At 32.6% G+C, this 72,089-nt stretch overlaps 3 protein-coding genes and 1 pseudogene across 4 annotated transcripts; all 4 read right to left on the bottom strand.

Annotated features, from left to right (window-relative positions):
- Positions 1–13,667: 13,667 nt before the first annotated feature.
- Positions 13,668–41,979, bottom strand: LOC124919790 (exportin-4). Of its 2 annotated transcripts, XM_047460125.1 has the most exons (34): positions 41,842–41,979; positions 41,561–41,662; positions 40,123–40,210; positions 37,353–37,461; positions 36,904–37,002; positions 35,920–35,962; positions 34,645–34,716; positions 34,214–34,309; positions 33,642–33,884; positions 33,150–33,333; positions 31,942–32,053; positions 31,717–31,803; positions 31,499–31,637; positions 31,115–31,211; positions 30,970–31,032; positions 30,771–30,880; positions 29,857–29,961; positions 28,800–28,873; positions 28,038–28,113; positions 27,093–27,287; positions 22,698–22,769; positions 21,902–21,973; positions 21,708–21,772; positions 21,520–21,622; positions 21,310–21,441; positions 19,802–19,945; positions 18,233–18,340; positions 18,090–18,140; positions 17,942–18,019; positions 17,750–17,863; positions 15,845–16,041; positions 14,611–14,680; positions 14,187–14,406; positions 13,668–14,100 (listed from the first exon to the last, which is right to left on the bottom strand). In XM_047460125.1, exons 2-33 carry the CDS (start codon positions 41,651–41,653, stop codon positions 14,218–14,220), a joined length of 3,480 nt encoding a protein of 1,159 aa, XP_047316081.1. In that variant the 5' UTR covers positions 41,654–41,662; positions 41,842–41,979; the 3' UTR covers positions 13,668–14,100; positions 14,187–14,217. The 2 variants fall into 2 exon arrangements, with proteins under 2 accessions (XP_047316081.1, XP_047316080.1); XM_047460124.1 differs by lacking the exons at positions 40,123–40,210; positions 41,561–41,662; positions 41,842–41,979 and adding an exon at positions 37,731–37,754.
- Positions 39,945–40,053, bottom strand: LOC124923062 (annotated as a pseudogene).
- Positions 41,980–47,542: 5,563 nt separating the features above from the next.
- Positions 47,543–49,513, bottom strand: LOC124932501 (signal peptidase complex subunit 2-like). The gene is made up of 5 exons (XM_047473150.1): positions 49,341–49,513; positions 49,108–49,259; positions 48,846–48,927; positions 47,963–48,105; positions 47,543–47,873 (listed from the first exon to the last, which is right to left on the bottom strand). Exons 1-5 carry the CDS (start codon positions 49,464–49,466, stop codon positions 47,777–47,779), a joined length of 600 nt encoding a protein of 199 aa, XP_047329106.1. The 5' UTR covers positions 49,467–49,513; the 3' UTR covers positions 47,543–47,776.
- A 4,311-nt stretch (positions 49,514–53,824) lies between these two features.
- Positions 53,825–55,377, bottom strand: LOC124932485 (probable aquaporin PIP-type 7a). The gene is made up of 4 exons (XM_047473125.1): positions 55,015–55,377; positions 54,609–54,907; positions 54,378–54,518; positions 53,825–54,290 (listed from the first exon to the last, which is right to left on the bottom strand). Exons 1-4 carry the CDS (start codon positions 55,340–55,342, stop codon positions 54,195–54,197), a joined length of 864 nt encoding a protein of 287 aa, XP_047329081.1. The 5' UTR covers positions 55,343–55,377; the 3' UTR covers positions 53,825–54,194.
- Positions 55,378–72,089: the final 16,712 nt, after the last annotated feature.

The raw sequence follows: 72,089 nt of genomic DNA, 5'->3' as shown, positions 1-72,089 counted from the left end.
CTGTGTAGTGGGATTGTTTTGGATTTGCTTGAAATCTTCCACACACACCGACTACAAACCATTTGTCCGGTCTACTCGCTGTCAGGTATAGTAGAGAGTCGATCATCCCCCGGTATGCAATCTGGTCTACCGATTGGCCCTCATCATCCCTGTCCAGTTTAATTGATGAGCTCATTGGAGTAGCAGCTGAGGAGCAAGTGTCCATTCCGAACTTCTTTAGTAGCTCCTTGGTGTATTTAGGTTGACTAATGAATGTTCCTTCTTTGAGTTGTTTAACCTGAAGACCTAGGAAGAAACTTAATTCTCCCATCATACTCATTTCAAACTTGTCAGTCATCATTTTTTAAAACTTATCACATAGCTTAGGATCAGTGGAACCGAAAATGATATCATCTACATAGATTTGAACAAGTAGGATATGTTCCTTCTTTTCAAATTTAAACAACGTTTTATCCACCGAACCGATGGTGAAATCATGTTGTACTAGAAATGCGGTTAGTGTATAATACCAGGCTCTAAGTGCTTGCTTTAGACCGTATAAAGCTTTATTTAGCCGGTATACATGGTTTGGAAAAGCAGTGCTCTTGAAACCGGGTGGTTGTTCAACATACACCTCTTCACGTAGGTCACCGTTCAAGAATGCACTTTTAACATCCATTTGAAAAACCTTAAAGTTTTTGAAAGCAGCAAATGCAAGAAAAATTCTAATGGCTTCAATCCTAGCTACTGGGGCAAATGACTCTTCAAAATCAATGCCTTCTTCCTGTTTGTAACCTTGAGCCACTAGTCTGGCTTTGTTCCTCGTGACCAAACCGTCCTCATTGAGTTTGTTTCTAAATACCCATCTTGTTCCTATGACCGATTGATCCTTCGGTCTAGGGACTAAGTACCAGACTTTACTACTCTCGAACTGGTTTAGCTCTTCTTGCATTCCCAAGATCCAATCCGGATCAGACAATGCTTCATCTATTCTTTTCGGCTCAATCTGGGATATAAATGCGGAATTAAAGTATCCTTCTAGAAGTTGACCCCTAGTTCGAACAGGTTCTGAAGGGTTACCTATAATTTGCTCAAGAGGATGTTTACTGTTTCTTCTGAGATTCAGTTCAGGGATGTCTACCAAGTTACCGTTTACTTGATCAAGGCTAGACATGTTGGTAGGCTGAACAGGATTGTCAGACCGACCGACTTCCTCGGATTGGACCGAAGTGTCAGCTTCCTGTTGTGGAACAGCTTGATTCGGCTGGGTTTCAATGTTACCCATTTGGTCATGGACAAACCGCCTGAAGACCGGAGTCTCATCTTCACTATCAGAATGAATATTGTTATTTTCCAATCTGTTGTGTAGATCAAAGCATGAAGCAGTATTGCTTTCAACCGATTCATCGAAAACAACGTGAATTGTTTCCTCCATGGTTGCAGTTCTATTATTATATACTCTATATGCTTTACTTACTGCTGAGTATCCTAGCATGATCCCGGTATCGGTTTTTGCATCAAAAACAGTGAGTTGAGTCTTACCATTTATATGTATATAACACTTACAACCGAAAATCCTAAGGTACTTAAGTTTGGGAACCCTATTAAAATAAACCTCATACGGTGTTTTGTTGTGAAACTTGTTAATTAAAGACCGGTTTTGTGTATAACATGCAGTGTTGATAGCCTCAGCCCAAAATTTCTGAGCAATGCCGGAATCGGCTATCATGGACCGTGCGGCTTCCTTGAGAGTCCGATTTCTTCTCTCGGCCAGGCCATTTTGTTGAGGAGTCCTAGCACTAGACAACTCGTGTCTAATGCCGGATTCATCAAGATATGCAGTTAATGTACTATTGGTAAATTCGGTACCTCGATCACTTCGAATGCTGTTAATGCGGGTTGATTTTTCATTTTGTAGGCGCTTAAGAAGTGTAATCAGGTTTGATACGGTTTCACGTTTAGATGGTAGAAATATTACCCATGTAAATCTAGAATAATCATCAATAACTACCATGGTGTAGAGCATACCTCCTAGGCTAATGACCTGAATCGGTCCAAATAAATCCATGTGAAGAAGATCTAAGCATCGGATAGATTGGATGTTTCCTTTGCTCTTAAAGGTTGACCTAGTTTGCTTACCCATTTGACATGCTGAGCAGACCTTATCTTGATTAAACACTATATCAGGAATGCCCTCAACTAGCTTTTTACCACGAATGTAGTTTAAAGTTTTCATGTTTAGATGGTTTAGTCTCTTATGCCACAACCAGGTTTGATCGGTCTTAGCTATCATGCATATAGGATATTCTACTCTAGTTTTCCAGTCTACCTTGTAAATGTTACCTATCCTATTTCCGGTTAGCAGTACAATACCTTGAGAGTTCTTAACTAAACATGCATGTTTAAGAAATTCTACCGTGTATCCAGCATCACACATCTGACTAATGCTAAGTAGGTTAAAACGTAGGTTTTCAACTAGAAGTACATTATCAATAGTTAGGTTACCACGGACAATCTTACCCTTGCCCACAGTTTTACCTTTTGAGTTGTCACCAAAAGTGATGAAAGCACCGGTTGCTGTTCTGACATCGGTTAACAAATTGTTGTTTCCGGTCATGTGCCTGGAGCAGCCGCTATTCAAGAACCATTCAGAGTTTCCTAGCCGTTTCTTTAGATCCTGCAAAATGTACATATTTACAACTATTTGGTACCCACATTTACTTGGGTCCACATGCGATTAGTCCCTTTGGTATCCAAACCTTGATAAACCGGACGGTCTTCTTTGCTAGGGTTTTAACTGTCCTTTTGGCACTCGGTCTCGTGTATCTCGGTTTTTCTACATAGGTCTTAAATGGTGATGGTCTTTGGTTCGGTAATCTTTGGTTTGACCTACGCGGTTCAGGAAAGGCTTTCATATGTTTGAGGATTTCGGCTTTTCTTTTCACAGGGTCAAGCCATTTCTCAGATTCGGTTGGACCAACATAGTCGTATTTTAGCTTTTCTTCCCTATAGTATGCGGTCTCCTCTTCTTCAGCGGTCCAGGAGCTTTTAAGAAATTTTATAAGGGGAAGGTTGCCTCTTGTAGACCTTACTTTCTCTACGGGTTTTCGGTCTTTGGAGCTAACCTCAGTGTATCCTAGGCCAAGCTTGCAACGAGGATGTCTGTAATGACTACACATTTTCTTTACTATTTCACTAGATCTCTTATATGCGGCCATCTTATATTGAAGTCGGGCATTTTCTTCCTCGGTTAATTCTCTAGCCGGTTCACTAGATTGTTCGGTCTTAGGATCTAATTCGGTCTCTAAAGTATGGGTATCATCAGGTTGTATGACCTCCGGTTTGGTTATAATGAGTACCTCTGGTTCTGTTGGAGTGGGTACTATGGGATCGGTTCTAATGTTGAGGTTCTTAGGTAGCATGGCTAGTAGGTTCCTATATTCTTCTACCATGTCATTCAATGCATTGTATAATTCATCTTTAGTAAATTCTTCACAAGGAGAGTCAAATACATGTTCTTCATTTGCCATGAGACATGTGAGTTCATCATTGCTGTCACTGTGAGCCCATAGACTTCCTCCATCGTCGGCTATCAGTGCCTTCGGTACCTCACTTCCTTCACCGGTTTGTTGATAATTGTTTCGGTCATTTTGATAATCCGGTTTCTGGGTATCCCTCCTCGGTTTCCTGCATTCCCACTTAAAATGTCCCAAACAGTTACAGTTATATCATCTTACATTGGATTTATCACCATAGTACTTGTTTGTCGGTTGGCTTCTTTTCATGAACCTCCCAAACTTCTGTGCAAGCATTGCCATGGCATCCTCGGTGAACTGTTCGGCGGTTCTGATCGGTGCGGGTGCAGGGGCCGGTGCCGGTGCAACTGGGTCTGTAGATGTGATTAGTGCTCTGGTTGATGTTGAGGCCTAGATTTCTTCTTCAGTCCTGGATCTCATTTCGAACTCATATGCCTTAAGATCTTCGAATACATCGCATAATTTCAACTTACGTAGGCTCTTTGATTCCCTCATTACCATTGTTTTTATGTCCCAAGTACTTGGAAGAGATCTCAAGGCTTTCATAATTACCTCTTTGTTGTCATACTTCTTGCCCAGAGTTGCTAACTCATCTAACACACCAGTGAACCGGTCACTGTATTCCTTCATAGTTTCTCCTGGTTTCATTTTGATGCTTTCAAACTTCTGTGTGGCCACCATTATCTTGTTCTCCTTTGTTCTTTCATTTCCCTCAAAGATCTGGATAACCGTGTTCCATGTCTCCTTCGCGGTTTAGCAGTCTCTGATCTTGCAGTATGTGTTTCTGTCCACACTGTTGGAGATCCGGTTTCTAGCATGATTATCCAGGTTGTTTCTTCTCCTATCTTCAGCCGTCCATTCCTTTCTGTCCTTATCAATGAATATCGGTCCTTCGGTCAGAATGGACTCCATTTCGTCATCCAAGGTGACTAAGTGCAGGTGCATGTGTGCCTTCCAGTTGGCAAAGTCATCACCTTCTAGCATTGGAGGCCTATCCTGATACATGCTTGCTTGAGTATTGAAACTAACTGCTCTGATACCAATTGTTAGGATCTAGGTAGCCGCTGGAGGACCGGGGGTTGGACCGGTTAGCGGTTCTCTCTCGAAGGGTGGTGGTTAATCCGGTTAGAGATTAACACCGGGGTTTCAATACTACACAACCTGTCACAAACCCTTGAACTAGGTTCAAGCGCGGAAGAGGTTTGCTTTCAGGTTGAAGCAGCACACTTGTATAATGGACAAGGCCGGTTTCGGATGATGGAGGTTTGAAAATGGTGGGTCGGTTTCGGTAGTCTGGAAATTCGGTATGGATAATATAGAGTCAGTTTAGAGCGGTGTAGTTAAGTTAATATAAATCGGTTAGACAATGGAGCCGGCAGAAAGTAAATAACAAGACCGATGTTATGGATGTTCGGAGATAAAACTCCTACGTCACCCTTTCCTCTCGAAACCGCGAGAAGGATATTCACTAAGGAATACAAGTATAATCCGATCGAGACTTATTTCCTGCTCGATAACACTCTTACAATTTACACCGAAATTGTAAAACACACTTTAACTTTAGCACTTAGGCTTTCTTAGAACAACACAGTCTTATCACTTGTAGAATAAATACTCTTAGAGTTTCTCACTTGTCCCACTGTGTCACTTGTCTCACCGTGTCACTTGTCTCACCGTGTCACACATTTACTCTTCTTCAACTGCCCCTTTTATAGGTGAAATATGCCAACGGTCATATTTCACTGCCTTGAATCTAATTGGCTGAGCAGAGGTGTAGTGATTCAGTGTTTCAGAGATTCAGACCTGCGGTCGTTTCCTCAGACCTGATGGTCAACCTCAGACTTGGCAGTCTGTTCTTTCGGTATGTAAGACAGACCTGTCGGGTTTGTCTTTTACTTGATGTAGGCACTGTCTGTTGGACAGTTGTCTGTACTTGGAAGATCTCCTTTCTGACTTATCCCGAAGTGGAAAGATCCGGCAAGACTGTCTTCTGCAGCCTGCAGACTTTCCTCAGACTTGTATGGATATGGAAGTGTTCAGTCTGTTCCTTTGGTATCATTCTCAGCAGATACCCGAATTGTCTTCTTGTACTGGTTGGTCATTTGACTTAACCGAATGGCTTTTGGTATGAGTGATGTAACCGGACTTCTTCCGGTTATTCCTTTGCCTTGTGGCCGGTCGGCTGTCTGATGTTTCCGTTTTTAAGCTTTGACCGATCCTTTCTTTATGCGGTCATGTTCCAAGTATTCTTGGTCGGTTTAGTAGCTTGACCGCTAGTTTTCTTAGCCGGTTCTTTTGTTTGTCCGGTCCGGTTCGTTGTTCCTGCATGGAAGGTTTATTTAAGTTAGGTTTATTTGAACCGGTCTAATTTTATCTAACAATATGTAATATGTGTATATATAAATTTTTACATATATTTTATAAATAATAATTTGAATGTCAATTATTTAAAATATTTTAAAACTTACAAATAATTATTCAAATAAAATTAGTTAATAATTTATTAATTGAATGCGAATTTAATATATTTAGTTTGAGAACCTTAATATAAAGGTGGATAGTTTGGGAAGAAAATAAAAAAGGTATATATAGTTTGGGAAAAGAAATAAGAAATGTGTGGATAATTTGAAAAAATAAATAAGAAAGGTGGAAAGAAATTTAATGAATTTGTAGTTTACATATCTATTATTATATTATAATTTAATGGAAAAGTGGGTAGAAATTATAAATATATATTATTATATTATTAAAATTAAATTATTATAATATATTTATTATTTAATGTATTAATAATAATTGAAATTTTTAAATAATTTAAAAATTTTTAAAAATAAATAAATTAATTCATTAATAAAAATAATATCAGAGATAAATATTTGGATACTCCCATTTCTATTCATATAATTTGTTTTTTTTATATTTATATTTGGTTAATTTATTTTATTCAAATTAGTATTTTGATTTAGTATGTTTAGTTTTAATTATATATTATATATATATATAATTAAATTAATTTATTAATTGAATGAGAATTAAATAGATTTATAGAAAATGTTAATGTAAAGTTGAGTAGTTATGTGACTAGTGTGTTTATGTCGTTTCGTGCATATATTTGTGTTCATGACGTGTCTATACTCGTGTTGTGTCTGTGTCGACTCGTGATCGTGTTACGATCGTATAAACTCACAATCGTGTCGTGATCGTGTTGTCTCGTGTTTGTGTTGTGTCCAATATTTACAACCCGAGTGAGATAATATCATATTATGTCGTTCTGTACTAATATCGTGTTGTATCGTGTCGGTTCGTATTAATCAAACTTATTGTCCAGATCTATGCAAGACTACGATTAAAGGTTTTGACTCTTTACCGGTTTTGACTCTTTGGTAAATGAGACAACGCCATAAAAAGTTTTAACAATCCGAATTTTTCTTAGCATCAACTAGACGTATTTTTCAATTTTCCTAATAAATTATTAAACATTTATGTAAACATTAAAATTTCACTCACCCAATTTATAAATTATTTTGAATAAAAAAAATCAAAATAATTAAAGTTAAGGTCAAAAACATGATTGAGTAATTAATTGAATTAATTATTATAATAATTAAATCTCTAATTGATTAAGATAATGGCTAAAAAAATATAAATAAAATAATTTAAAATAAATGTTGTACTCAGTTTATCCCAAATTAATTTTAAGAAAATAAAAAAGGTTTAAAATAAATGATTTAGGACAAATATTGTATCCATTTTATTTCAAATAGATATAAACCCCAAAAATATAAATAAAATAAATTAAAATAAATTGACAAAAAAATGTCATATTTATTAAAAATATTTTGTAGATTGAAAATAAAGCAAAAAGAAATTGAAAAAAAAAAACAATTTCAAACAAGCTCCAAAGCTGGAAAAATGTCACACAACTATCATCCAATGCTCATCGATTAACCGCATAGCCCGCTGCAACGGAAGAAACATGATTCCGCGCAACAACGGATTAGAAAACGGACGCATCCAACGACGTCAACTCAAATGCGCACTGATCGCCTAGCATCAACGGAACATAGACGAAACGCGAACAGAACACAAATAGATAGTTTCGTGTTCGATTTTCGTCCCGAAACGACATTGTTTCGCTTGGTTTGTCTTCACGAGGAAAAGACAAACCAGATAAGAGCAACTTCTATTTTTGATTTTTCAAACATGAAACTTTGTCGTTTCTCCCTCTTTTAACTTAGTTCAAAAGGCGAAATATCCTCCTACTTCGGTGATTACTTTTCCTATATTTTGAGTCCGATCAACACAACAATTTCTGTAAAAATAATTATTTATTTAATAGACTCAAAATATATAGTAATAAATCAAATTATTTCAATTTAATCTATCACTTTATTATTTATTTAAAATTCAAAAGTAAGGGAGTCAATTGAAACAAAAATATATATAAAATAATTATTCATTTAATAATGTGTGCAATAAGCTGTATATGGATTTCATAGAACGATAGACTCAAAATGTATTAAAATATGAACCATAGGATTGAAAAGTAAAAAATGAGTGTAACAAAATAAAATAATAATAACTTTAACACTTCATTTTATATACTAATTATTATTACCATTATTTTCATTTTAAACAAAATAAGATTCTTTTTCATTTTAACCTTATTTCTTTTTCTAACCCATAGTGGAACATCATGATAATGATGAGTAACACCTAGGCTACATAACTAAAAAAAAACTTACCAAATTAAATAATTATTCAAAAAATTTAGCCTATAACTAATGGAACTATGCAAGGTCCTCCCTTTATATAGCTCAACATGATTTCATCACGCATCCCAATTTGCACTAGGAATATCCGTTTAAGAACTATGGTTTTGTTCGGACGGGGTTATTTGAATAACCTAGAAAGAGAAAAAAGTAATGATGGTCGATGATTTTGAGAATGTGATGATTATATTTGGTAAAATGATTTAAAGGATATTGATATGTATAAATAAAATAAAAAATAATAATTTAAGTATTTTAATATTTTGGTTAATGAAATGAGTGATGTGATGGGTGAGAAGTGATTGATTGAAAAACTGATTTTGTATAGATTAAATAAAAAAACCTTTGAACAGGGGCGAAGCCAGGATTAGAAACCTACCCGGGCTAATTTTTTATTAAAAAAATCTATCCGGGCTAGTTTTATAGTTTGCTGTCATTAATGCCTTTTAGCGACGAAAAATAACCCTTTTAGCGACGGAAAATAACCAATAACAACGGTAATTTACCGTCGTTATTGATAAAATACATAAGGCTCCCCGGGCTACAGCCCGGGCCAGCTTGCACTTGGCTCCGCCCCTGCCTTTGAAGAACAAGGCCTTTGTATGTTAAGCTCGACATAACCCCTAAAATAGGATCAGAACCTTCAGTTAAATAAAAAACCTATGTATAGATTAAATAAAAAACCTTTGAAGAACAAGGCCTATGTATGTTAAGGCCTTTGAAGAACAAGAACCTTCAGTTAAATATATTAATTTTGTCAATGGCTTACAAGAAAAATAGGATCATTTCAGTTAAATTCGATTTGAAACCGATTGAAGTTTGGCCGAAAATGGATTGAGAAGATTGACATGTCTAAAACGGCATCAGTGTTCATAAATTCAGATTTGTAAATTCAAATTCGTCCTCTTAAGGAATCATATAGTACATCAAACCCCAAGAAATTTAGATATAACTAGGAACATTAAACTCATTTGCCACATTAACCAAGGAAACACATAACATATTGATGAGGATCCCGGCAAATTTTCCCGAATCGGGCTGTCCAATGACCTCGGCCGCCATAGCTTCACGAACTATTGGCTTTTGGATCTCAATTGTTCTTTAATTTGGAAACGGAGTCTGAATCGGGTTCAAGGAGATCGATGAATCATATGGAAGAGGCTATGAATGCATTTTGAAAAGGTAGGAGACGATGAGGAGAAGAATTACAAAGACATTACTTTTATTTTTATTTAGTTTTTCTAATGATAATGTTATCCGTTTGAAAAGAAATATTTGATTATAAACGTGGATATAACATGGCAGGAACAATCAAGAAAATTTTAACGTCGTTAGCGTTAGCGATTCCTATTAAGTTCAATAAATTTGATACTTTTTGACAAATTTGTATATATAAATAAAATTATAACTTAATAAACAAATAAATAAAATTGACATTGTTTTCATATTTTTATAATATTTTGACAAGTGAAAGACCCGCCATGGTATAAGGAAATTAAAAGAAGGGATATAAATTATTTACCTAGAATGACATGGAATGGTGATTAAAATTTGATAAATTAGCATAATACAAAATATATATATATATATATATATATATATTTATATATATATTTATCCACCTCCAATAATATTTTTTCTTTCTTTATATATTAATTTTTAAATATTTGTGAGAACAATATCATTGAAAATAAGTAAATCAATCAAATAACAAAATATATAATTATAAAAGTTTTATAATATATATATATTATATTATATTTTTTTAGAGTAATAATAAGAGAATGAATAAATTAAATAAAATATCATTCAAATTCAAATTGTCTCACTATGTTTGATTTAATTATTATGTTTTAAGAAATTATTTTAAACATTAAATTATATTATTTTTATACTAAATTATTAAATTATGTTGTTTGATTTTATAAGACATATTTAGATGTTAAACTTTTGAACAACATTTAAATGTATTGTGCTTTTTTCACTTATTGTATAATTTAACTTAAGATAATAAATTAATGAGTTTATGTTTTTAATTAAATATAATACAATTAATTATTATTTATTTTAATTTGAATTATTTTATTATTGAAATTATTATTTTTTATTTTTAAATAAATAGGAGATAATAAATTATTGAGTATGATCAAAAATAAATAATTAAAATATATTTGTTCACTTTCTTAATTTATATATATATTAAACTATAAAAAAATGTATATATATTCATTTAAAATTATAAAAAAACTATATATATAAATAACAATCTTAATATATTAATAATTTAAAAAAGTTATTTATAATAATTTAATAAAAATATAAAAAAATATAAATTATTAAATTTATTTTTAATAGTAAAAAATTAAAGTGATAAATACTCTGTCCAATCATTTTCTATAACCTGACTATCATTACTCATATTATTATTACTATTATTTTCAATTAAAACAAAATTACTTCTATCTTTAATTATTATTCTATCAATTCTAGATCTTGAGTTTTCCAACCTTTGTTAAGGTCCATTAGTGTTATGGACCTTACGTTCCATTCAAATAGATGTCACGTTTATTAAAATTTTGGCCTTATCTTCCTAACCTAAGGGGGTCAATCGTCTAAGTAAGTCTATTATAAGAAATACTCTAGAAGCATTAGAGAAGGCAAACCCTAGACTAATTAATATAGTAGTTGGATAGTATGTCAATCAAGAAGGTAGTTGGGAGAATATTAATAATGAATAGTTGGACTTTATATAATTATTAATATGGTAGTTGAGTGTATTATTAATGTAATAGTTGTAATTAACCCTATAAATACCTAAAATGTATTTCTTTATAAGTATATTCATTAAATAGAATTTTTACTTACAATCATTTTCTCTCTAAGTTCTTATTTTATTATCTAAAAAAAAGCTTATTAACTGAATTTGAATTGATCTAGTCTATGCCACACGGGATGAATTCCCGTAACATTATTCTTTTTTTAAGTTCAAATCCATCCACCTAATAACTAAAATAAATCTTAAAATACTAAAAAATATTTAAAGTTTTTGAGCCTATAACACTCTTGTAGCTAAGTTGACACATGATATAATATTGATAACTAGGGGCATATAAACTTTCAATTTTCAATGGATGTTGAACACTAGTTATATCTTAGCAATTTTTCGGTTCTTTATATACACTAAACAAGTGTAAATAATATTATTTAGTAGAAACTGTTTTTGTCGGACAAGCTGGAGAAGATGCTAGCGAACGAGGTTGTCAACATTTTTTCCTTAATTGTAACCAAACAATTACTGTCAAACTTTTTGTTTCACAAACCATATATTATTCTTAGAAAGAGTTAACCTTTCTTTGTAATTTTTTTCTGTTTCAAAGCTTATATTTTGTTGTTGAATTCCTCTATGTTCCTGACTATCCTCATGTTCGTCCCGATTAACGTCATTGAGCTACTAAATTCCATTCTTTGTTCATTCCTCATTGAACCTACTTCCAAAACTGATATCGAGTTAAACAGTTATGTCGAAAGTAGGGATCCTAGTTGATTGAAAAAAGTCGATTATGTTTATTCTCGAGAGTATCTTCGTTGTAATTTCGTCGATCAAGGATTGTCACTACATTTGGCATCATTGAGTGGTTGTTTTCCGATATCAAGAAAGTAAGGAAAGAACCACAAGAATGAGGGATGAGGAGGCATCAAGTGCTTTTCTACATGGAAATCTTTCTTGAAAATATATTTGTGGAGCAACCTCAAGATTACCACAAAAAAGTAGAAGAGAATAAAGTCTACTAACTAGAAAATGCATTATATGGATTGAAACAATTTTCTAGAGCTCAGCTATATATGTCGCATTGACTCATATTTACTTAAGAAGATTTTAAAATATGTCTTTCTTAACACACTTTCTTTATTAAAACAACTTGAATGATGATATCTTGATAGTTAGTTTGCATTTGATTACCTTAATTCACGGTAATAATAATAAGATGATAGATTCTTTTATGCAATGTGTGATGAATGAGTTTGAGATGAATGATATTTTGAGGAAATGAAATATATTTTAGGAGTTTGGAATATTGAAAAGTGATAATGAGATCTTTGGGAAAAAAATGTAACAAAGAATGTATGTAACAAAACATTTGGAAAAAAATGGATGGCTTAGTGTAATTTTGTGAGGAATCCAATTCAAACCCGAACAAAGCTCATTACATATTAAAATGGGATGAAAGTCAATCCCAGCTGATTATAATCAAATTATTGGGAACATGAGACATTTGTAATCGGGTGTGAAAACTCATGATCTTGAGGACACGAGCTCTTGCGTTCTAGCACTTATTCTACGCAGTAGACATTGAAGATAGAAAAAAGCATATAAGGTTATGTATTCATCTTTGAAGAAGTTGTTTTAACCTAATTATCTAAAAAGCAATCTAGATGGACCTTGTCTACAGGTAATAAGGCAAAGTTTGTGACAGCTACAACAAATTTGAACTTGTCAATTGATCTGGATAAAGACAATGGAAGTCATCAACTATTTAGTGTGTTATTATTTTTTAGGATCATATCTCAAATATCGAGTTGTCCATGAATGTTATATTATATGAAAGACTAAGCATATTCATGTGATGTATCATTTTATACTAGACTTATTAGAAAAGGAAATCGAGTTTGTTCATTGCTAAACCGATAACTAAGGAGCTGATATTATGTAGAAGGCAAAGTTAGGGAATTTCAATTTAAATGTAACAAGACTGACTTTTTAAACTAGGTCCAACCATGTTTATTTCATGTTATTTAATTAATGCTTCCTAGTTCGACTAATTTATTTAGAATTTTTTTAACTATTTGCAACCCTTCAATTGCATGAATAAGAAGATCAATAAGTAGAGTTTTCAGTAATTTCTTCTTTAATTTTTTTATCATAAAAATTAGAATTGATTTATTAAAAAAATTGTCAACTTTTTAATAAAATTGAGAGAACGTTCACAAACAATTTGCAGGAAAAAAAGAGTGAAGAAAAAAAAATACCAATAAACTCACATAGTCCCTTCCAATGAACATCCCCTTATTCTTGATTTATTCAAGAGTTTGAAAAAAAAATCTTTTAATCCTACAGGTCCTAAAATTTTACTTAAAATTGATCTCGTAAGTGATTTATAATGATATCAATAGTCAACCAAAGAGAGGATAAACAACTAATAACTTCCTTAAGAGACATCAGACAAAGAGGTCATGAGTTCGATTTCTTCTGAAGGCGCTTTGAGTTTAAGCGAGAACCACAAAACTAAGCGAGAACCATAATTCTCATTTATTTATTTTTTTAAAAAAACTTTAATGACAAACAATTTCAATGAAATATAGTGAGGAGCAATCTGTGCAAATGAACAAAATACAATGTTTTATTTCTAGTACATGTACTACAACCAAAATCAATACTTGCACCTAGCACAAGGCCTATCTCCAAAGAATTATGATTTTTAAAAATGAATAACAAACCCTAACTTGAAAGCATAGTACCTATTACCAAATGAATTAAAAAATGGAGCAACAAAATGATTGCCCTAAACTTAGGCATACATCACTTTTGGCCCAAAACTCTGGAATATACAACATGTTGACCATTATTAAAAAATCCGGACCAAAATGTAAAGCTTTCATCCCCTTTTGTCACAAGTTTATCATAAGAAACTTTGATGCTACATTTGATCATTTAACTTTCATCTCCTGTGGATCCCATCCTCCTCTTTGAGCTCAAGAAAAGCTATTATGATATCATGATTAAGCACAAGAGTTTCTATGAAAGCTGGATAGACCTGGTCATAAGAAATGGATGCCAGTAAGAAGATGTTCATATTATGAAGAAAAGGCTCAAACCTGGTAAATTAATTAATAAACACACCTGTTAGAAAAAAATAGTGTTTGTGTTTGCATCACATTGTCCGCAAAAATCCACGGACTTCAATGAGAAAATTATGCAAATTCTTCCTGAATTTCTGGTAATTTGGACGATCAAGCTTGGTAGAGAGGTTATTCGAGCTCGTTAGAGATTGCAATGCATTTGTCAATCGAGACTTGAACATCAGATTTGTCTGTCTTTCTGTTAACTCATGTGCCAACCTCTGGGTAAAGACAACAAGTAATAAATAAAAAATAGAACTGAAAACCAGTCAAAACAGTTGAAGATTTGTAAAATACAGTAACCTTTTTCCTTTGGTTTGTTTCTCTATACAATATTTCCCAAAACATTATTTCACGTAAATTGAAAATCTAGTTAAATCATTTTAGGGGAGAATTTTCTACAAAAGGCTTCATGGAAGTAGTACCTGGTAGAGGCCTTGTTCACATAGGATCAATGGAAGAAGAGCATCAGCAGCTGAACTTATTAGATCAATGCTGGTTCGACCAAAAGACAAAATGTAAATATATAAGAAGAAACTAAATCACAATTTCAACAGTAATCAAATATAGGTAAAGAAAGATCAAATACTTATTCATTTTCACAATAACTTTCAAGTCATGGATCTGCTAAGATAATATTTATACACCTTTCTTTTTTATGTTAAGCTTGATGTCGTCAATACATGAAGTTCAACATGTTTTTGCTTATCCCGTGTTGATTTATTCATGTTAAGAAAATATTACATAATGCAATATTTTGCAGGAGATTAGGGATTATAATTTCTTTCATTTCTAATTCTTGTATTGTTAATCAAAAGGTCGAGCTGCTAAGGTAATATAACAGAGGGGAGTAAGGAAAGTTGTTGGCAAGTTTTAGAGGTTTCCTAGTGTTTGATTTGACAAATTCACAACTGTGATATCTGAGTTTGACCTTCAAAGAAGTGCATTACTCTTTGTTTCTATATGAATTACATATTGTGATCACAGAAAACATGACAATACAATCACAATTCATTTTCGATACTGTTAGATGTGTAAGTAGATGACATTTTGATCATCTGAAAATGATGGAAATATAAATAATCATAAAAGCTTGAAGCTAATGCATCAAGAGAAGTTCCATAGTAAAGAAATGAACATTTTAGGATAGTTTTAGGGATTGAAGTGTCACCTAAAATAAAGAAAAAACCATCCTATGAAAAATAAGTTTTGGATCTTTTGGAGATTCAATTACTAGAATCTAAACCATGCGAAGCCTCTAAGGTGGTTCCCAGTATAAAGTTGAAAGCTAATGATTAAGTTTTTACCAGATAGACAGAGAAAGATGGTAGACAAGTTAAAACATCTTCTATAAAAAGACCTAACATTTTTATTCAGCAAACCTTATGAGTCAGTATTATGTCCTAATAATAGATGTTTCAAAGTTCAAGATCTATCACATAATAGATCTGATCTATTTATATGATATAATACCTCTAATGCTAAAATCTTCCATTTATGCACCAACTTTCCATCACTTTGGACATGTGAGAGTTGGATCACGATTTTATAGTTCAAGGGACAAAGTCAAACGAAGTTTTCAAATGATGGATTTTTCGAGTTTTCAATTATGTCAGCTAAGATATCCTATTAGACCTTTAATCCATAATACAAGATTACCTGTAATCCTCATATAGGAGGAATTGTAAAAGTGAGCGGAGGAATCTACTCAAGATGCCTTCCTGCAATTTTCCATCACGGTCAGTATGGCCTGTCGCATGTGACCCTAAACCAACTTTACCATCAGCTGTCTCCTTGTAATGATATGAAGCGAGGGCCTTCAGAGAACTTAGACACGTGTGAACAACTTCTAAGTCCTACACCAGTGAAGGGAGCTAGTTATAAAGGAAACCGCTAGAATAGAATATTGTTTCCATTGAACAACTTCTATGTCCTAAACAATAAATAAGTCAATCAACTCTTTAATGCAAATGAACTAGTGGATTCTTTTCATGTCCTTATTTAAAAAAAAGTGAACCACAACAATAAAATACTTTGACAATGTCACACCACGCATAAATCTAGTGTAGTTCCTTACAACGAGTGCATAAGTTTTAAAGGAAATATTAAATAAGGAAATGACCCTGGTGGAGGTAAAAATGGAAATCCATGTAAGTAGGTGGGGGAAATTGTTGACCTATTAGAGGAACTTAGGACTACATAAAATGGATAGTCTGGAAAATTGGAGATAGCGAGTGTTGAAGAATCTAAAGCAAGTGCATCAAACAAAAATGGGTATTGTAAGTATTACCCAAAAAAAATATTATTTTACTAATTGTTTAATTTTCTTCATACTCCAGTTTTTTCATAGTTATTCTTGGTGAGGATTTGATGGGTATAGAAGTGGAATATATCTTGATTTATTGAGAGGGATCTGAATGATTCAGAAGTTAAGATAGGTTAAAGGAAGGAAATATTCAATGATGTTTCAATGGTATGTTTAGAAAAGTAACCAGGGCTAGAATATGAATTGGAGTAATTAGAATAGAAAAGGTTTGTACTTGCTTGTTTGTATTGGGATGCTTTTTGGAAAAAGGGCTGCAGGTAGGAGATAGAGAGTGGGACCAGGTCAAAACAGTAGAGGTGAATTGGAGGAAAAGAGAAGATGAATAGAGGTACATGGAATGGGATGCGTTTTTATGAAAAAGTAATATGTTCCTTTTGATTTTTGTTTGGGCTTGGTGTTGTTTTGTTTTGGATATATACATGTTATAAAGGGATAGAGACATGGACGGGGTAAGGGGGTGGAAAGAGATGGGACGGAGGTCGAGAGGGGATTAATGTAGATAGAAGATGGTAGTTGATGGAAAAGAAACAGTGGGAAAGATAAGATGAAGTCATTAAGAAGAGGTAATAAAGAGGAGGAAGAAGTGTTTAAAGTCAATTGGAAGATGAAAGAAAAATGAGGTAAGAATGAATAATTTATACATCATCCAAAAAGGTAAGAAGGTATGTTTTTACTATTCATATATTGTTTTTGTTTGTTTTTCTTTGAACGGTTTTTATTGTATCAGACTGATTTTTAGGTTTTGGGGAGTTGGGTTTGTGTTTTATGGGGAGAATGATTGATTGTAAGGTTTTGGTTTCGAGTTTGTAAATGCTTTTGACGTTGTGCGTAAACGATGAATTATTAACACGGATTATTAACACACAATGCAAGCTGATTATACCAAATACAATATAAAACATGTACAACTACCAATGAACTTTTAAATTCCATTGATGGACTAATAAGCATATTCAGTTGACTCAGATAGGTCATTAAAGTTTAAACTAGCTCACTTGGCCCACCTAGTTAATAGTCCGCGTAAAAGTCATGAAGAAGGTGAATAGTACAAATAAGACTTGCACAAAAGTGAGATCATTAATGGCATAAACGTGAAGATCTAGACAGGATGTGTTGATTTAAGTTAATTCAATAAGTCCGGTGAGTTGAATTAATGTTTAGTCCATGATTTAAGATCTTTTGTATAGGTTCACCGTTTGATCTTTTTACCTATTTCCAATTATGAAATTCTTACTTACCTGATGGTGAAGACTGAAGTCAAGAGTTCCAAGAACATTTGAGAAGGATTCATTATTTAACTGTGCAACCATTTCAGGATATACCTCCAACATATGGGATAATAGTGAGAAGTACTGCAATTAAAAGAAACAGTAAAATTAGCTTCACGATGTGTGTTTGGTTTGCAATCCTGTATATGGGTAAAATCTTACATCGTGACAGAGCTTAGGGTATTTCAGAAGGTCCAAAGAAATAAGAGGTGTGACTATATGAAGACCCAAATAAACCACCTGCAGGAAACTCATTAAGTAGAAATCGCAGAGAAACTCCAAGACAGAATAAGAAAATACTATAACATACCTTAGAAATGTTTATACCCTGTGCATCAATCGACTCTGAAGAGAAGTCAACCTGCAGGTTGTTGTTAATAAACTGGTTAAGCCAATGTAAAAATTAACAAAACTATAGATTCCTTCTGATGAAAATTAAACAAGTCTGAATACCAGGTCCTTCGAACAGAGATGTGTAAGCAGCTGCAAAAGAGCTCGTAAATCCTTATATTTCTCAGTGTTAGCTTCACTGAGCAAAGTGCTTGAAAGACTAAGGGAAATCTGAACAAGAAATGTACTCATGGTCAATCAACGAGGAAACACAACCACAAAAAAGAAATAGAAGAAGCATGACAGTAACAATCCTAAAGAATGAGCAAATATTTTGAGAAGATATGCCAAATTCAGAAGTCATGTTCAGCAAAATTATGATGAGAAGCAGGAAACATATCAAGATAGGTCAATTGAGAAAAAATAAAATTAAAGGTAGGTTCTAGTTGATCTTTTACAGAGATACAATGGTAGTATAAAACAGCATCTCCCTTGGGCTTTATTTTTGTTGAAATATTAAATATTATATTATATTAGGACGTTAAAATCATATATCATACTATATATTAATATGATATAGATTTGGTTATTATATTATCACCTTAAATATATGATCTCTATTATGTTGTGTAAGATTTCTACAAATAATCAAAGATAAGAGACTCGTTAGCTTTTTATTTTTGGATCATATTATATGATGGCTTCTTAGCAAAAACCAAATATTATATGATAGCTTACTACCGAAGAGATTCAAGAAGACAAGAAGAACATGTGTTCTTTGTGATGTATTTCTTATTTTTTTTTATGGGTTACAAGATGAATATACCTGAGAATATATAAGACAATAAAGAAAACATTGAAAATAGAGAGACTCCTAAGAAGAAAACAAGTCTCGTAGGAATAAAAAAATGGAAGAAATAATATCAATTTACTGGAAATGATAAATGGTGATTAATATTACAACATGATACATGTTGAACATTCCCAACTTGCTACATAGATCAATGCAATTTGCTTTAGGGAGAGATTTTGTGAAACTTTGATGAAATGACAAGCTTTGGATACTTCGCATGAACAATTAGAGGAAATGATCAAATTAGAATTGGACAATACACTTCACTTCCATATATGTGTCAAGCCAACACATATGTTAAGCAAATGAGAGAAATACTTTAGTTTCTTTGGTGACTTTTGGAATTGTGATATACAAGTAATCGTTTAAATAAATGAATGGAATTTTGCAAAAAAAAAAAAGGTCACATTCACTTAAATACTCGACTCCACATAAATTGGACAAACACTATCCAATAAATTTTAATTTTATGAGATCTAAAGTTGTTCACTGGGATCTACTTCAACAAAATGGGGCTATTTGAGTTTGATGAATGAATTGGGATTGAACAAAGTTCATGGATGACTCAAACCTTTCTCACAACTTTTATATAAGGATTTTAAATCTTTTTCCTATACAAATATAAAAGTACAAGTGGGAAAAGATGAGACCATGCTTGCAAAATGAGATGACTTAGTAGCCACCTATTTCAAATAAGTTCTAAATTTGTCTTTGAACGTTGACACATGTAAAAACACCATATCAAGACAAAATTAATGCAGATGCATTCTAAACAACCAATCCCATATGAGCTAAACAACATACAAGTATACATAAAGGGTGATGAACAAAGGACATACCTTGCCAATATTGTGAGAAGAGTATATTTGGAGCAAACACATACAAAAGTTTACAACAGCTGCAGTTTCTTCAGTTTCAAGGTAGATAATTTGTCCCTCAACCCAATCAACAACAAATTTAAGCAACATGTAGACAACTGCAAACTATTATATGGAAGAGTCAGACATGTTTAAATAATTTAATTGAAATCACAAGGTTAAATTTTCGAAGATATAGATACATGTAGACCAAGTTAATATTAGGGTACTATGATATTATTCATTATCTAAATAAACCTATCTATATATTTACGGGTGAGGATTGGGATTGCCATTGCCTATTTCTAATTTCAGTTGTGTAATCAAACCAAACTAAAATTGTACTCAAAGTTTTGTATTAAATTAGGTTATACCCAAAGTTACTACTTGCTCATACATGATTTTTTTACAAATGGAATACTAAACTTTCTACATAGTTGCAGTTCATAATTTTTCCTAAAATAGCAAATCAATTTACTAAAGAAATAAATATTCTCCTTTTCTCTGGATCTCTCTTTCTCATGACTAAGTTAATTAATTAATTTAATACATTATTAGATAAAAACATAACTAAAATATAACATGATAATTTCATGTAATGTTGCTGGATCATTGGTCACTTAGGGTATCTTAGGACAGCGTAGGCATAAGCAGATTCCCGGTCAAACCAATGCCAAACCGGGCCAAAAGTGAGAAAATGTATGTTCAATACGACGCAAGGCCACGCTCACAATGTTGTTGACAGGAAACGAGTAAGATTCCCGGGCACAAGTCAAACCTGACCTGACCTATGTTAAACCACAACAAGAGTGCCAGCATACTAATACGGGAAAATACCACACTTACTATGTTGATGACGTTTTTACATCACATTGACCATTTTCTACAACAAATCCTTTAAAAAACGCCATATGTTGATTATTTCACAAAACCCAAACTGGTCCTCGTTATGCTTTACCTAAGATACAGTTAGAGATGGCTTCACCATACTTAGCATCAATTAATACAAGAATAATGGTGACAACTGACCAATCATGAAAATATTCCACCTTGTTAAATGTTAAGACTAGACCATGCAGCTTTTAGTTTCATACGTTGTTGTGCATATATTCAAATTTAAAGTTTTGCCATTTCGCAGATATTATGATTTCTTTTGCTTACATCTTACCATCAAATCAATCACACTCACTAACATTAACTTATAATCCTAACATTATGGTTAGTATAAGAAGTACCATGTAATGCTTATTCCTTTCCACACTTCCACCTAATCAGAAAATTTTAGAACTCAGTCTGGCTGACAATTGGAAAAAAAATCTAAAAATGCATTTGCTGCCAAAGCAAGATCATGCACCAAATTAGAATAGCATAGCCATTACATCCTAGCTTGTTTTCTCTTTTAAGATATGTTCCACATTGTTCGTATGACAAAAAAATGGTATAAGGAGGTTTTTAATATTCCAAAGCAATAATAGCCAAACAAGAACTACCTCATGTTTGTAAATTTCAAGAAATGTCAGAACAGGACTCATAATAGCAAAGCCCATTTCATATATTGCCTTTTGCGTGCGAGGTTCAGAGGCGCTGGCAGCTCCACGAAACCGCTCAAATAAGCAACTTACCTAGGAAATATCATTTCAAGAAATTAGTTTGTTAAATGTTGAGATGAGCCATTACCTTCACCAGAATATTGTCCTTACATATAGAATAACGTCTGGTTGATGAGCAACATTCCTGATATCATTTTTTCCGGACATCTCCAGTAGATAACCCGTTAAAGGACCCATAAGGTGTCTCACAAACCTTATGAATTTCAAAACGTCGTCAGATCTTATCTATATGATTCCAAAATGAGAATTTGGTAGGAAAGCTAGAAAATTAGACTCACTGATTTGATGCTTCTAAACTTTTCATTCCAGAAGCCGAAAGGACAAGAGACTGAGCCAGTGAACGCTTCAAAGAATGAAGGAAGTCTTTAATGACAATTTAGAAGGTAAAAAACTGATAGGACTTTCGTTAATTAACAAAAACAGGAAGACTGGAAAGAAATTCTCAACCACATCCTGTAGTTGTAAACCTTACCTGGTGAGCAGCATTTAATGAAAACAATGATTTTTCATTTGCAAATGCATATGCTATGTCATTCCATGATTCCTGGATATTTTAGACAAGCAGAATGTCACATGACAACATAATAAGCTCAAACATAAAGATATTTTATAAGATGTTATGAACATCCTTGAAGAACTGTTAAAGAACGACAAACATGGATATTAAAAGTAAACATATTCTATAAGGAAATCAATCAATGATTGCCTCATCATAATAGTATAGTGCAGTGGTGCATATTGATTCATCAACTAATAAAAACATGATGCCTTTCCAGAGAATAACTTTCTTAAAATTTGGCAAAGCATAGCAAAGATATATGATAAAATGTGAACTCATAGGCAGCTAACGTGAATATCTGCCTCCTTATTTAGTTATATTATATTGCAGTACATATTACTGCTGTAAATAAGCCTAGAATTTAGGTATCAGAATAGTTTAGTTTTAAGGGCCTAGGATTAAGGGATCTGATTATATTTTATTTAAGTATACAATACTGTTGAATGTAGGTCTAGATGTTAAGGAATCCAATTATCCTTCATGTATATAAATTGTAATTCTATTAGTGAACAGAAACAAAAATTGGGATAATATTAATCTTTTTGTTCTTTTTCTCATGTTTTAGACTTTATCTCTAAGTTCTTGTTTCTGGTTCAATAATGTCTTTGGAATGATCTGAACATTTTCTTAATCAGTTTAACGGCAAGAACTTTTTTACATGGAGAAACTCCATTGAGAATAAGCAGAGAAGAAATGGAGAAAAACTTACTAAGGTAACAAGTTGTACACAAACATCTCTTCTTCTAACCAATCCATGAAGAAGCTGGTAACAAGTAAGAGCCTGCCAAATATGGAAAAATGAACAAACAGCTGCTCATTTTCTATCAAAGGGAAGAAGAAGATGCAGAATCAAAATATAGGATAGTGAATGATAGCATAATATACAGGAACAACCAATAACATATACAGGCTAAAAAAAAACCCTAATCCAAGTGATCAAAAAAATAACATTTTGTGTATATTATGTTAATAAACATATTTTACCAATCAAAATGTCTAATTAGTTTTATTTTGAAATGGTAAAGTTATAAACATGGAAAGAGACAAAAGAAAACCAACAAAAGCGACAAAATACGTAAGAAGACCAAGACAATAAAAGTGACACACAAAAAATACAAACATTAACTACAACATCACAGGGAAAAAAAGAGTACATAATGTTGTGTAAATATCTCCAGAAGGCAAAATGACCAATTAGTAATCCTATTATAATCTGTTTTACATAATAAATTAGGAAATGAGAATGTGGAGAGAATAAATCTGCCTTCTTATTAATATTATCAACAAACATAGATGACATGGAGAGATTAAATATTTTCTTAGGTCCCTTATTTGAAGTGTGGAGATCAGATCTCATACTTATCAAGATTAATAAAATGAAGACACGATGAGTAACCAACTGATACAAGGGAAATAATCTAGTGCAATAAATGTAGATGGAGAATAAGAAAACAGTTTCATTAAGATGAGAAGGAATTTCGAATGCTAGATGAGAGATAAGTACATTACACAATATTCAAGCATGACTTGTGATATATTTTATCCATATAAATATTCATTAAGTCCATATTTATAATACTACTATGAATATTTTATCACTGTGACATGTGATATATTATCATTATGACTTGTGATATATTTTATCCATAGTAAAGGAGGGTCTTCTCTTCTATACCTTATAATAAGATTATTTTTTTTCTCAATAATTAAAATAAAAGGAGAAAGCCTAAAAGGAATAACACCGTTTGAAGACAATGGAGCTTAGTCAAAGATGAAATTTCTCATTTGAATCAGACAGTTAATATTGTAAGTTTTGTATGTTTTTTGTCTTTTATTCATTTGGTTTAATTAAATCTAGGATTTGTCTAGCATTGATCATGAGTCATGACTCATTTTGGATTCGTCTCCAATTTTGGGTTTCTTTAATGAAATTGCATTAAACCGTTTTCCAAAAAAAATTAAGTAAATAAAACAGAAAAAGAAAAATCAAAAAAATTCAGATAAATCTTGGAGCTTAATGAGTTCATATAACATTCAAAAGCAAGAACTGCGGCAGATCACAAAATTTGTTATTATGTTCCATGTAAGGCATAAAAAATATAAATAAAAGAACTCCAAGAGAATTATTTATAAATATCTGGAGAAAATGGAACAACTTAAATAACAAACTTGTTGAATTATTTCTTCATCTTGGATTGGTGCAATTTTGCTTGCACTGAACATGTTAGTGTTGTCAGTTTTTACCTATTATCACACTCAATGTCTTTTAAATATCTGAATTTCTCATCTCAACTTAAACTAACTATTTGAATCATATTATTCCTCTCTCAATTTTCTACATGGTTGAATAACATGTGACATTTTCCGTACGTAGACTAGGTTGCAAAATGTAGAGCCCTGAACACAACTTAGCATTGCCAATCGTCCTCCCCGATTCCGTATCCTGAAATTCACAACCATTCGGATAGAATTTGGTAAGACATTTTAAATCATGACAAATCTTTTCTAATTGACAATAGATTACACTCAAGATTTGGAACATAAAGAATATTTTTTAAACTAATGTTAGGCGTTAAGAAAGCCGATCAAATTCCTACAACTCTTGCAGACGCGCCGTTAGCCATGCAAACGGTGGACAAATGACTTTGAATACAAAATCATGGAGTAGAGATAGGTTCTCTGTCATGTGCTCCGAAGCCCCTGAATCGACAATTCAATATTTAGAGTTAGATGTACCTAAGTGTGCGTTAAACGCTTTAGGACGGTCGGAGTTGATTCTACCGAAATCATTTGCGGCAGCAGAACTGGTATCGTTGTTACAAGAGGCAAGTTGCAGCAACCCGGAATTAGCAACAAGGAGTTGACAAAGAGCATCCAGTTGGACGTCGGTCGAGGGGGCAGCCGTAGCAAAAGAGGGTTGTCAGGCAGCGGAGTGAGCGGCAGCACTGGAAAGCGGCTGTGATTGAGTGGCGGTGGCTGAATGTTCATGCTTTGGTTTCCAATCGACGGGTTTTCCGAAAATTATCCAACATTTGTCTTTGGTGTGACTAGTTTTTTTGCAATGGTCGCACAATGGTCTACCACTACGACGAGCATTGAGGACGGATTATTTGGTAAGAAGGGCGGCAGGTTCAGATTCGATAGCTGCCATGTCATCCGGTATGCCAACCGGCATCATGAGATGGAGTATTTATTCTTCGTGATAAATCTCAGCAAATGCATCTTTAAACGATGGTAGTGGCTTCCTTGAAATAATGAGTGACCGAACACCATCAATATTGTTATTTAAACCGGACAGAAATTTAAAACACCTTTTTGAGCAGAGTGTTTGCGGTAAATATCAGCGTCGATTGGGTTTGTCCAAGGAAGCGATTCAGCGGCATCGATTTCTTGCCAATAAATGCATAACGCGGTATAATATTTAGTTACCGTGAGAGTCCCTTGTTTAAGATTCAGAATGTTGAGTTCAATCTTAAAAAAGCGAGACGTATTGTTGTTTTGAGAGTAGGTTTCCTTAACGGCGTCCCAAATGTCTTTTGCGGTTTCATACCCGTTGACATAGATTTTAGCAATTTCAGGAGTCATGGAGTTAACAAGCCAGGACATGACAAGGCCGTTGTTGGTGTCCCATGCTTCATAAGTGGGATCACCGGATTTGGGAGCGATGGTGGCTCCGGTAAGAAATGATAGTTTCCCTCTAACTCTGCCTCGAATGGGCAACCCTCTTTTGCTACGGCTGCCCCCTCGACCGACATCCAACTGGATGCTCTTCGTCAATTCTCGGGTTGCTGCAACTTGTCTCTGAAAACAACGATACCAGTTCTGCTGCCGCAAATGCCTTCGGTAGAATCAACTCCGACTGTCCCAAAGCGTTTAAAGCTCACTTAGGTACATCTAACTCTAAATATTTGATTGTCGATTCAGGGGCTTCGGAACACATGACAGGGAACCTATCTCTACTACATGATTTTTGTATTCAAAATCATTTGTCCACCGTTCGCGTGGCTAACGGCGCGTCCGCAAGAGTTATAGGAATTGGATCAGCTTTCTTAACGCCTAACATTTGTTTAAAAAATGTTCTCGTTCAAAATCTTGAGTGCAATCTATTGTCAATTAGAAAAGATTTGTCATGATTTAAAATGTCTTACCAAATTCTATCCGAATGGTTGTGAATTTCAGGATACGGAATCGGGGAGGACGATTGGCAATGCTAAGTTGTGTTCAGGGCTCTACATTTTGCAACCTAGTCTACGTACGAAAAATGTCTCATGTTATTCAACTATGTAGAAAATTGAAAGAGGAATAATATGATTCAAATAGTTAGTTTAAGTTGACATGAGAAATTCAGATATTTAAAAGACATTGAGTGTGATAATAGGTAAAGACTGACAATACTCAATATGTTAAGTGTAAACAAAGCAACATGTTGAGTGCAAACAAAATTGCACAAATCCAAGATGAAGAGATAATTCAACAAAACTATATATGTCCCATTTTATGTGATCAAATCACAAATTTATTTTTATCCCATTATATGTGAATATTCAAGCCAAACGTATACTTTTACTATTAAAATGACCAACTATCACTAAATTGATAACATTTTTGTCCATCTCTCAAAGATTCTTTTGTCCTTTCTCATATTTTTTTTATCAGCAAAAGAAAACAATGATTGGACTAAAACAAATATACACACTTTGAACACAACTTGCAGAACATTCATGGGAGGTCATTCTCAATTATGAATCAATTAAAACTCTCAATTGCCAATCAAGTAAACTAGATATTAGCTCTGCTGCATATTGATGAATTAAGAATAGAAAAAATCATTTTTTCAAATTAAGGAAACTAGAAATAGGAAGATAAAAAAATAAGATGATAATTCAACGTGTTTTAATGATTGAGTTATTCAATGAAAAACATTGAGTTCACATAATCAAAACATGGCATAGTCATTTTTTGCATTATTAGAAGTTGCTTTACTGACAACTATATTAATACAAACTTTAACATTTTTAGGAAAAATGAAGATGTAGAATTATCTCTCAAATTTGGAAAATTAATAGCAAAATAAATAGAAAAGACACAGTCCAAGACCTCATACCTGCAATTCCTTCTCCCCTGGATACGATATGAATGTTGTCTTGGAGATGCTTAAGACAACGTTGAGCACAAGTTTACCTTGGTCACCAAAGAAAAAACTAAACCAGGATTTATTTGATCCATCCAATTGATGGTTTTCTCTAATAGGCGGAAAAAGATAAGTTTGAGACCATCTTGCAAGGAACCATATTATTGCCTGCACAAAAATATTTACTCAGATGCTAACTGAAGATGATAGTAAAATATTGTATAATGATTTTTGTTTATAAGACTCTGGTTCAAAGTCACCAAGAAAAAAGGAAGCAAAAGTAATTTTCATTAGAGATCAGCAGAACAAATCAATAAACAGGGCATAAATTATGTCTCGAGTCATGTCAATTAGTGTCAAAGCACAAAATAACTAAGCATCCACCCTTCTCTAAAATCCGGAAAGCTTCAAATGTATTTTAAAATAAAATTTATCAAAAGTAGAAAATGAAACATCAGGTTCATCCATAGAAAGATTTTCTTTAAAAATTTACATGATAATAATGAGTCATGTGGCCAATAGGCATGATCTGCATATGCAGAGACACTTATTAACAGCCTTCCACCACGGCCTGTCAGAATCTATCCATCTGTATCTACTCTTGGAACAAACTCAAGCGATTCAACTTACATTCTAGAGAATATATAACTTGGAATACCAAGTTGTTGGTGCAAATAAGCCCAATAGGTCATGATGTGCACATGTCTAAAAGCATAGGTTGGGCCACCACAAACGGTGCATAAGAATACCCAAGGAGGCCTTAAATATTGATAGACATAAATCAACCATTTAATCACAGTTCACCTTAAAAGTACAAGTTATTGTACAAGGAAGAAGATACCAAAAAGCCACAATATATCAAAATGACATTTTTATGGACAAATTAAACATAAAGGCCACAGGTAACTTTCTCATCACCTCCATTAGACGAGGGCTGAAAAATGATGCCCTCAGTTCTGCATCCAAACTCTGCTCAGCAAATCTTATAATCAGGCTACATACAAAAGAACATGTAGTAGTTGGTATTATTTTGTTATAAGCAAATGATATGAGTACAAAGATCAAATATAAAGAGCTGTAGTAAGAATAGATATATGAATACAATTAGATTAGAATTATGTTTAATGTAACTATGATGATAATTATTTGTGGAAATATGGAAGAATATTCCTACCTAAAGTCATTCAATCTGAGAATGGAATGTTACTGCTCAAATCAATTAGGGGACAAACTGATTGTTGATTGTGATTGGTGATTAAAATATAGGATTGAAATATTTTATTTGTAGTATAATTCATTGCCTTTTTGTAAATGTTATTTTTTGTAATAGGCAGCCTATGCAAACAGTATTATAACATAAAAAAAAATAGACAACTTTTTTCATCATCAATCTCTCTCCCTTTGATATTATCTTCATGGTATCCACCATTGGTGCGACATGTTCTTCTAGTAGACAGGGTCACATCAACTACTTAGAATCTACTGCCTCATGTCGTTAGAAGGGTTTCTTTATCGCTCCTTTGAATGTTCTTAAAAATATAGTAACTCCATTTACTCTATGTGATGAATGTTTTGATGTATTCACTAAATTGACACCTCTTAAATCACAAGAAGAAATCACCAAAATATATACCATTTTTTTAAATCAGCAAAACAGATACTATTCTAATGAAAGTTCACCTGGAAAGCTCATTAACAGGATGTTTTTCTATTTCAACTGTCCCCGTTGAATAAACCTGGATAGCCTTTGGGACCTGAATTATCAATAGAATTTCTAGATCATTAGAACGCTATCACAATGAAGTCCATAAAGAACAAGGCTCATAATCAAATGATCATGGATAATATGAAATAATTAGTCTGTTTCATCCTGTTTGAGAATGAGGAATTATCAAACTTGACCCATTCCAATGAATCATTTGCCTTTCCAAGAAAATGGTTGGGAGTAGTTTGTTTCCCAACAAAAGAGCATTTATATAAGCTAGGTAGTTGTTTTTATTAATAATTAATATCTTCAAATTTTGCCAATATATCATTGCATCCTTGTAATAGTTTAGAAATCCAAATATATGAAATCACATTTCTCTTTAAATTTCTACAGAGATGTCATGAAAAGTTTGTTATGTAAACAAAGACATCAACATGAAAAGGTGAACGTTTTGTCCTGCTTAAGAAGGTCATGAAAAGTTTGTTATGTAAACAAAGACATCAACATGAACTGACCAACGTGTTGCCCTTTTTAAGAATGTCACGGAAAGATTGTTATAAAAACCAATGCACTTCACCTTCGCCTTTGCAGTGAGATGATATATCCTTTATACTACAGAGTTATCAACAGAATATACAAGTAACTGTAGATAGATTAGTCAATTGAAAGTCAAAGTTGCTTCTTCTTATTCTATCCTGAATGAAGAAAAAACATATTACTAATTCCATCAAGGGCCTAAAAAACGTGGAATTCTCAGTCATATATCTGCACTGAGGAAGAAGTGTAACACCCAAAACATATCACAACATAGTTACAGTCAAAGACTAGCAAACAAAAGTCAAGAAGAAGAAATATTATACGTTTTGGTTTATTTTTTGATAGATTATCTAATAAGTTTTTAATGTTTATGTTGAGTATTTTTACCTTAAATTTTTCTTCAAGAATTTTGTAAGTGCCGTTTGGCCATTTCATTCAATAAATTGAAGGAAAAGATTTTCAGCAAAAAGAACATAAGTAATGGTATATTACCAAGGGTGTTTCGCCTTCTCCATCATCAGAAAGCACATGACCAATTACCAATAACAGCGTGTAAAGTTCTTCTAAAGTTTCAGTTGGGTCACATATTCCTCTTCCCTACAATAGGTGCCAAAACATTTGAAGTTAGCAGTTGTGACCAAACTTGAGCAACTTAAGTGATCCAGACATTTAAACCATTGAATAGCCCAATTACTCAAGGAAACTATATATATAATCTGGGAGTCCTTCAGAAAGCATGCATGCGTCTTCAATTAATGAATGCCTCTAGCAGAGAACTTTCTTTCTAATCAACACTACCAATCCCTTCCCATAGAAAACTTTCATTATTCTCATTCAACCACATTAGCTTTCCAGGTCAGCTAGGATGCCCAGAAACTGGAACTTACTCTTGCACTCGATTTCTAAATGCATATCTCCTGTGTTCCCTTTAATAACTGAAAAAATATCCTTCGAGAAGAATTCCTCCTTTGAAAGAGTGAGGAATACAAATTATAAATCATAATGTTGAGCGAACTGAATCAAGATGTCAAACTTATTTCAAACTCGCCTCTAGTCTAATTAAGGTGGCTCCTTCAGTAACTTCCTGAAGCTTTAAGTGATAACTCACCAAGATCTGAACCCTGATGAATAAGAAGGCCAGTGTGAAACATTTACAATATGCTGTGACATGACTCATTTTTCTTAATAACTCTTTACACCTTCCAGGAGTACATAAACAACACTTCTTTTGGTCCTTGGCTTGCCCTAATTCTAAGGATAGATAGAAAAGGAGCCTTTCTTAGTGAAATGGCATCTTCCACTTAAAAGCAACATAGTACAATCTACAAATTTTGCTACATACAGCAGAGCCACCAAAAATTAAGTAAGTGTACAATAAGATAGTAACTGATGAAACAAATAATCACCTGATGAAGCTTGGCAATAAGCTCGGAGAACAATCTTGTGAGTAATGGTACAGTAAAATCAATAGCTGCTCTCCCGATAAGAGCATATGAGGTTAACCTTTCATCCATGGCTGCAATAAGATGAGCTATCAGAACACTGGAATTCATCAAACAGAAATTAAATCATTAAGTTAGACAAAAGATAGCCACAAACGCGTACCAGACACAGAAGCCTGACGGTATTCATTTTCATCGTCATCACCAAAAGCAGTTAAAGAAGCCACTAAAGAAACCAACATTGCAAGATCTGAAAACTTGAATAACTAACAAATCGAGTGGTATAACAAGAAGAAATTTAGAGTTACCCTTTAGTTCAGATTCAACAATTAATGAAAACAGATTAGCAGCAGCAACAATTCCTTCTTGTGAAAGAAAAACATTCTGTCGATTAGCATCCGTTGGCTGTCATAAATTGCAAATCCAGCTCAAATTTTGGGTACTAGAGTAGAGACAATTATATGCCAAAATAAGATGAACTAATGACGTCTGACAGAAACATTAATTTAGAAAAAGTGTAAGAAGCCATCAATGGTCATGATCTTAAGGAATAAGAGAAAAGTATTCAATCTTCCAAACACATTGTCATGTCGACTAAATACTTGAGTGAATAGTATAGAAGGCCTTGATAAAAGCTCTACAGAAGGGGGAGAAAAGGAATCAAACTCTATGGTAGAAATGTATAGACAAACCACAAGAACTGCAGTCCACGTATCAAGTAAGATGTCTCTTGCTACCCAACACCATCTCTCCTCATCAGTATAATTGGTCATGATGGCTTTGGTGACTTCACACATCAATACAGCCAAGAATGTAACTGTGCCAAATGGTCTGCATATGAAAACAATAGGTCAGCATTGTTAAGCAAAGCAATTAAGTGAATATCTTAGGAGCGTTAGCACTTCCAAACCTCGTAGATTTCAAGAGCTGGTCAAATACCAAGGGTGTTGTTACAGTTGCTATGGCCAAGAGTGCACGACAACCGTCAAGCATCTCACTGGAGAAAGACGCAAGAGTAAGGTATAAAAAAAATAGGGGAGGACAAAACGACCTCCTTTTTTTTGAAAAAAATAAAAGAAAGGGAAGATCAAGCTTTTTAAGGTTGAGAAAATTCAAGAATCTACAGCAATATAACCTTTCACTTCTTCCACATTCAATCTCTTTTGAAATGATTTCGGGAGGATCAATCCATGCTAAAGTTCCAGAGAGAAGTCGCAAAAGGTGTTGCTCTTGCATATGCCCACTTTCTGGATTCAAATGGAATCAAGTAAACAAAAATGTCAAGCTCAAATGGGGTTGATGTTGTTCTAAAAGAGGTAAATTACAAGTAACGTAACAACAATAAGCCTTTTGGGCTAGAGTATCCACTATCCAACAAAAGCCCCTTCAATTTGCTGAATAATTTGTGAAATCCAGGTTGAAGATACTATAAAACATCCATAGCCAAAAACTCTACAGCACAATGGAAATGCAGTTTGAGCAGATAATAAGAAAGAAAGGGGTAGCCCTGTCAAGAATACAATATGTGGCCCTAACATCTCACCGTAGATATTTTGAAATATTCATTTGAAACATAATCATGTGACCATTTTCAAAATGAACAAAGTTGAATACTATTTTCACAATCATATGTCGTCACCTCAACCACGGCTAAGGCCACGACGAGATCCATGAGAAACATTAAAGGCAGAAGAATGTACATGGGCTACTCGAGATGTTTGACCGTGGTTTGATGGACACTCAAAGAGCATGGAAGTATGTAGAGGCTAGCATTGGAGATTATCATGCCAAAAATATTACCACAAATCTTTTAAGTTGTGCATCAAATGCAAATAAGAATCACCTAACGTAAAAGCTCTCATAATCCTGTAATTCCTCAAATCAAGAACAATTCGTTGAATTTGATCACAACTTCATTAGCTAACAATTTGAACTTAGTGGAAAATACTAGCAAATAGCAGGCATTGTTTTGTAGAGTAAGACTCGCAATTGTTTCCTGACATTCCCATATATCTCCTTCACTTGGTCCCAAGAATCGCAAGTGACAGCACACGGTGGAGGAGGAGGCAGTTTATGATGGTGGTTTCCGACTAAGGAATTAGGACTGGAGTTAAGTGGAGTGTATTAGGTTAGGGTTAGGATTAAGGTGATATCTTCGATACCATGTGAATTTTCAGAAATGTTAAGCCATTCATAATGTGACAAAAGACAAATGCTAAACCAAATAGGACGCTAAGAATAATATAACTACATTATATCAGATCAATCAACTTGTCATTAGAACAATAAGGCAAAATCAACAATCAAAGCAACCTAATGTGAAATTGAAAGGATTTTCAATACCAGGTGTAAAAATGGTTCCGGTCAAGGAGCATAATTGTACAATAAGCTTTCGAGCAGAAACTGCAATAGGACAGTCCATCCAATAATCAGCATGTGAGAACTTCTGTCGCAGAGCGTTGTACAAGCTCAAAAGCCATTCAACGTGTCCACTTGTTAGCAGAACATCACACCAAGAAGGACCAGGCTACAAGTAGAACCAAATAAATCAGAGACAAGCAATTCATTAATGATAATACTTAGATTTGACAAAGAAAAATCTATGAAAACTTCATTCATGGACAAGAACTAATGGTCAGTTGAAGAAATGGAACTAGTTTTAATTTCTGCTCTTTACCTCTAACCTGTGTTTCATAACACAACAATTTCATCTCAACCACAGATTCTTCAGAAATATAATTTATTCAACCATTTTATATTTCTTTTTCTAAAGGAATGATGATAAGAGAACTGCTTCTGATAGTATATTATAAATAAAGCATAACGGTGCCTTGCCTGCACTATGACACACTCTGACCTCTTAGGAGAGGAATTGTCAGATCTAGCCGTTTGAAAGGCACTAGCAAATTGTTTTTTAGCACCATCAGCACTTGAATTGGAACGGAAGTCCCAATTCAGGATTTGAACCATAAGAAGCAAAGCTGCAGAGCATGCATTGACCTCAGGTACAGCTGATTCAGAATGAATAATTTTGTCTGAGACACTTAGACCAGCATCTTGTGCCCAAGAATAAAAAGTCTGCAAGTCAGAAAATAGAAGAATAACTAACAAGTTAGAAACAAGAGAAAAGAAGATCATAAACTTGTCCATCAGTAGATAATGGAGTACTACAACAATGATATCACAAAAATAACAAGCCTAAATAGATCATCACAATATGCAAAAGTCTTTGCACGCCATCTTTGACAAGAAAATAATAACAATAAGACATATACAAAATATATGCTTTTTATCAACAACTGCCCAAACAATAATAGATAGACAAGAAAATGAAAGTGACAAAAGAAGAAAAATAGTGAGAGAAAAAAGAAAGAAGAATACAAATATGATGTACTAAGTACAGTAACCTTCAAATAGTTACGCTCCAATGAAGCCTGACATTGGTCGTGAAACTCTCTGGGAAGGCCCATCGCTGTTGAAGTAGATGGTGAGAACTCCGATATCTGAAAATGATATTCTGGAAATAGTCAAACTAGTTTGAGGGAGAGTGTGGAAACTGAATTCCTAGTTTAAGGAATCAATTAATGGGCGTTATGTCTTCTTAGTGGAACCAACTAAAGTAGTTGGTTAGTTACCCTTTCTTTATTTCTCTTTGTATAAATGTACTTGTAATTTTATTCATTAATACATACAATTAAAAGAGGTCAAAATTCCCTCTCCCAGATCTCTCAAAACTCCCAGATATAATAAAAAGGATCCCAATAAGACAACATAAATCACAAATTAGTATATAACCCAAGGTCAAAAGAATAAATTTATCATTCAATAAGATTCATACCAAACATTCCAAGAAATTGATTCCTCGGTACTTCACATCCAGGCCATGGCTTCCAGTAATGGCCTGCTGTACCTAAGGACCAAAGGTTAAATAGTTTAGGACACAAGTTCATAAATATTTGGAAGACCAAGGTTTACTGAGCTCAAGCTCACACTGATCTTTGAACCAAAATCAATCCAGGAGTATGTCTACATAAACCTCCAAAACTGCTCAAAAATCAAGAAAACAGCTACCAAGAAAAGATTAAACATTTTCAGGGAGATCCCCACTTGCCAGAGGCAACATATGCATGTGATATGCAAATGTTGGAATATTAACAATGAGATGAGAATGTATCTCATAATGTAGAAGACAATACAAGATATTAGATTTATATCTAACTTTTGCTATTTGGTTGATATGATTCAATTATGGAGATTTGGTATATTTGATTTGATTATGTAAAGTGTATATCATTCCATATTTAGAGTGGACACCATGTGTGTAAAAGTAGATACACTTAGTAAATCATCATCTGGAAATAATACAAAAACGCTCATTGAGCAAATTCTCCTTGTCGGGTAGAAACTTACACATAATATAATATTAATATGATATGAAGGAGGATAACTGGATTTGATTACAATATTATTACTTTATGTTAGGTAGTGTATCTTATAAATTAATGATATCTATTGAGTAAGTGTTGGGCCAACACGGGTGGCTAGCCCCCAAAGACTACCTGCAAGCCCAAACTGTTACCTATGGCAGCCTTGGGAACCACCTCCAACGGTTAGGCTCAGTTTGTTTCACAATGGCTAGTTTTTTTTGGTTGAATTTTGTGTATAATATGAATCAACTGAGAGCACATGTTCCTTCACCAAATTGATTTTAAGCCATACTGTCATGCCCCAAATCCAACTACCCGCTTATGCATGCCCTTAGTATTGGGGGGAAAGATTAGAGGATAGAAACTAGGTTACCATAACCTGCCCCAAAAGAAAACCTACTTGTCTTTCAGTCATTTTCGTTGCTTGAATTTTCATGGGATACTACAATAGTATTGAAACAATACATCAGCAATTATCATTTGATGGACTCAAGTTATATCTATCTTAATGATCAGGTTTAATTAAGTATCATTGTTGTTATCCTTATAACCCTATAAATAGGTCTCACTCTACAGTCTACATCTCTAGTGATAAATAAAGTCTGCAATTTTGACATTCTTCCAAACAACAAAGATAAAATTATCTGCATCTCATAACATCCATCAAAAAAAGGAGAAACTTGTACCTGATACAAAAACGTCTCCTTCTCAGCAGCTGAAAATTCAAGCCTGCACAGCGAGCATGAATGGTAAAATAACTACAGATTTTAAGTTATTTTCATACAGACAAGTACAGCTAAAAATACACTAATCTTTATTCCTAGAATCATGTTTCATTTTATGCATTGGCACATCCTACCAGTTACATGTATGATGTATTTGATATCTATATTTCAGAGCGTTTGTACCTTAAACATGTTAACAGTCTGTAATTAAAACATGACGCCTGAAGTTGGCGAGCATTTGATATCTATTTTCCAAAATTTGTATTTTGGGTCATTTGGTGGTGCCGCGTAATCTCCAATGAGTAAATCCTCTTTTCCATTGTCCTTAAGGAAAAGTTTTACAGAGTTGGACTACTAAAGGAAGTTCATTCCAGTGAAATTGTATCTAGATGTGTAGTCACTGACCGCATTTTTTTGGACAGGGAAAGATATTGTGATATGAAGTTTATATGGTGAGGAAAGAAAAACAACAAAGGTGGGAGCTTGTTGAATGCCTAAAAAGTATGATTCCTAATTAGCATATTCAGCTTAATGTAGAGTCTGCTAATTAAGAGAAGAGAGACTGTTGTGGGATCAGCAGAGAATAATTTGGACGCAGACTAATACCCTTACTTTCTTGTATTATTTAATGTGATTTTGTACATGAGTGATTATGAATATATATACAAGAATTCTTTCTACAAATAAGGTAGTAATCCAAAATTCATATGATCATAACTTCTAATTTTCACCATATATGCAATTAAATGGATTTGTAACAGTTGCATTCCTTATAAGGTTGTATTGACTTTTGTGTAATATTTTCCACTTATTAATACTTAAACCAAGTATTCCCATATGACTCCTGCATTGATGCATCTCTCAAGTTCGCTTCTTCAGAACAAGACTCATGCAAAAAAACTGCTCTATCTAATACAAAGTCAGTATGTAGGATTGACAGCATACCAGCCCCTCTTCATAAGTTGAGCAGCCACTGAAGAAGTTTTAGCTAACACATATCCCTCAGGAGAAGAAGCATGTTGCATAACATAGCATAAGCAGAAACTGCAAGAAAATAAAGTATTTTTTTGGATGAATAAGTAAAGCATTGCAAGACGAATAAAAGAAAGCACTGGAACAGACAGTAAGAAGCATAGAAGTTACTCTTGATAATTATGATTCAGTTAAAGGAATGGGTCACACCAAGGTATTTTATCCATCAAACAATTATATGACTGAATGCATACATAACCAACATTACAGAAGAAAAAAGGAACTTAAAGACAAATATAAGAATCTGTAAAAAGGAAATAAATGGTAAAGCTTATTCTACAAATTCTATTTACATGCCCTTACATGTTTAGGTCAATTTTGTGGGTATACTATAGATGAAAAATACAGCCACTTTTCAGTACCTAATTAAACTTTTCTTCTCATCATCAGATAGAAAGACCCATTCCCTGATAGCCGCTTCTCGAATAGCTGCAGCAGCCTGAAATCTTGCATTGGCAACCTGGGAATTCTCTGGATAAAAAGAATTTTCAGTTATTAAGTTACATCTCAGTAAGAGCTTAGGTAAATAGGCCATGCCCAAAACAAATAGCAAGCGGCTCAACAAAAAAAATGAGCATGTGCAGCACAGTGTCTATGCACTAGACAACTAAGCAGCATGACAACTGGGCCAGTTATAGTTCTACCAAAGGCATGGTGGGTTTGAAATGTTGCACACATGTTAATATCTTTGCTAAAATCTTAAACCTAGTCAGAAATAAACCAGCAATTAATATCAGTACCAAGATTGACTGCAATCTTTAAACACGGACAGCAAATACACCAATCCTGTAGAAACAAATATGGAAAAATGTTTTACTCAAATACTAACAGTAATGAGTCCCTGAAAGTATAATATCAAAGGGCACAAACAACAATGTAGACAGCAACAACCCATTTCTGCTGAAATATTTACACCAAAATAGGCATACCAATTGGCATCAAGTTCGGAAATTTGGGAAGTCTTCATTCTACAGCTTCACATAGTGTTACATGCAGAAAGAATTATGGTTGAGCATACACATGAACTTATCATAATCATACTGTCATTCTAAACATAAGGGGAAAATTATGTATAGTGAGTAAAGTCTATGGTCCTATGGAACAATTATCGAGGTGTGTGTTGCCTGAACCAGACACCCTGATAATAAAAAAATAGTCTATGAAGCATTAAAGGGACTATTTAAGTTAATAAATCAAAGATGAGTCCTCACATAAGAGGATCGTTTCACAGGTTAAGGACAGTGCATTGTTTTAGCAGCTCAAAGAAAAATGTTTCGCCCAATGTTTATCATTGTGAAGGTGACTGATACAAATTAACTTAACAGGTTGGGTTAGTGGCATGTTAGTAAATTAGGTAGATGGAAATCTTGTAAATAATGTGGGTAGAGGACATAAATACATGTATTGACACTTGTACTAGCAGGCTGGTAATCATATGTGAATGTTCTTATCCTCTCATCGTTGTGCTCTCTCTCTCCATTTCCCCATCTTGTCCCTATATCTCCTCTTCCAAAATTCTTCTCATCTGGTTCCCATTAACTTGTCTCACCTAATCCATTCCGTGTGGTTTGCCAAACTGAATCACAGCAGTTTCTCCATGCATGTGAATCCAAAGGAGAAATTGGGGTTTCAAGGGAAAAGGTGATGAATATGTGTTATACATTCACTAAATGAAACATCTGTTAGTCGCACATTTGGCTGGGAAGTTATCATGGAGGAGTCTGACATCTACTAAACTGAAAAGGAAGGTATTTCATCTGGATAGCAATTGTAACATTTGTTAAAGAGGGAAGAATCCATTGACCACATACTTCTACATTGCAACCTTGTCAAGAACATGTGGGTTCTTCAGCAGGACATCCTTCATTTCCAATGGGATACTCCGTCAAATGTCGCCGACTTTTGGATCAAATGGATTGACTGGGTTCTAACAACAACATTGTGGACGACTGGAAATCAATCACTCTCATCATGTGGTGGACCAGCTGGAAAGAAAGAAATAGAAAATCTTCAATGAGAAAAGCTATGGGTTTGATTGTCTCAAAGGATTCATGTTGCACGTGTTTGATTCAATCCGGAAAAGGGGAACTTGTACGGGATGAGAATTTTTGACCTTATTGTCATTTAAACTTCTTCCATTTGTATTTTGTTTCTTTCTTTGTTCTCTTCATCCCATCTTTCTGTAACGTTTGAACGCAACTTGCGTTCATTATAATGAAAAGTTGGCATTTAAAAAAAAAACTTTGTTTTTACTTTTCACTCAAAACCTCAAATCTCAATTTGAGCATAAAATTTTCCCCAATTCCTTCTAAGTTCTAAAAACTGATTTTGGTTGCCTTTCTTCTTTTCCTATCCATATATTTTCTAAGTTGCTATGAATTCTTTGCATCTATCAAAAATATATTGTGTGACAATCAATCTGCAATTAGTATGGTGAAGAATGGTGTGCACCATGACAGAACTAAGTGTGTTGATATTGATATGCATTTTATCGTGGAGAAGGTTGAAAGCAAGCAGATTTCACTTTCTTACATCCCGACAAAATGCAGATATTCTGACTAAGGCCCTACCAAGAGCAAGATTTGAAGAGATTAAAGGCAAGTGTTGCGCATGTACAATATGTACAACCCACTTTGATGGGGAGTATAGAATATTTTGTTAGAAACTACATATCCAAATAGGAATATGATTGACGTAAAATATGTTATTTGAATAACATAAGTGAGGTAATTATTAATATTCTAAAAAAGGATAACTACTATGTGTTGTTTAGGAAGTAAGAGTTATCTAGTTAAAAGTTATCTAAAATAGGAACTCACGTAAATTATATTTAAAGGCAACTACCCTTGGAATAAAGATAACACGTCATCATTCCAAATTCCGTAAATATAAAAAAGGAAAATGAAAAACCTAGAATAGATAAAATAAGCATTGTCTGCGATACATAAATTACAAGAAACTAGGACCATTTCTCAATTTGTGTATGTCATCCTTGTTTAGGGGTCATGCTAATCACCCAAGTATCATTTCGATTATGGCTGACCTTTCGAGTTTCGATTATAGTCAAATGTCCACTAAAGCGACAATTTAGAAAATTTATGGTGCATAAACAAAAATGTTGGACCATCTTACCAAGAATGAATTGACATGCTTTGTATGGTCGAGATGACTGATAAAGAGATAAAAGGGTTGCCTCAGCTGCTCTCGGATTAACATGCATCTGGTTAAGAGATTAGCCAAACATGTGAGCATATGTATATGCATGCAAAAAGAAAGTAGAAATAATCCTCACTAATTGCAAAACAAATGTTTTACCACTTAAATTTCCTAGAACCAAAAGATATTAAAGTTTCTTCTACATAACTATATTTTTTAAGTTAAAATTTGTATTAATAAAATTGTCCCAGAAAGCGACTTCTGGGAATAGAAACAACACGCAAAAGAAGTGAAAAGGGGAAAGAAACAAAAAAAGGAGGGGGGGGGGGGGGGAGGGCAAAAATACCCCAAGCCATATAATCAACAAAGATGGAGATTATGATATAGAACTAAGCAACTTCTTCTACATAAATACATACAAATAATTGGAATTTTATATTCCATGCTCGAGAGAAAGAAATTTTAAAAGATTTTGAAAATATCTTAGACACAAGCATAAAATTTTGCATTCACTAGTAAAATCAAGAGTATAGAGGACCCGTTTATTTGGCTGGCACACGATACATTTGCACCACACTTTTTTAAACCTTATGTGCAATTTGGTGACTGGCCATGCAGCTCATAACTTCACTGCATAGCTAAAGCTGAGCGAACACAAGAATTTGGACCTAAATTACTAGTCTCTTGTAATACAAGTCTAAGTATAGCAGGAGAACCAGAAAAAAACATGATCTAACTCTAGTTTAATTTGTCCCATTTTTTCTTCTTCCTTTTGTACTTTATAACATTTTTCTAAAGAAATTGGATATGTAATATATTCGTGAAGTCAAAGCAGAAAAGATAAATATCTTCAGGCTTCAACAAGCAAAATGCTAAGCATGACAAACCAACATAAAGCGTTACTAATGCATCCCATTATTAATTTCCCAATGTACCCAGCCAACAAGCATTCAATTATCGGTAATTAGAAGGTCTACAACCCCTTGAGAACCTCAAATTTTCCATCATACGATATTAATCGCATAATTGGTGAAAATGTGAAAATAGTGTCATGAGCCAAGATTTTGTTGTTACGTACATTTAAATAGTGTACTTTTAGCAAACTCGATACAGTGGTGAATTATGATTTGTTAAAAAGATACATTTAGAAGAAACACATGAACTTTTTTGGCTAACTTCCTATGCACACCATGGGATACTTCAATTAATAATCTGAACTTAACCCTATTCAATTAATTTATTCAAGTTTCATTCTTTTCTATTCATGCAGTTGAAATACAACTAATTGAGATGATAAGATTGACAAAATTTCATCAGAACACAACTAGTCGAATTAAGAAAATGTTAAGAACTTCATCAAAAAATTTAACAGAAGGGTAACTTAATACAGCACAAGCACAAGATGATAGACCACCTGGATAGAACTGCAAGCGAATTCAATGCTATGCATAAGAGCCTGAAGCTGCGGCAAGTCTGGATTCCCACCATTCAATAGCCCCTGATCCATCTTGTTTGACTGTATGTACATAAGGAGGGAAAGAAAGAGGTTAAATTTAATGAGGGAATTGCAGATTAATGGAAATAAACAAGATAAACTTAGGAACATGGATAACTGATGACAAGTAATGATTTTTGTTCCAGTAACTTGATCAATTCTACTACTGATAACATGCTAGAAACGTTTAGAGTATATACCGAATCTTGGTAAAGATTGAACCGATGAAAGAGAACGGCGTCTTAGAGAGAGAGTGAGAGAACGAGCTCAGAAGAATCGCGGCGTCGGAAAGGTGTCACCAGCAAACATAGCCGTCTTCTTCTTCACTTTTTTTTTTTTTCAAATGGTTTAAGATGTTATACAAAGAGTATATGTAAATAAATAATTTGATTAATTAGGTTATACTTAGCACAAGGATAATAATTAATTAGGTTATGTTTTTTTTTTTAGTGGAATTGGAATTTTATTGAAACTTTTATTTTTATTTTTATTATTATAAAATATTAATTGATTTATAGTGAAATAAAATTTACAGCTTTTAAGATATTTTTAGGCAACTATGTTTAATACTTTTTGCCATTTTTATTTTTATCTTTTTTATTTTAGTTACATTCATGTAGGATAACAAAACTATTTAAGAAATATACTTGCTTAACTAGTTTATTTAATTGATAAATAGGCATGTCAAAACTTCGAGCATAACAGAGGCCTTCCCGACATATGTTGCAACGTTTTCTGGTAAATAAAAACAAACAATATGACTTAAAGCTTCCTTCGTAACTTATAGACTTCAATTCTCGTTTTCAACCCATAAACTCCCTTCCGTACCTCATTTCATAGGAATCTCAAAGTGGCTCTATTACATTATATTCCATCAATATATCAAGGGTTTACTAATTTGGGAAAAACTTGAAAATTCGTCTTTTCTTACTCCAAGGGCGGGCGCGAAAACGAAACATTCAAACAAAGGAAGGAAGACAACGACGTTGAGTTGGCGACGGAGAAAGACTCGACATTCAGGCCAGCCGCTCGACGGTGTGGCACGTAGTGGGTTTAGTACGCCGTTTTCTAAACCCAGAAAACAGACATAATTCTCGGATTGCTCCTTGGAGCAAATACTTTTATGCACACTTTCTCTGATTGATCTACACCATCCTCTATTCTAGTAAGACGATGATTCATCGGGAATAGTCGGGATAGCTCAACTGGTAGAGCATAGGATTGAAAATCACAGGTTTATGAAAATTCACGAGAAAAGACCGGACATATTGTATGTGCCAATTTCTATTTAGCCAATGAGCCCGTGAACATTGAAGTTCCACAAGCAGTAAGATGTCCCCCTTCTTGTACCCCAGAGGAAAGTATTTTAACAATGTTTGGAAGTGAGAGTGGTGGTGGGGTTGTTGCAATTATTCATGGCACTTGTAATGATGTTTTTTTTTAATTTTATTTTAAAAAGAGGTGAATTTGGATTGCTAAAAATTGATTTGTTGTAGTATGATGGCTTGAAAATTATAGAGGAGTGAATTTGATTTTGAATTGTTCAATGTCATATATTTATGTAGTTCTTAATAGATTTTGAGACTTTAAGTCATTATTTTGAAGATTTTATAGTCTAGTAACATATTTAAAGTAATTTTTTATAACTTTTTATGTAGATTTGATAATTGTGTTTTTAAACCGAATAAACCGATTAAACCGACCAAACTGATTTTCAAACCGTTCAATTTGAACTGATTAAACCGACTAAACCAACAGTTTCAAATTTAGCAAACCGACCTCAACAGTTTGGATATGTATTTCAGTCAATAAACCGACCAAACCGAACCGCTTACACCCTTAAGTGAAACCAAGGTCTCGAGATGAAATGTCGATTGTGAATTAATGGATAAATATGGAATGAGATGGTTAATTAGTCAAAGTGAAAGTAAGGTAACAAGATGAGAGGTCAATTGGGTTGGATAAATGTGGAATGAGATGTTAGTCGAAGTGATGATAAGAATGTCGGGGTTGTGTATTTTATAATATGGGAGAAGATGAGTTGTTTGATGAAGTTAAAGTAAGGTCTTCGAGAGAATAAATGTCGATTGTGATTGGTGGAGACATATGGAATGAGATGATTTTTGATTAGTCGAAGTGAAAGTAATGTAAATAGATAGAGGTCGATTGGGAAAAAAATGATACTGGTGGTTAAAATATACGAGAAGATTAGTTGAAGTAAAAGTTAAGGTCACAAGATGAGAAGTCTAATTTGAATTGGTAGATAAATGTGGAATGAGATGGTTGGTCAGTTTGAGTGTTTTAAGATCACGGGATGAGAGGTCGATTGAGCATTGATGGACTAAAGTGGGGTAAAAGAAAGATTGATAATGTTTGAGTTTTTTGATTTGACCAAAATGAAAGTGAAAGGTCACGAGATGAGAGATTCACTAAGAAAAAATATGTAATAAAATATGTGAGAAGATAAATTATTTTAATGAAGTGAATAAAATGTTAAATGAGAGTATTCTATTTTATATTTAAATATATTATTCGTGATTTTATTAAGAATTTTAAATATTGAATAAATATTATTATAATTATTTTTATTAAATTTATTTTATTTATATTTTTATTCGTATATATTACGAGAATTTTGCTAGTGAAGATTTCCGTTTAGTTTGACTTTCTTTCTGAACTCATGTATAATTTGAAAAATACTCTAAATTGTTGGGGAGTTTTTATTATTTATATTCTCTTATTGTGTTGTTAATTATTTTTTAAGTTTTTGTTTATCGTTTTATTAAAAAAATTCGATGAAGTTATCAAATTTAGAGTTAATTTTTTTTTTTTCAAAATCTTTCTACCACTCTTATAATTATCTTCTCATTATTTATCACTTGACTTAACCTTTTTTTATTTTTTATTTTTTATTTTTACGTATTTACCAAATATTCGGTAAAAGATAATTTTCACCGTCCTCTAAATATTTGTTAGAATTTTTTCAATATATTTTAATTGGTTTATTCGTCTTTCTCTATTTTCACTCATTGTTTAAATATTTGGAGTCACCATAAAAACAATTATATTATTATTAAATTGTTTACATTAAAAATTTAATTTTTCTTAATTTGTTATATTATTTAGCATTATAAATTTTTATTTAGTTGTTTTAATTTTGTAAATGTTATTTTAAAAATTATTTTAATTGAATTAGTTTTTTTAAATAATACAAAAAAAAATTCTTTAACAAATAGAGAATCCGTGGTGATTTAGTTAAATGAAATCCCTAAATAAAATGTTCTATATTCAATATTTTGTAACCTACTGAGTATTATACTTTGAGGTAGTGTTTGTTAGATGATATTAGTTATATAGGTATTAATTATAAAGGATATAAGTTGTAAAGGGGTATAAATTATATATGTTATTTGTATTTGGTTGAAAATATAAGAGGGGTTATAAATTATATAGATTTTATAATTTCGTGTTTGGTTTGTAGTATAAAAATGTTGTATAAAATGTAAAAGACATTTTTACCTTTTATATTTATATAAATTTAGTTTACTTTTTTATTATTATTACATATAATTTGTAAATATTTTGTGTTAGGTTGTAAAATGTTATTAACAAATGTTGATCTTTGTTTATGTTAAATATTGAATTTTTGTTTCTCACTTTTAATTCTTTTATTATTTTGTTTATGAGAAATTTTACTCTTTATATCTAATTTAATTATCAAGTTTCTTACTACTATATTAAATCATCACCAACTTAATAATAAGTAATTTTTATTTACTTTATTTAAGATTATTACAATATATTAAATTTTATTATTTTATATATTTTATAGCACCAATAATTTATTTAAATTTTTATTTATTATTTATTATTTAATATTATATATTTTTAAATAGAATCTATATCTAATATTTTTTTTAATAATTTTAACATTTTTTGAAATTGAGAGAGTAAATGAGCACTGTATTAACTTCTTATATATATTGAGTAAAATGTAATTAAAAAAATGTAAATAACATATCAAATAGGAAGGAAAAAATAATTAAAATATAACGGTAAATATGAAAAATAGAGTTTTCAAAGAAAAGAAATAATAAAAATATAAGGATAAAAATGGAAAATATTTTTTTATATAACCTTGTAATTGGTTCTACTATGTACAAATTTGTATCTAGTTTAAAGTTACATCTTTTAAATACTGTTTATATAAAATAATCAACCAAACACATAACTAAATTTACTATTAGTATTATTATTCTATCCTTACAGTTTAATACTACTTAAAAATAATAACAATTACCAATTATATAATTTGTAATATTCTATTCTAAATATTATTATAATTGAATACTGAGAAAATAAATTAAAATATTAAATATTTATTAATTATTTAAAAAATGTCAATATTAAATAAAAATTAATTAATTATTTTTGTTATATATATATATATATATATATATATATATATATTATATATTTATGATATTTTATAAATTTATTTTTATAAAAATAATTAATAATTTTAAAACATCATTACAAAAACTATCATATTAAATATATTAAATTTTTTAATATATTAGTCTTATAACATAAATTATTTTATGAAAAAAATAAAATTTTAAAAACAAAACTTAAAAAAATAATTAATTCATTTACTATATGATATTTGACATTTTAAATAATTAAATATTTATTAATTTAATTTATAATATTATTATTTAATAAAAATATAGTTTTCAATATTAGTCTTTTATTAAAATGAATTAATTTAAAATATCATTGTACTTATTAAACTTTAATTATAAAATATTTTATTATTTTGAAAAAAATTAATATAAAATAAATTTAAAAAATAACTAATTTATTTGGCATGTTTTAAATAATTAATAAATATTAATTATTTTAAGTTATAATATTATTATTTCAAACTTATTATTAAATTTAATATTAAATAAAAATGAAAAAGTTTAATAAATATAAATAAAAAATACATTTAAACTAATAGTGTTAATTTAATGAAAAATACATTTCAAATTTATTTTTATAATACTGAGTAGTACTGACCAAGAAAAGTATTAATTATCTACCTAATGTGATATCAACGCCTTAAGTTAAGAAAGTGTTGTTAGTTTTATTTTATTTTATAGTTTTAAGGTTTAAATTTTCTTTTATAAAAATTTAAAGATATTAATATATAATAATAAAATAAAATATATTTAAATTAAGTGATGTAATAAATGATTAAAATAATGTTTAATTAGATTGAATTATTTATCCAAACTCTAAAACTTTATTTGATTTAGTGATTATTGAGATTTTATCCAAATTTTATCTCAAAACACAACTATTTCTTCAACAATCACTCCATCAATCTCTTCTTTTTATATATCAAATATCAAATTTATCCAAATTATTTAAATATTTTCCAAAATAGAGAGAAAAAAAAGTTAAAAGATTTTCCTGTCATTCTTTTTTAAAATTTAATCAAACTGTAGTTTTTCCTTAAAAAAACAAGTCTCTTAAAACTCAACTACTAATGATGGGTTCAATCATATATTTTATAGTCTAACTAAGCAAAGTATTTTAGTCATTTTTAACTTCATTCATACATAACCCAAGACCCTCTCAAGGAAATCATAAGAATATTCTTTTTCAATTTCTTGTTAGCCACAACATTAGAAAAATGCTCTTTCCTAGGAAATGAAATCATGGAACCTCAAAACCAAAACTAAATATATGAAAAGAAGCATGTCATACCATACCGCAAATTCTTAAGCTCCATGATGACTTGAGAGAAAAACTTAGCCTCTGCATAATTCAAAAAATAAGACCAATGTCCACCCCTTTCAGGCTGCAAAGTGAACAAAACCGCTAAAATACACAAAAAGAAGTCACATGTTCTCACATCTTGTAACCAGCTATCCATTCATAAAAACAAAAATGTAAGAAGAAAACCATGAAATTGAATAGTTAGACTAAATCCATGTATGCAAGGTAAAAAACAACCAATTCCCATGTAATTTTTTTTGATTAGTCTAAAATTCGTCTTGGCCAAATCATAATTAAACTAAACTCAATGCCATATATGCCCTAAGAACCGCATGCGCCAACATGATAGAGATGAATCTAACAACTTCACTTGCTCTTCTTAGACTCCTTGGCATACTTATTTAGTAATGCATCAACATCCTTCCAGAAAAGGCCCTCAACTAGAACTCCATCCTTGGTGAACCTGCATTAGTATATATGATTCACATTGATGGATGATTATGAAGGATTTGAATCAACTAACAGACTGAGAAAAATAAAAGATATTCATACCATTGAGTTACACTCTTGGTGAGTTCCACAGTTGGCTTAGCCAATATGGATTTGGGATCTGCACTAGCTATGGTGAGAGTATACAAATCAGAGAACCTTGGCAACTTGGAAGAGACAATTAAACCAGTGTTGCTGAAGGATCCCTACAAACAAACAATAATACAAATAAAGTAAAGCCTTGTTTGACAAAATAACCCCCTATATCCCATCATCAATCAAATCATCAACTAAAATACTTTATGTTCTATAAAGTTTTAAAATATTGATACAATGGACATTTTTGTCATTTAATCCAAATAACCCAAAATAATATACATTTTCATCAAACAAGGTTTTTTTTCAAAAAAAAGGGGAAACAACCTATATCAAACAATCTCTACAAGAACTGCTGAAAAATGCAATCAGTGGTTGTTGGAAGGAGGATTAATGAATTGTTTATTTTAGTACTTAAAATTTACTTATTACACAAAGAAAATAGCAGAAAATATTCCATGAATTATAAAACAATATTCCAAGGAAAGTAAAAGAAGGATACTTCCCATGTAGTCCAATGTTAATTTCAAGATTTGCATAAGAAAACTATAAAAAAATCCTCAAACAGGTGTGTGTAAGAGGATATACAAAAATGAATGATCTTCAGCACATTCACAGGAAGAAGGTAAAATTGATAACATAAATTTCTTTCATGAAGCCAGTGTCCCGTTATCTAAGACATCAACTAAAGGTTCAGTTCATTCACAATTAACAAGGAATCATTCATCCAATTCAATAGGTCAACATATCAAATGGGTGACTCAATTACTACATAAAACATTAAGAAGGATAAACTAAGAAAATAGTATTTTGATTCAGCAATAAAGAGTATAACCAACCAGAGACTTACAGTAGGAGGATATGTAAACAAAATAGCATTCTTTTCCTTTGTGTGTATGATTAGCTGCAATATCGCATTGAACAAAATATACTTGCCATAGTCAAGGATCAAACTAAGAAGACAATCAATCACAATTCAGATTATGTACCAAGCGTAGACAGCTCTGGTAAATCAGAGATCAATTGGGCTCTGATAATTTCTAGATCTTGTTGCTCGGTTAGGAAGAGAATTCAAAACACAGCAGAAAGAAAGAAAGGAAAGAAAAGGATATAATATAATGCAGCCGATGAGAAAATCTCTATTCTCTGGGAACTTCTTAGGGTAGAATTGAGCAACAAGAGCAATACCAATGATGATAATCCCCAAGAAAAGACGAATGTTACTCATCTTAACATTTTCAATGTGACCACGACCAGTGACGATCTGCCATAAAAAAACAAAATCACGGATCCATCCATCCATCGCAGAAGATACAATAGAAAGAAAGAGAGAATAGATGATTACTTCGTTGACTGATTCATCGAGGATGTTTTTGATAGAATTGTGATCCAAGAGATTGATCTTCTTGGTAGATTTCTTGGCTGAGGAGTTAGTAGAAGTCGCCATTTCGGTCTTCGTCGTCTCAGGCATGATTTTCTTTCTCTAGGGTTTTTGTCTGAAACTGATGAATTGTGATCCAAAATGATGAAGCTAAAGAATACTAGTCAATTTTTTTTCTCTCCGTTTCAAAATAAAATAAAAAATAATCACTAATTGAATTAAAGATCAACTTTTTAGTCATCTTTTGACTCATATTTTCATTTTTAATAAATTTAATATTATGTAAATCTATGGTAATTTATGAATAAATAAAATTAAGAGATGACAAGGTACTCTAATTTGATTGGTAGAAAAATAAAATTACACATTTTTTTCTTTTTATGTGTGGAATTACACATTTTTTTCTTTTTATGTGTGGGGGGTTTTAATAGAAGTCATTTCCTCCTCTAAAATTAAATATACTTAAACTAATAAATTAATATTATATTTAAATGTTGAAAAAATAAATTGAAATTAATAAACTAAAACAAACAAGCCCACTTATATATAATATATGTTTGGTACAATTATTATGTGTCACTCGAAATTGAATTATTTGTATTAAATGAGGTTCAAATTTTAAATTATGTCGGAGTTTCAAGTATCACAATTTTAACTATTTAAGAATTTTTCATAAATATAATATTTTTTCTTAATTAATTTATCATATATGTAAAAGCAAAAGAAAAATTATATATTTTATATTTTTTTAATTATTTTCTAATATTACATATTTTTTAAAGTTATTATTGAAATCATATTCCACATTTTTTAATGCATGTACATCGAAAAAAATACATAATTTAAAATACAAATACATCCAAATTAGTAGGTCCTATACAAAGTTACGCTAGTTAGTATGAAGTTTAAAAAAAAAATAATACAAAATATATCTATATTCAAAATTTCTCAAATATTTTTTATATTACACATTTTTAGTCACCAAATCAACTTTGACAAATTAAAATACGTAAATCTCGAAAATTATACTCAATTTTAAAATATATATATTTTCGAAACGTCTTTAAATATCATTTTATTTACAATCGTGGCAAATTAAACGAGTCAAATATTTGTTAAACGCATTAAAAATGTATTAAATGAGTCAAATGTGTTTTTTAATTAAAAGAGAACTAGCATGACACCCTATAATCTTGACCCCTCGTTTAAACTTAAAACGTTTTTAGATGGAATCGAACCAAATGTGTTAAACTAATCAAAATACGTTAAATTAGTTAAAGATGTGTTAAACAGACTATAACGAGTCAAATATTTGTTAAACAAATCAAACTAATAAATTAATATTAAATTAGTCAAAGATGGTAATACAGGTAAAGATGGGTAATACAGGTAGGTTTACCTGATTGCTCACCCTTAATAAAATTAGAGCATTGTTTTCGTTTTTGAGCCCAACACGTCATAGTTTTTCGCTACTTACATAAATGACTAGTCATTGTCAAAGGACTCTCATAAATTTATAATAATATTTTTTCTTTTAAATGTTTTTTTTTGTTGATTTACTTATTTTTTTCGACTATTTTATCTCTGAGATTTTTTTGGGTTGTTGTTTTACTCCGGTCGTCAATATGTCTATATTTTTGTTTGTATTAATCAAATTATGAGATTTTTTTTTGGTTATTTAGTCAACACACTGTATTCCCGTCGTTAGATGGATCTCAATAGTTGTAATTAACATAAAGTTCTTTTGGTTGTCGTTTCACCCCAGTATTCAACGCCCATGTAATTCTATTTTTTTTTTGCTGATTTATTAGTCAACACACAATCATTCCGTTGTTGAATGGATCTCAACACTCACAAATAATCTCAGAGTTCTTCAATTGATGTTTCACCCCAATCGTCGATGCCCATAAAATTCTACATCTTCGTTGATTTATTAGTCAACACACGCCATCATGTAATTGAATAGATTTCAACATTCACGAGTTTATTAAGTTTGAAAAACATAAAATTAATATTTCATAATTTCGTTTTTAACCTCAAGTTGTCAAAGGATTTTTCCTCTTGAGCTTGAGAAGGGATGATAATATAAAAGAATATATTTGTTAATATTGTGATAATATTTATATTATTATATTAATTTTCTTATAAATTTAATAAATTTAATGTACTATTTATAAATTTAACATAATCTATATAATTTAATATAACTATCAAATACAATATTTCTCCATATTCTAAGGGCTACTCAAAACCGCCAATCTGCATATAAGAAGAATAATGTATCAAAGTTTTCATATCAACTACGAGTGAAAGTTCGAATTCAAAATGTTATACTTTGTATAGGTTATGAGCTCAATTACATCTCAATTATTATTATCAAGAGAAAAATTACTTTTAGATTTGAAAAATTCAAAAAGTTGATTATCTCCGTTTTGACACTTTATTTTTCTACAATTTTTGTTTATTGTGTTTTTTTCATAGTATTATATAACCACTTGAAATATTTAAGTTAAAGTGTACAAAAAGTTTCATGTAGTTTTTTTAAAAAAAAATGAAGAGTTGTGTGTAGTTGTGAAAACTAGGGCGATAAATGAGTCAAGCCGAGCTCAAGCCAATTTGAGCTCGACTCGAACTTAAACTCGAACAAGTTTATAAATTTAAGATCGAGCTCGACTCGAAAAACTTAAACTAAAATTAAATTTTCAAATATTTGTAAGGAAAAAATATTTATTTTAAATTTTAGATTTTAATATTAAATTAAATAAAAAATATATTATTTATTATCAGGCTCGAAAAACTCGACAAACCATCGAACAAATATTATATGAGCTCGACTCGAATATTAAACGAGTCGGTTCGAGCTCGAGTTTGACTCGAACTTGGTCAAAGTCAAACTCAAACTCAAGTCGAGTTTTTAACGAGCGACTCACACCAAGCTTGACTCATTTTTCTATTCTCCATTTTGAACTTTGGTGGTAGGTTTTTTAACTTTCCTAAAATATTGAAAACTTTATTTGCACGAGCTTATTATACTAATGAATTTTGACTTGGATGTTTTTAATTGTCTTTTATTTTCTTTTGATTGGATCTTATGATAGAACCCATTTGTTTTCATTTGAGTTTTGAGTAGTAGACTTCTTATCCACGACAAATCAAAATCAATGATTCTCTAAACTTTCATTCTTCTAATTAAATTTTACTCATTTGTTTTTGATCATTTGAGTTTTATACTCATTTTTTCCCATTAAATTCTAAAAAACAAATTCCCCTTCTTTTCAAAACCTTTTTCCAATGTCGAAGTGTCATCTTTTCCATTATTTTTCTTTGTTTTCAATATTTTTTTGTTACAATTTTAGATGGAGTTTCCAACCTTATATCTAGATGACCAATCAACTAGACTCTTTCCACTTTGGGTTCAGTCTAGAGGATGTCAACTCAATGACATGCACTCACATTTGGTTCACGACAAGTCCAAAATCGAAGATGGTCAATTTGAAGATATCTTAACACCTTTGAACAATTTTCAAACCCTTTCATATTAAATATCAAACCCATTGTTAGAGTTCCACACCCATTCTCCGATTTCAAATCAGAATAGTTGTTCATTTGTTTGAGTGAAATTGGATTGCTCAAAAAGTTCTGTTTATATTCAGGATCTTATGAAACAAGTGAGGACAAGAAAAAAAATTGCACAGATACCGACTTTAAAAATATTCGATCTTTCAAGAGATTTAAAGAACTAACTCGAAAATAGATTAGAGTGTGACTCAAACTTGATACATGAAACAAAGTTCATCAATATTTTTTACAAAGTTCACAATATATATATTTTTTTTAAATTAAAGGAGAATTAGAATGACACACCCACACGGCCCAACAATTTGTTCACCAATACTAAAAGTTTGAAACGAAACAAGTCATGAATAAAGTTTGGACAAATAGAAGGAAATCAAGTAATATCAAAATCTCATTGGAGTAAACAAAGCCTTACCTCTCAAAACCAAGTTTTTTTTAAAATTTAAAATAAGTGATAAAATGATTCTAAAAAATGTTATGAATATTAAAAACCATAAGTATAATTGGATTGAGCAGGTTACTACTTGAACATATATATTTCAAACCTATTATATTAACAATTTGTTAATGCAAAATCTATGAAATAAAATATATTAAAAAAGAAGACTCACTTAGGCAATGTCTAATATAAAAGTATAATAATATCAATATTTAATTTTAATAAGCTCAAGATGCTTTCAATAGACTTTTATTCCACTGAACATGGTTTTATTTGTAACCTTAAAAAAACAAATTATAACAAGGTTTATTATAAATTTATACAGTTACATGTCAAAATGATATCTAACAAGAAATGATCACCATAACTTGTAACCTTCTTCAAAACTCAAATGAACCATGAGAACTAATAACATCTTCGTTATTGTCTCATTTACATGCCCTTTTTTGAGTGACTTTTATTTGTGTGGCCAAATTTAAAAATACATTGATTTCCACACAAGAAAAGATAATACATAAGTTTTTTTTTCGTTTCGGTTGAATGGTATAAGCTAGCATGACTCCTATAGTCATGACCTATGCTTCAACTTAATGCATTCTAAGTGGGAATCGAACCTGTTACCTTTGTTCTCGTATGCACCGACTCTGGTCACTTGATCAAACTGCATAATGGCAGAATGTCATTTTTCAGAGCCAATGTTATCCACTTTCTTCTATAATCTATACAGATCTGAGCATGTTTTTTCTTTTTCCCTCCTCATCTGGATTCTGAACTGCAATGATCAGAAGGATACAATTTGCAAATCACTTGGACTTATTGAAAGGGATGGCTCTGATCACAACTTGGTGATATAAGGAAGCCAATCCCGCCCCAATAAATGGCCCTACCCAGAAGATCCACTGCATCAAATCATTCAATCAAAAACAACCCATAAACAAAGAAAACATATATCAAGCATAGGAATAGATTCAGATCTAGCTGTTTACATGATCATTCCAGGCATGTCTTCGATTATAGATTATCGCTGCTCCAAGACTTCTAGCCGGGTTAATACCAGTACCCGTAATTGGAATAGTTGCCAAATGAACCAAAAACACAGCAAACCCAATTGGCAATGGTGCCAAGATCTATTACACATATCCAATTCATCATCATATCATAATTCAAGAACTAGGTAACAGTTTAAATTAGAATTGATCATGCAATCAGATACTTACCGGCACATGAGAGTCCCGCGCACTGCGTTTAGCATCTGTGGCGGAGAGAACGGTGTAGACTAGGACGAAAGTGCCCATGATTTCAGCACCAAGTCCGTCGCCTATGGTGTAACCGTGGTTCACAAAATTGGCTCCTCCGCTGAGAATAGTATATTCGGTTTTACCTTCAAATCCTTTCACTATCCCCGCACCGCAAATAGCTCCAAGGCATTGCATCACCATGTAGAATAAAGCTCTAGTTAAAGATAACTTTCTTGCCAAAAGCAATCCGAATGTCACAGCTGGATTTATATGTCCTCCTATTATTATTCTCCACAATCCAATCAATCCATGAATCATGATCATCAGATAAATTAATGTAATCATAATGTTGATGTTGAAACATGAAATGGGTGTTTATAAAAACCTGAAATTCCGGCTGTACAATAGACTAAAGCAAAGATCATTCCACCGAAAGACCATGCAATTCCTTGTATACCAACCGTCGAACACTTGGTGGGTGCTTTTCCCACACCCATTACGGTCAAGATCGTGACGTAGAGGAAAAGGAATGTCGCCACGAATTCTGCGATCCCAGCTCTGTAGAACGACCATGAAGTCAGCTCGGCGGGTTCGAACAGCGGCGCTGGTGCAGGTTCCGAGTAGTCTTTGTCGCCTTGAGCAGCGATTCCAATGGGCTGCGTTTCCCTGTATCTGTTCGCTCCTACCGATACATCTTGCTCTCTTCCTTGCATTGTATTATCTCAATCACTAGAAATTGATAATGGATTGTTGATTAATGTTGATGAAGTAATCGGAAGAACAGATCAAGGATCGTTCATATATTGATAACTCCGGCCAGTAAGGGGAGTGGCGTAAAGTGGCAATCCAACAAACCAAGCATTTTTTCCGCACTTTTCCAACCAACTCATTCTTGTATTGTACAAATTGGACCATAAACTCCTTTCTAGTATGGTTGTGGGTAGACATTTTTTTTATAATACTAACAAAATTTAGTTTGGTAAAAGAAAATAATTATTGTTTTTTTATAATACAAACATTTTTTTTTCTACAAATTTGTTTATATATAAAAAGTTTACAATTCTTGTTTTGTAATTATAATCGATCCCGTGTGGAAAGCACGGGTAAAAAAAATAAAAATAATATTATTCAAATTTTTGAATTGGTTTTAATTTGTAAAATTAAATTTTTAATATTTATTTATATTTTAAATTTATAGAGTATATAAAATTTGAAAAACATCTAAAACAAAGATACATACATAAATCATATATGTTGACAACATCCATTAGGTGAGAAGAAAAATGACAAGTATTTATATAGACCTATAAATAACAAATAAAACTCAATAAAAAAAATAATCTGAACAAATTCTACAACGATTTGACATTAGAAATGATAAACGACTTAGTTTAACAAACCAACCTCGCAATCAGCCAACACTCAATAGCCTTCACTGTAGAGATATTGTTTGTAAGTCATTTTTTTTCTCTAAACTTTAAGAAAGTGCACGCTACATAACCATTGGCTCCCTGCTTAACCCATTTGTCTCGTTAAGAATATCGCGAACAATGACAGGTTCACCTTTCGTCCAATGCTTCTGAAATTGTTCTAGACTTTCCCTATTTTAGGTATTACCTATTTTAGGTATTAGCTGAGTCCAAACAATACATGGAGTTATCTTCATTTCCTAGCATGCTCCTTTACAAGGTTACATACTTACATGTATATCACTTGCTTTATCTATTAGATCTAAAATCCAATCTTTTGGCAGAATAGATTTAAGTTTTAGCACACAAGTATTGTTACATCCCCATCAACTTTGGAGCACAAATAATACTCATATCATCCTTTTGCAATCCATTTTATATATGGTTCTTCTACATTTTTCTTTAAAACATTTTCCAAATTTGGAATATTTGGTATTGGATCTCCTCCATGGATTATAATTTAGACCTTTATCTTTGTACTCAATTTCTATTCTTTCATCAACTTCAAATCCAGTTCTTCCCCAAGTCTCATGGCAACAAGTTATGCATAGTTCGTATGAACAACTGGCATAACTTAAAGGTCAACAATTGAAGTTGAACAATTATTACTATTTAAAAAAAGTATTATTGAGATTTTAATTATAAATTTAATCTTCACCTTATTAAAGGAATCATTACCAGTATATACGTTCGTCATTTCGGCAAAGAGAGTTATGTCTATTAACTGAAGTTGATGACACTCCTATAAGAAAAAATATGTTGGTAAGAAGGAAGATATCTTTTAAATTTGAAAGAAAGAAATTACCCTAATTTGAAAGAAAAAAATTTCCCTGAATTATAGACTCTATCTCGATCTTTTAATTTTGTTCTTCATTAATTTGTTTAAGATATGAAATGAACAACTTAATCAAGTAATGAAGATGGTGAATTTTCTCCCTATGAGTGATATCCCTCTTAAAAGTCTGAAAGTTAAAAGTTAGAGAACTATTTTAATTACTAGTAGAAAACTAATACTAGATAAGTAATTTTATAATTTATATAAATTATAAAGCATGCCTCAATGTTAAGTAAAAAGAAGGAAATCATCTATATATATATTATAATAAGGAGAATGGATGATATATTATAAAAAGAAAAGAATATATAATATAATATAATATAATATAATATAAGAATAATGATTTGGGGCCGAGGGTGGGGCTCAGATCTTAGAGCGAATCTATGTGGCATTGCCACGCTGGATTTTTTTCAATTTTAAAAAATAAAATTAAATAGCTTTAATCTGTGACTCTTCGTCTGCCCTATATTGAATTAAATTGCTTATCTCTCATTACTCTCTTCTTGCCCCCTCCTGTGTAAACCCTAGTCGAACCGTCAATCTAACCATTGTTTCTCTCTCATTACTCTCTCTTCCTCCTGTGTAAACCTAGTCGAGCCGTGAGGTATTTCCTGTCTCGCCGTGGAAGCGCTCAACTCTTTCCATCAATCTCTTATTGCCGCCACTTGTTCTCCGTCTTTCCGTGGAAGACCCTCGCCTCCTAATATTTCCCCCACCTCGCCTCCTCTTGTATTCTCGCCGTACGTATTCTCCAATATCAAATCGCTTTTTGCTGTCTATTCTCTAAGATCAATGGATTCTCTTACCGATATCAATATCCCATCTACCGTCCCTCCTAATTCCGACATTGTTCTATTTGATGGAACCACTGTTATAACGACTCCGAATGCACGAAAGAGGAAGACCATCCCGAAGACACGAAAGAGGAAGACCAACGATGTTGACAACCAAGATTTTGGAAGGTAAGTTATCTTTTACGTGTTATATTTCGTAATAACTAGTTATATTGAGCGTAAAATATAGTTATATGAAGCGTACTAAGTAGTTATATGAAGCGTAATTAGTAGTTATATGAAGCGTAATAAGTCGTTGTATGGAGTATAATATGTAGTTGTATGGAGCATAATAGGTAGTTATATGGAGCATAATAGGTAGATATATGGATCGTAATAAATAGTTATATAGAGCGTTCACCTTTTTTATTTTTTCAGTTCGAAGTTGTCAAAAAGAAGATTGCCGAAAACAACTATTTCAAACATCCGCACTTCTCCTCAGAGCCTATGTAAACTCGTGAATGGACTGTCGGACCTCCAGAAGCAAGCTGTCAAGGACATCGGCTTCGGCTCTCTCCTTTCCTTACGTGTCTCCAAATATTTATGCTCAGTAAAGCTAAAAAAACTTAATATAATGCTGAATTATGCTATATAGTTTATTGTTTGTGGTATCATAGTCAGATCATTTATTTGAGATCTATATAATGATGCAATTATCTCAATATAACGAAGCAACAAGTACAATATAACGAGTCAATGATCTCAATATAACTAAACAACAAATACAATATAACGAGTCAATTAGCTAAATATAATGAATACGTCAATATAACTAGGCAATGAGCTCTATATAATGAGTCAATGATCTCAATATAACGCTGAAATAAGCTCAATATAACTATTATAACATAAACACATGATAACATAACTACAATAATGTGGTAAAAGAGAATTGAGTGGAGACTATTGTTTGTGGTATAGTAGCTGGGTCATTGAATTGTTGCGCATCTATTGGTTCATCCCACATTTTTTTCTATAACAAAATTTAACAAGACAATTAGTTAAATATATTACATCAATATAACTAGGCAATGAGCTCTATATAACGAGTAAATGAGCTCAATATAACAAAACAACTAACACAATATAACGAGTCAATGAGGTAAAACTAACCTTTGTTGAATGTTTGGACATGTTAATTACTTTTTCTACGGCAGATAATTTCAGTTTTGTTGGTAGCCTATCTCAAGCCCTCACTCTAACCGGAGAGTGAATCACTTTCTCGGTTGGAGGAGTAGTTGCTGGTGTGGAACTTGTAGATGATCCATGCAGCTGAATAATAACAGATTTGAATTAAATTAGAAGATTGTGAACAATAATATAACCGTGTATTGAGCTTAATATATCTCTGTATTTAGATAAATATAAAGGTGTAATGAGCTCAATATAAATGTGTAAATATTTGTGTATTGAGTTCAATATAAATGTGTATTGAGCTCAATATATTCGTGTATTGAGATCAATATAAAGATGTATTGAGCTCAATATAACAATGTTAATATAAAGTTGTATTGATCTGAAGATAAAGTGAGGACAACGATTAAAGATAACGATGAAAAAACACAATATAAAAACATAATAGTCATATGGAGTTACCCGAACAATGCCAATATAAAGTTGTATTGATCTGAAGATAAAGTGAGGATAACGATTAAAGATAACGATGAAAAAACACAGTATCAAAACATAATAGTCATATGGAGTTACCCGACCACCGTCGATATGGTTCTTTAGAGCAGCCACCGTCGAAATGTATTTATATCGAGTTATATCCCGGCCGCCGTCGATAAGGTTCTCCGGAAGAACCGAATCTATTCTAGGGTTTACAAGAAATTTGTTGTCTGGGAGAGGATAGAGAAAAGAAAAGATACGGCCTGGCAAGAGAGAAAAGAGAGAAAGTGGTTCCGTACGCTTACATTTCTTTTTTATATTTCTTTTTACAGCCTGACAATGCACACATGGCAGCCACGGAGGATTCGTTGTATGATCGGAGGCCCAACATCGGCCTCCCTATCACTGCTCATAATATAATATAGAAAAAAAAGCTCATCTAAATATGTATATACTTGTACAACTAGTTAGATAAAAGTTCATTTAATGCACGTATCTATCATCTAGCCTCTATTAGTAATTATGATTATTTTTTTAAATTTAAAATTAATTAATTTAATATTCATTTTTTCTTTCCTCCTTTTTTATTAATTAATTAATTAATTAATTTCATTTTACTATTTATTCTATTTTTTTTATTAATTAATTAATATATTTATCTCTTTTTACTATTCTTTATTTTGTTATTTAATTATTTATTTTTTATTATTTTGTTTCTTTCTATATTAACATAAATTATTTTAAAATTAGTTAGTTATTTTAAGAACTAATACTTAAATATTGGAAGGTATAAAATTGTTTAATGTTTTGATACTATTTTTATATTTAGCTCAAATATTTTTATTAAATAATTACTTGTATAATCTTTTTCAAGAAATTTTATTTGCGGTGCAAACTATTCTGGTATAAATCAAATGAATATATTGTTTTATAAACTAGCTAATTAAATTATAGTAAATATTGAACTACTTTATACATTATAATATTCAAGTATTAGTCCATAAAAGAGATCAAATAATTTAAAAATAATAGAAAAAAAATAAAATAATAAAATAACAAAATAAAATTAATAAAAGGAGATAAATGACTTAATTTGTTAATAGAAAAAAGAATAGACAAAAAAAAAAAATTATAAAATGAGATAAATTAGTTAATTAATTAATAAAAAAAGAGAGGAGAGAATAATAAATATTAATTTTAAAAAAAAAATAACCATGATTAGTAATAGAGACTAAGTGAGTCAATTTTTAATGTCTAAATGAGCTCTTTCCTATAATATAATATAATATAATATAATATAATATAATATAATATAATATAATATAATATAATATAATATAAAGAGAATGATTCTTTCCTAATTATGAATTTAAAAAGCCTATATATATTTATATTATAAACGAGTTATAAAGCGTGATGAGACTAAAACCTAGAACATACAGTTAGAATTTGTAATTATAACTCTATTGAATCGATCCTTCAAAAGCATGATATTTTTGGTCTGAACCTAAGTAAAACTCTTGTGTCGTTATTCTGTTTATTCTTTTCTTTTACGTTATTGTTCTACATCCATTACGAATGCTATATTTCTGTTTTTCATTCTTCGGGTTTACACAACAAACTGGTATCAGAGAGAGGTTGGTCTAAGGTGGTCGTAGTTCGATTTATTTGACTTGAGTGGGGTCGACTTCTAGGGTGGATATCGAGAAGTTTGATGGGACGAAAGATTTTGGGTTATAGAAGATGAAGGTGAGGGCACACATAGGCAACATGGGAGTCCCTAAAGAACTCAAGGGGCGATTGAAATTACCAGCCTCGATGGATGCGGAGAAAAAGATGGAGGTGTTGGAAAGAGCCTATAACACATTGATTCTTAGTCTTAGTGACAAGGTACTACGAGAGGTTGTTAGTGCTACGACGACAACAGAGGTGTGACTTCAGTTGGAATCTTTTTATATGACTAAGAAATTGTAGTCTTAGATCTACATTAAGTAAAGATTCTTCAAGTTTAGAATGACCGAGGGAATGATTCGTAGTCGCATCTCGACGATTATGTAAAGATTCTCATTGATTTAGAAAATATCGGGGATAAGTACAAGGATGAGGATAAGGCGCTGATGCTTTTGAATTTTTTAAGCCATTATGAGAATTAAAAAAACATCGTGCTGATGTTTATACCCTAGATGCTTCTGATGCTTTTTGAACTTCTCGTAGTGGCTTTAAGAATTCAAAAGCATCAGCTCCTTATCCTCATCCTTGTACTTATCCCGATGTTTTCTAAATCAAGGATAATCTTAACATAATCGTCGAGATGCGTATTAAAATCCTTCCCCCCAGTCATTATAAACTTGAAAAATCTCTACTTAATGTTAGATCCGAGACGACATTGTCTTAGTCATATACAAAGATTCCAATTAAATCCACGCCTCTGTTGTCGTCGTGGCACTAGCAACCTCTCGCGGTACCTTATCACTGAGACTAAGAATCAAGGTGTTATAGGCCCTTTCCAACACCTCCATCTTTTTCTCCGCGTTCATTGAGGCTGGTAATTTTGATTCCCCCTCGAATGCTTTAGCGACTCCCAAGTTTCCTAGGTGTGCCCTCATCTTTATCTTCCATAACCCAAAATATTTTGTCCCATCGAATTTCTCGATATCCACCCTAGAAGTCGACTCCATCTTATGTCAAGGAAATCGAACCGCGACCGCCTTAGACCAACCTCGCTCTGATACCAGTTTGTTGTGAAAACTATTACCCGAAGAATGAAAAGCGAAAATATAGCAATCGTAATGGATATAGAACAATAACGTAAAAGCAAAGAATAAACAGAATAACGACACACGAGTTTTACCCAGGTTTGGACCAATAATGTCTTACGTCTTGCTTTCGTAAATTTGATTCAATAGACTTATAATTACAAATTTTAACTCTTTGTATGTTCTAGATTTTAGTCTCACCACGCTCTACAACTCGTTTACAATGTAAATATATATAAACCTTTTGAATTCATAATTAGAAAGAATCATTCTCTTTATATATTATATATTATATATTATATAATATATATATATCTATCTATATATATATATATATTCTTTCTCTTTTACAATATATCATTCTCTCCATCATATAATATAATATATATGGATTATTTCCTTTTTTTTACGTAACATTGAGACACGCTTAATTGGGCCTCAAAACCATATGTTAATTCAACATATTTCAAAATAGAAAAAGAACTAAATAAATATGAATGATACCACTTGACTACAAGCAATTATTGAAATTGCAGTTTCCACGACAAAATGAGCATTACTCAGAAACATCTACTTCCATCAAATTCGGGTACTAGGAAACCGAAGAATTCAAGTTCGATTCCTAATAAGAACGCATTGATTTAATATGAAAATAAGAAACCAATTTAAAAAAGAATGTGTACATTTTTTACAAGAATGGTTCTCAATAAATCTAATAATATCAAGATAAGAAAAATATAACATGAATAAAGAATTTACCATCTTTTAACATAATAATTACAATACACAGTTTGCCTCAAATTGTACAAGGAATAACAATTTTTTTGTCATTTTTTTTACATTGATGACACTTTATATGTTTATTTTCATCTCCCTGCTTGAAAAATGAAGTTTAACCTAAGAAATTAGTAAAATTCTATTATTAAATATCAACCTTCTTCTGAATGTGCTCTGAATTCATATCCCTTTTCCTCGAAAGCCTCGATCGTTTATTGTAGCTTTTGTTTCCTTCTATTGTTCAAATAGAATCATAATTTTTCCTTTTCCATAATTTTCCTCCCCGAAGATTTGAAGACGGTCCTAGAGTACTTGTTTGATTTTCTGGCACCATGATAGAATCTAACACAAATAAAATCAATGGAAGTTTATGTATATATATATGAATATATATATATATATATATATATATATATATATATATATATATATATATATATATATGAATATATATATATATAAAAAGGTGTGTAGATATATAGAAACTTATATATTCTAAAATTACTAATACTATTTCCTAAATATGTATATATTGTTGTATACATATATTATGTAAAAGTTTCCTAAAATATATTTAGATTTTCTGTTATTCTTTATTTATTTAAAAGTGTTTTTAAAAATGGACTTAGTATTAAAAGTATTCTCAATGGTTGGTCATTAAAAAATCCCTACCAAAGTGTTTAGTTTACAAATAAAAAATTCCTCCATCTTGAAATTGAGAAAAATTAAAGTTCAAATCAAGTGTTGCATGCGTATTTGTTAAGGAACCAAACAATCTTACTCTACAAAATCTGCAAGTCAAAGATGCAATCAAGTCACAATATATTCCTCCATAATCTTAGTGATTGCACAGCTAATTGTTACCCATATTTAGACTCCATAAAATCTGCAAGTCAAAGATGCAATCAAGTCACAATATATTCCTCCATAATCTTAGTGATTGCACAACTAATTATTACCCATATTTAGACTTTACATATAACAAATTGTAATATAAATAACCTGTACATTTCTCATTCATATATACAATTATTCCTTTTCAATCATACATCTTCTCTACATGGTATCAGAAGTTTAGATCTTACAATGTCATCAAACGTCTTCTCCGTCCCAAACCCTACCGACCCCGGCTATCCCATCTTCTTTGTCAACTTATCGCAATGCAAACTCTTACAAACTACAAACAACACCACCAACTTTACACAATGGTCTTCCCAAATCAAGTCATTCTTATTTGGTTTCAGCCTATTTGACTACCTCACTGGAGAAAAGAAATGCCCACCACCAACAATCACCAAAGACGATAACACTGTCACCCCTAATCCCAGTTACGCCTCATGGTCTCGACAAGACCAACTATTGTTAGGCTCCCTCATCGGCACTCTTGACGCCAAGATCGCACCTCTTGTAGCCTCTGCTGCTACATCTCATGAAGCATGGACTACTCTCAAATCTCTCTACGCAAATCCTACTCGCAGCCATATCCTCCAAGTCAAGAAACGACTTGACTCAATCAAAAAGACACCCGATCAAACCATCACTGACTATATGCATCAAATAAAACAATGCACCACTGAACTTGCCAATCTAGGCAAAACTCTAGATCCCGAAGACATCATTGCAAAGGTTCTAAATGGGCTCGATCAAACCCAACACCGTTCCATCATCGAAACCGTTGAAGCTCGAGATACTCTCATCCCGTTCGATGCTCTCCATGAAAAACTCATACATCATGAGCTCACCAAACTCCATGACAACACCAACTCCACCTCATCAACACCTACCACCGCTTTTGTCGCAACCTACAAACCATCATCCAATACTCGCCAAAATAATAATTACTCCCGACCCCAATACTCTAAAGACAACAACCGACAGTCCTCACCACACTACCCCAACCCCTCCTCCTCATCCAACACCAAATCACCTGATGTTTGCCAATATTACGGCTACACTGGTCACACCATCTCCGTCTGTCGCCACTTCTCTCGCGCCCATCCTAACTTTACACTCAAACCCTTTGTACGTCAATCTCGCTACACTCGTCCTCAAGCCAACACTGCCTATTCATCTCACGCCCCTCCATGTGACTGGATTATAGATAGCGGTGCTACTCATCATGTCACACATGACCTCGATAATCTATCCCTTCACACTCCTTATACAGGCAACGATGATGTTATCATCGGTGATGGCTCATCTCTTCCAATCTCTCACACAGGTTCATTCACTATCACCTCTCAAAACAAATCTTTACTCTTTAAAAATGTTCTTTATGTTCCAAAAATTACACAAAACATTATTTCTGTCTCCAAGTTTTGCCTTGATAATAATGCACAAATTGAGTTTACCTCTTCTTCCTTTCGTTTCAAGGCTATCTCCACGAACACCATCCTACTCCAAGGAACTTTTAATCATGGCATGTACACCTGGTCTTCTTCCTACAAATGTGCCCTTCAAACATCTCTCACATCATCTACTTCAAAACTATCCACCACGTCTGCTCTCCTATGGCATCACCGTCTTGGCCATCCGTCATTTAAATTTTTTTCTTATATTTCAAATTTATGTAATTTAAGTTCAATTTCTTCCCTTGATTACTGCAATTCTTGCAAGATTAATAAAGCACACAAACTTCCTTTCTCTCAATCCACTCTTACGTCTACAGCTCCCCTTGAATTATTATTTTCAGATGTTTGGACCTCACCCCACCTCTCACATGACAACTACAAATATTATCTAATCTCTGTGGACCATTACACTAAATATGTATGGTTTTACCCTCTCAAAAATAAATCCGACTCTCTCACAGTCTTTCTTGACTTCAAAAAATTAGTTGAAAATTATTTCAAAAGAACGATCATAACCCTATTCTCTGACAATGGAGGCGATTTCATCAAATTGGCTCCCACCTTACGTGCTAATGGCATCTCACATCTTACTACACCTCCCCATACCCCTGAACACAACGGCTATGCAGAACGCCGTCATCGTCACATTGTCGAAACTGGTCTCTCTCTCCTATCTCATGTCAATCTACCTGTCACTTACTGGACACATGCATTCTCCGCCGCTGTGTATCTCATAAATCGATTACCTACACCAACCTTACAAAATGACTCTCCCTACTATCGACTCCTAAATGTCAAACCTATTTATTCCCAATTACACTCCTTTGGCTGTCTATGCTACCCATTACTACGACATTATGCTTCCAATAAACTAGATCCTCGATCTCAACCATGCATTTATCTTGGTCGTTCCCTAACTCAAAGTGCTTTTCTGTGCCTAAATCTTACCACAAACAAAATCTACACTTCTCGTCATGTCACTTTCATTGAGCATGATTTTCCATTCCACCGTCTATCAAACCAACAAAATTCAACTTCGCTTCCCTCACCTCACGAATGGTTTCCCACTCCTCTCATACCTATTTCATCACATAACCCTACAACACCATCCACCACTGCCACACCCCCACAGAACACACCTCATACGCCACCACATCCATCACATAACCCTACAACACAGTCCACCACTGCCACACCCCCACAAAACATACCTCCTACGCCACCACATCCACCACCCCCCTCCGCCCATTCTCCCTCGTCCTATAACTCGTCTCACAAACAACATAACCAAACCTAACCCAAAGTATGCCCAACTTACCACTATCTCCTCACCCACATCACTACCAACCACCTCCAAACAAGCACTCTCCATCCCTCATTGGCGTGATGCTATGCTTGCTGAATACAATGCTCTACGAAAACACAATACATGGACTCTCGCACCACCTAGTGAAGCTCGAAATGTCATTGGTTGTAAATGGGTCTTCAGAATCAAATATAATCCTGATAACACGATTCACAAATACAAAGCTCGGCGTGTCGCAAAAGGTTTTCATCAACAAGCTGGTCTTGACTACTCTGCCACCTTCAGTCCGGTTATCAAACCAGTCACGATTCGACTCACCCTCTCAATTGCTCTCCAACACAACTAGATATTACGCCAACTCGACATCAACAACGCCTTTCTCCAAGGTGATCTCCAAGAGACAGTCTTCATGCAGCAACCATCCGGCTTCATCGACGCTAACAACCCTTCTTATGTGTGTCGTTTAAACAAAGCCATATACGGGTTAAAACAAGCTCCACGCGCATGGTTTACAGCCCTCACCTCCTATTTACTACAATTCGGTTTTACAACATCTCTCGCCGACCCCTCTCTCTTCATTTACAAAAAAATGGCGATCTCCTATATGCACTTGTTTATATCGATGACATTATCGTAACTGGTCCTTCACCTGATTTTGTCTCGGTTTTTATTTCCAACTTTGCCAAACGCTTTTCTCTCAAGGACTTGGGGCAACTTTCCTTCTTCTTAGGGGTGGAAGTACAACACAACACTTCTGGTCTCCTTCTCTCCCAAAGAAAGTACATACACAACCTCCTTCAACGTCATGGCATGCTTGACTGCAAACCATCAACTACCCCTATGCTTGCTCACCCTCAACTGCTACAAAATACCTTCACACCTCCATGTGATCCTACTACTTATCGTTCTGCTGTTGGAAGCCTCCAATACTTATACCTCACACGTCCTGACATTGCTTACTCTGTCAACAAGTTAGCCCAGTTCATGCAACACCCGCAAGAAGCTCACTGGACAGCTCGCAAGAAGCTCCTCCGCTACCTTCACGGGACTTCTCACCTTGGTTTGCAATTACATCGCAATACTTCGTCATCACTACATGCCTTTAGTGACGCGGATTGGGCAAACGATGTTGATAACTTCATCTCCACTACAGGTTATATCATATATCTCGGCAAAAATGCTATCTCCTGGACATCTCGCAAACAAAAAACGATAGCCCGATCCTCAACCGAAGCTGAATTTCGTGCCATTGCTGACACCACTTCCGAACTCAATTGGATAAAATCCCTTCTACAAGAACTCGACATCCACTTACCTTCTACACCTGTTATATATTGTAATAACTTAAGTGCTACAAATTACTCCGCCAATCCGATTTTTCACTCTCGAATGAAGCATGTTGCTCTCGCTTTTCATTTTGCTCGTGAACAAGTCCAAGCTGGAACACTTCGGGTACAACACATCAGTGGACATGATCAGCTCGCCGACGGCCTCACCAAACCTCTCCCTCGCCCGCGTTTTGAGTTCCTATTATCCAAGATTGGCCTCTTCAATGGAAGGTCCATCTTGAGGGGGAATGTTAAGGAACCAGACAATCTTACTCCACAAAATTTGCAAGTCAAAGATGCAATCAAGTCACAATATATTCCTTTATAATCTTAGTGATTGCACAGCTAATTGTTACCCATATTTAGACTCCACAAAATTTGCAAGCCAAAGATGCAATCAGGTCACAATATATTCCTCCATAATCTTAGTGATTGCACAACTAATTCTTACCCATATTTAGACTTTACATATAACAAATTGTAATATAAATAATCTGTACATTTCTCATTCATATATACAATTATTCTTTTTCAATCATACATCTTCTCTACAGTATTGTGTTTTCCTTTAGGCATTGAATAATTTTTTTATTTATTAAAATCAACATTTAAATAAAACAAACATACCAATATATCTCTTTATAAACTCTGTTTACAAACTCTGTTTTTAAAATTGAAAGTGCTCTTCTCCTTGCTCACACACGCTGAAATGTCAAATATATTTTTTTTCTAATTAAAATCAAGATTGAGAAAAATATTAAATATAATTTTTTTTTATTCTTCCTCTTTTCTTTTTCTCTAACTTAATCTTCATCCATTATGCGGAGAGAATGGTAAGATATAATGATGTAATATGTCAATAAATAATGTGACTCTTTTACAAAAATAAAGATAATTTTCTACCTCTATAAAATATAAATGTAAATTTTGATAAAGAAAAAAGTTGTATCTCAAAGTATTTAAAAATATTTCAATGAGATAACTTTGAAATATCAAATATTATTCTAATGTAATTTATTTAATCTATTAAAACCTTTTCTAGTTACGTTAGATTTATGATAGTAATATCATATTATTATTCTAATAACCTTTTTCTTGATTAACTTCCACCATGACAAGCCACAACTAATACAACTTACACAATTTTATATTATTTCCTGTAAAAAAATAGGATCATTGAAACAAGCATTAATATTTTTCATTTGTCAAGCACACAAACAACCCAATGTCTTTTTTGCATCATATATGAAAGACGAGGAGTGATAGAGAGAGAGAATTTGGTGAGGGAATGACTTGACATCACCTTCATTGGTTGGAAAGTGTAAAAGTGGGAGGAAAGAGAGAAATTATTTGATTTTTTCAGCGAATAAGATTATGCCAAGTCATTCCCTTACCAAATTCCCTCACAAAATTCCCTCACCTAATCATTTCTCATTGAAGACAGTATATTGTGATTATTTGGCAGCGGTGATAAAAGACGAATATACATTTGAGACTAATCAAGATAAAAAAATAAGTATCAACAAAATAAAAATGATAATGACACAAGATTTACGTGAAAACAAAGCGGGAGAACCGTGGACTGAAGAGGAAACTTTCCACTATTTGTCAAGATGTCAAGAGAAAATTACAACTTTGAGTGAGAGAGAGAAAAAATGACAAATATTATGTGTTATAAAACCCTAACTAAGATCATATATTTATAGATCACATAATTAGGCATAAAAGTCTCAAATACCAGATAGTTCAGGTTTCTTTTATTTCACCGTGAGCATAGACTCATGCCCCGCTCAAAACTCATTTAGGTCACTATAACTTTAAAAATCTCCACCTTGACACAGATCTAATATGTTAGAAGAAAAACTGATCTTATAAATATAGACAATAACCATAACAGTCTCCACATCTTCCAAAAGCCTCAATTGTTTACTCAACAATTAAGACAAACTAAGTTCGAGCAATGCTAAAACTTAGCAATGTGGAACGCCTTCGTCATCATATTAGCAAAATTATCAACAATACTAATTTTACTCACAATAATCTCACCTCGAGCAATAACATCACGTACAAAATGATATTGTACATCAATGTGCTTCGTTCTTTCATTAAACATTTTATTTATTGTTAGAAAAATAGCACTTAGACTATCACAAAAGACTATCGTTATCTATAAATTTTCCTTGAGTTTCACGAATTAGGATTTTCAACCAAATATTTTTTTACAAGTTTCTATAATGACCATATATTCTATCTATGTTATAGACAACACGATTGTACTCAGTAGAGTAACTTTCCAACTAATCGCACAATCATCAATACTGAAAACAAAACTTATAATCAATCTTTTTCTATCAAAATTGCCAACATAATTAGAATCGACATAACCGACAACCCCTTATATAGTCCTCCAAATTGTAGGTGAACATTCGTTGGACAATTGAGAATTAGTCTTATATGTTGATGAGTAAATAAAACCACTTTTAGAGAGTACGTGGGAGATGAAGAGTCAACACCATTGGAGATGGGTTTTTCTTTCTTCTATCTCGTTTCAGATTCTTTCTTTTAGTTATTGATGATGTGAAATTTGTTATTCATATCGTTCTTGTTTCAGTTCATTATTTATTGGTATAATCTCTATAAGATCAGATTCTAATAGTTTAGTATAAGGTTATTCTTTTTAGCTTATAATGATGTGAACTAGTGATTCTTCTACGGTTCTTATTTTGGTTCATTACCTTAGTTATCATCCTATTGAAAGAGTTGATTATAACCTTTTGTGTATGGTTAGTGGTCAATTGTGTTTATCTATTATCTATAGTTCTTAAAAATTTGAATTGGTTATGAGAAATAGTGGTGACGCTATTAATTCACCATTCTCTGGTGGAGTCTGCATCGATAGTACTACTCAAGAGGATGACTGGTATTTAATTGGTAGGGGATGGCATGCGTCTAATGGACGGCCAACCTCATGTTTGCTTAAGCGACCAAAGGAAGGATAAATTCTCTAAGGGACCAGGAGGAGTTGAAGGGTCTTGTAAACTATCGGTTTTCAGTCGTCTGTCTCGTATACATCTTAGGGCACCTATCGAGTCTAGTTTTGAGTGAATACGCGATAATCAAAAACTAGAAATATTACTATCAAGAGTGGAAGGAGTTAATACTTGGTGGGTCATCCAACCCAGCCAATTCAAATGGGTGGAGAAGATGTTGGTTCACACCAACACAGCTCCTAGCTGCACGCAGTTAGAGTCTCACGTCGTTAATGCACCATCATATTTTATATAGGCTGGCTTAGGAAGGCGCATTGTGTGGTTGGATTGTACATAAAAGTTAGTGGTTGGTGATAAGTGTTTCGAATTTCAAACATTGTTAGATCGTCCTGGAGTTGTGGTTATTTCAAAATATAAGATGGGTAGAAGGAAATCGATCGAAGTGAATGAGAATCACTTGAAGTTTATCCGTAAATCTCTTCGATCATCATCATGGAAGAAAGAGCAGCTTGGTTCCGGTCTTAATAATGGAGAATTTTGTTCGGACTATAATTCACATGGAAAGTATATTGTTTTATGGTTTGAGTTTAAACTATATTTATAATGCCAATTTCCAATTGTTTAATTCCATTGGTGAAGGATGGTCTTTATCGACTTATTAATGGTCGATCTATCGTCACGAATGGTATCTAGATTCGTTTGTATGGAATGTCAACATTATTATGGAACTTTAATCTTCTTTGTAGAGTAGGGGATGATCTTGGTGGGTTTATTGAGTATGATGAGAGTTATCAAAGCGGGAATGATGAAGGATGGGTCTGAATTCTTGTGGCCCCTCTTGAGATGAACATCAGATATCCGAAAGTCCTTTTGGTGGATAACAGAACACGTGAATATAAGGTTATGGTTTAGCTAGAACGTTCTACTGAGGTTTTAATAACGATAAATATCAGTTCTTATTCTGCTCCTAACAATGATATCAATATCGAACCTTTATTGACAGCTCATCCTACGAGTCCGACGACATTCATCTTTCCAGCTTCATGTAGTTTGACCCAAGATAAGTATGCCCCAACTTTAGAATATTCTCCAAATTTGTTTCCTGTTTGAATTTCAGGAAATAAAGATCATTGATATTTGCAGATACCTTTTCCAGTTCAATATGCTCTCATTGCTTTAACAAGGCATCTTTAGTGACCGA

Source organism: Impatiens glandulifera, chromosome 1 (genome assembly GCF_907164915.1).
Source record: "Impatiens glandulifera chromosome 1, dImpGla2.1, whole genome shotgun sequence".
NCBI classification, from domain to species: domain Eukaryota; kingdom Viridiplantae; phylum Streptophyta; class Magnoliopsida; order Ericales; family Balsaminaceae; genus Impatiens; species Impatiens glandulifera.
The sequence above is the reverse complement of the archived record's forward strand: the minus strand, read 5'-3'. Positions and strand labels throughout refer to the sequence as shown.

What these genes read in the sequence shown, in the direction of transcription:
- LOC124932485 (XM_047473125.1), bottom strand. Translation starts at nt 55,342, where the DNA reads ATGCAAGGAAGAGAGCAAGATGTATCGGTAGGAGCGAACAGATACAGG. An exon ending in CGCGGGACTCTCATGTGCCG is followed by an intron (nt 54,519 to 54,608) that starts GTAAGTATCTGA and finishes TATGTGTAATAG; the next exon opens with ATCTTGGCACCATTGCCAAT. An exon ending in GACATGCCTGGAATGATCAT is followed by an intron (nt 54,291 to 54,377) that starts GTAAACAGCTAG and finishes GATTTGATGCAG; the next exon opens with TGGATCTTCTGGGTAGGGCC.
- LOC124919790 (XM_047460125.1), bottom strand. Translation starts at nt 41,653, where the DNA reads ATGGATCAGGGGCTATTGAATGGTGGGAATCCAGACTTGCCGCAGCTT. An exon ending in TCAATTTCTTGGAATGTTTG is followed by an intron (nt 34,310 to 34,644) that starts GTATGAATCTTA and finishes TATCATTTTCAG; the next exon opens with ATATCGGAGTTCTCACCATC. An exon ending in CGGAACCATTTTTACACCTG is followed by an intron (nt 32,054 to 33,149) that starts GTATTGAAAATC and finishes ATTTGAATCCAG; the next exon opens with AAAGTGGGCATATGCAAGAG.
- LOC124932501 (XM_047473150.1), bottom strand. Translation starts at nt 49,466, where the DNA reads ATGCCTGAGACGACGAAGACCGAAATGGCGACTTCTACTAACTCCTCA. An exon ending in TCGATGAATCAGTCAACGAA is followed by an intron (nt 49,260 to 49,340) that starts GTAATCATCTAT and finishes TTTTTATGGCAG; the next exon opens with ATCGTCACTGGTCGTGGTCA. An exon ending in CTCATCGGCTGCATTATATT is followed by an intron (nt 48,928 to 49,107) that starts ATATCCTTTTCT and finishes TGACTATGGCAA; the next exon opens with GTATATTTTGTTCAATGCGA.